General features: G+C 35.9%; 1 pseudogene; it reads left to right on the forward strand.

The window, feature by feature from the left end:
• The first annotated feature begins 5,812 nt into the window (after window positions 1-5,812).
• LOC114490218 lies at window positions 5,813-31,968 on the forward strand (annotated as a pseudogene).
• Window positions 31,969-72,089: the final 40,121 nt, after the last annotated feature.

Below are 72,089 nucleotides of genomic sequence, written 5' to 3' on the forward strand. Positions count from 1 at the left end.
TTAACAATCCAGAACAAAAGGAAGAAATAAACATCCAACTGGAACAGAATGAATAAACAAGAATTCAAAAAATGAGGAGAGGCTTAGGAACCTCTGGGACAACTTTCGACATTCCAATATCCAAATCACAGGGTGCCAGAAGGAAAGGAACAAGAGCAAGAAGTTGAAAATTTATTTGAACAAATAATGAAGAAAAAGTTATCCAATCTGGCAAAGGAAATATACTTTCAGGAAGTCCAGGAAGCTCAGAGATTCCCAAAGAAGCTGGACCCAAGGAAGCACACACCAAGGCACATCGTAATCACATTACCCAAGATTAAAGATAAGGAGAGAATCTTAAAAGCATGAAGAGAAAAGGAGACAGTTACCTACAAAGGAGTTCCCATAAGATTGTCACTTGATTTCTCAAAAGAGACCTTGTAGGCAAGAAGGGGCTGGAAACAAGTGTTCCAAGTCATGAAAGGTAAGGACCTACATCCAAGATTACTCTATCCAGCAAAGCTATCATTTAGAATGGAAGGCCAGATAAAGTGCTTCAAAGATAAAATAAAGTTAAAGGAGTTCATCATTATGAAGCACTTATTATACGAAATGTTAAAGAGACTTACCTAAGAAATAGAAGATAAAAACTATGAACAGTAAATTGATAACCTATCCACAACTATCAACAACTGAACCTAAAAAAATAAAAACAAAAACTAAGCAGAAAGCTAAAACAAGAACAGAATCAGAGAAATGGACATCACATGGAGGGTTTCAGTGGGGAGGGGGAGGGGAAGAATGGTGAGGGGAGGTACAGGGAATAAGAAGCATAATTGGTAGGTATAAAATAGATGGGTAGAGGTTAAGAATGGCATAGGAAACAGAGAAGTCAAAGAACTTACATGTACAACCCATGGACATGAACTAAGAGGGGCAAGGCTGGAGGGTTGGGGGTACAGGGTGGAGGGGGGATAAGGGGGGGAAATTGGGAAAACTGTAATAGCATAATCAATAAAATATACTTTAAAAATAAGTTCAGCAAGATAGAGTATTATCTATACTCTATCTGTACTGTATTGATATTAGAATAACACCATTTTGTATAGGCAACAGAAATGAAGTCTGTGGCACTAAACCACTTCCATACTATAAAGACATGCAGTTACAAGGTCAGGGAATGCAAGCATAGTGTAGACAGAGAATTAGGTAGCCCTTTGAGACTAAGAAGAATTGGTAGAGACAACAATGACAGAGAGAAAGACAGATACAGATACACAGAGACATGGTTGAAACCGCCTTGAGAGGTGGCACAGTTCTCCTTGGAAGAATTTCAAGAAGGAATTTTTAAATAGAGTAAAGAAAGAGTGCTTTTTAAGTTTTGTATTAATATGTAAATTTAAATATTCTTGTTTGAAAATTTCTGGAGTGCTATACATGACTTAATGAGTTTGTTCTCCTTGTTGGTTCTAGTTTGATCAGCACAGTTAAATGTTCGTTATGTTCTATGATCCTTTTGTTCCATTGGACAAGAATCATTTATTACAGCTTGGAGAAAACTCCAATTCCTCTCCAAATCTCCCCCGTTTGGGGAATCAGAGAATAAGGTGCTCTAGGCAGCCTACTCTGTTACTTATTTGCTGTCATCCAGGAAGCAATAGTAGGACTGGAAGGCAGAAAAACCTGTCCCAGTACATGCACTAATCCTAAGCATGTGTGAAGGAGGCTCGAGGCTATATCCGAGCAGAAGGCTTTCCAACTCCACATGGCCAGTCTGAGGGTGGGGCTGGGGGAGAGCTTAACTCACAAACAAGTTCCACACATAAGATCATCTCCTTATTGGGTTACTTTGTGAATGAGTTAGGTGATTGTCCTTCACATTTAGAAATTATTCCACTGAGAGTGAAAACTGGGCAAGTTGTTAACCTGAGGTTTTGTGGTTTCTGGCTTCAGCCTTCAATATTGTGTAATTTCACGTTTAGGGGCATTGTCATCACTGACCTCTGGACTTTTTCATTCAGATCAGGTGATTTTCAATTTAAAAAGAACACTTTAGCTAACCCTACCTTTTTCTGAGTAGATTTTTATTGTCGTTTTTACAATAGCAGTCTGTTTTCACTGGTCCATACCTTAAGTAATTATTTCCCTTATATTTTCTCTTTCAATTTTAAATAGTCACAGGTGTGGGGTTGATGCACTCGAAGGGAATTAGCCAACAGAATAGACTAATTGCAGACAAGTAGAACAGGTAATGTTTTTACAAGCCTTAATGGTGTTCCAAATAAAAGTCCTGTGCTTTCCTGGATCAATACATCCATCCTCCATCTAACAAACATTCCTTAAATGTTACCAATCCAGCGAATTCAGCAGCTGCTCAGACCAAACCCCTCCCACAAGACTGCTCTGTGATGGGTCTAAACGACATCACTAGAAGTTTTATTGGAACAATGCTGTTACAATGTTTTTAGAATTTGTGAAAGAATTGGGAGCTAAATTAACAAATGAGCTGTTGCTCCTTGTGATTAGAGATCATAAGACCTGCTTGTTAGAATGGAACAAACACAACTTCCTCAGTTTTGTGTGTGCCTGAGTTCCTAGAGAGCCTGCACCACTCCTACAGGTCTTCCAGTCAGACTGAATGTCTCCAGAACTCAAGCAGCTCACCTGAGATGGAAAGGGTTCTAGACCTTCATCAGGCTATTTGTCTTTCTGTGGCTACTTTAGAGTTTATGACCCTAGTAAATAAACAGTATTGCTCAGAATGAGCATCCTGCTTCACTTGCCTGTTATCCAGACTAGAAGCAACAAAATTAGTACTTCCTTTTATTTGCACTATTTTGACTTTGTCAGGCCCGCCCCCTTTATGCTTGGAATTGACTTAACTGCTTATTTTAACTTTTTTATCTTTGATAATTTCCCTTCAAAGTAATATTTGTCCTATCTAGCTTACTTATTTTTTCTTCTTCATTCTCAGCCATCATTCTGCTTTAAAATTCCATCATTTATTTTTTGTCATCTTCTGTTATTCTGCCATGAAATTAGTAATACTGCACACTAATGAACCCCACTGTCCAGCAATGTTTCTGGCATGGAACATATACCTAACAAATATTACTTGTGTGAATAAATAAGAAATATATAGCCCTGGCTGTTGTAGCTCAGTGGTTTGAAACCAAAGCGTCGCAGGTTAGATTCCCAGTCAGGGTACATGCCTGGGTTGCGGGCCATGGTCCCCAGCAATCGCACATTGATGTTTCTCTCTCTCTCTTTCTCCCTCCCTTCCCTCTCTAAAAATAAATAAATAAAGTCTTAAAAAATAAAAAATAAATATATAGATATTAGTAATTCTCAGATATTAGTCAATATGAGAATCATAAACTATTCCAATCAAATATTTCTAAGATTTATTGAAAAATTGATAATGCCCTGGAATCACACGTATAAACAGTGACTTATTCTCTCTGATTTTTCTCAGTATAACTTATGAAAGTGCATATTAAGACACTAAAATGTGTTATGCATGAGAATTGTCACTATTTCCTCATTCTTGTATCTGTGACTGATTTCTTAAAATAAGAAAATACTAACAAAGATTATCTTTGTATATATTTTTTATTTCCTCAGTTAAATATGTCTACTTATGTTCTCTTCATTAACTTTTATGGATATTATTTGTTTGTTTTATTGACTTCTGTACTAAAACAATATTTGAAGCTACCCATGATAGAATTTTGGGGTCTGGCCAATAGTTTAAAAGAGTTAGTAAAAAATTATAGGATCTGATAGTGTTGTGGTCACAAATCTGAGATGTTGTATGTGGCAGATACCGTCTAACTGTATCCATCTCGGCTGCAGATGCTCGTGGAAACATGAGAAAAAACATACACAGAGACAACTAGGTCCTGTGGGAAAATAGGAACAGAAGGGCCACTCTCTTTAGTGGGGAGCGCGCGGTATCCCTTCCCAAGCATATTTTTAGTGAGAGTACAGACTTAGTTTGTGGATTCACAGTCTGGCAGAAAAGATCAAAAGAAGTAGGTGACTTACAAAGGTGCAGACAGAACTCCTGCTGTGATTCTGGGCAGAGATTGGAGTTTTAACATATGAAAGGACTACAGGTTCCAAAGGTTTCCTGCCTGTGCCTATAAATTCCAAGTTAATAACATCCTCCAGCAAACAGATCTCATAGGATCTTGCATATTCTATGTCCCAGGACTGATTACCCTGGGGGTCCGCTGTTTCTGGTCTAGGCTGCACTGTTCCTGCTAGCCTGAGTTAACAGAGAAGACAAAGGCAGCCAGGAGACTTGAATTTCTCACAAGGACTCAGGCTTTGACAAAGCCGAGGGGGCAGGGGTTGATGTTGATCACCTCTTCATTTCCAGAGCCCTGTGAGTCTTTTGCCTTAGGACATTTCCACATGATTGTGTCTGTCTTAGATTCATTCTCTTTCTTAGAGAATTGTTACCCGCCATTGACTGCCGATCATGCCAGGGAAATAAGTTTTGTCTCCTTAGTGGCTTCTGGTCCGGAGGTCTTCCACTCAGCCTAAGTCACGGGGGGTTACAACTTCCTGAGACCAGGCAGGGCAGTCCCCAACAGTTGTACTTGAAATTCTCTTGCTAGATTAGGATTTTAAAGCAACACCTTCAAATTGCAATGCCTATGCTCTATTTTGAGACCTTGAGTCTCACTGTAACCATTTTAAGAACATGTTCTTAGATCATGTTCATCTCTCTCTCTTCCCTTTGCTCTTTGTTGACAACTGTGTAATATTTGTGCACATTCCTGCTTTTCCTTAAAAGTTTAGAAAACACATCTTCTCCCACCCAATAATGAGCATAGTGTTTTCTATTGAATAGATGTTGAATCAATTTGATTAAATACATCATAGACAATTAATTAATGAAATGAATAGAATTAACATTCTATTTCTATGAAAAGTTATAATGCTTCACTATGCTGCCAAATAGCCAAGTCTATTCTTCATTGATTTCTTGTCAATCATTAAATACATATTTTATTGTTCCATTTCACTTCATTGTTCAGAAATACCCATTTTAGCCAAAATTTATTACTTGTCCTATGCTATTTATGTCTGCTTGCTGGTTCTAAATGACCACAATATCATTTTACAGATATAATTTACACTAGATAGAAAGTTTAATACAGTTTCTCAACATTTGATCACTTCATAATGTCATGTTTTGGGATTAATGGAATACTGTATCCTAGTTCACTAAGTTAAAGTGGAGAGTCTAATAAAAATTATAATGTCTAGAAAGTATAATTTTAGTATTTAAAATAATTAAGAGAATATATATCTAGAAGTCACATTTTTGTCTTAATTGATCACTAGAAACAATCTGATAGAGCTGTTGTTGGATGCCACTCTCAAAGAGCACGATTTCAAATGATATCACATGACTTTAGGGGAGATATAAGTTGAAATGGCCTTTTCCAGAATCTTCTTGTCTTACGTACTTCCACTGCAAAGAGATGTATAAGAACCTAATTGTATTTTTCGACTTTACATAAACTTTATCTATTTGTGATCAGATCATTTGACAGAGACCACTGTCTTGAATTACATTTTTTTTTCTATTTTGGGTTGTTGAGATAAACTACTCCATGGTTTTGCTGCCTTGGCAACCATTGTGATTGGGTAAGCAGTCCGCAGGTCTCTTAACTGACACTAGGCCACTCAGGCATGTTCGTGTCCTAGATAACAGCCAATCGAGTCACAAACACATGTAAGTTCCTGATATAACTTTCCTGGTGGCCCTTGTGATCAATAGTACCCAACCTTCCAGGGCTTCCCCTTTTACTTAGATATGACCCCTGTGCAACTTGCCAAAGCACTGCTCTTTTGGTTGGAATCGACCACTCTGGCCTTAGCCAGGAGCCCCAAAGCACTCCAACCATGGATCCGGATAAAGGTGTGTGCCTCAGATCCTGTGGCTCTTTCCGTCAGCACTCTGCCTTGCCCTCCCTGTGTAGCCCATCAAGCACTCTGTGTATTTCCTTCAGGACCCATGAGTAATAAACTTCTCTATTTCAGATTCTCTTTTGGTCTCTTGTTGAACTGTAATTCACCATCTGACACTCTGTGTTCCACTTAACACATGTTAATTTAGCAAAGTCAGAACATGAGCAAATTCATTTGCTAAAATGCAATATAAATATTAAACTGAGCAAAATTTAGCCAGATCTTTTCTTCTTATGGAGAGAAGATCAATAGACATTAAACTCCTAGAAAGAACTATATAACTCTAGTTAGAAAAAATATATACTGGGTTAAATGATTATGACAATCAACATGAGAACACTTAAGCAAGTATAGAATGGTATGGAAAAAACTTAGCATGGATTAATAAAAAGAAGGATGAGTGTCGGGCTTAACAAACTAATTAACTTTCATCAGGCAAGGGAGTCAAGGAGTTCTTGACAGGGGTAAAGCAATAGACATAATTTGTTTACTGATTAAAAAGCCTCTTTGACATGCTACCACATCATAGACAAGAACATGAAATCAGCAAGTTATTTATGGAAAAATTATACATTGAATAAAAAAGTACACAATGGTGAAGAACATTGACAGGCATTCCAGATTACATATTAGAAAGAGGAAGTAAATGGAGGAGGGGCTGCAGCTGTGCCTGCTTGCCATCTCTGCTCACAGAGACATTTGCTAAAGGGACAGAATTGAAAGTGGGAAGGAAAGGAGCATTGCCAATCAACAATATGGTTTCAAACAAAATAGAATCAAACTGGGTCTGTTATTAGAAATTTATTTTCTTGATTTTCTACTTTGAATTTCTTAGAAAATTTGGAAGAGTTTTTCGCAATAGTAGCTATGCATTTCATGCCAGGCTGGATTCTGCACTCTAGTGGGTGAGTTAGGACTTGAACAATGGCAGGTCAGCTCCTTACTGCATCCCTTCAGTGACACACATGGATAAACTTTCTCCTTGTTCACTTTAGGTATTCACACACCTACAAGTCCAGGATAGCATATATCTTACAGATTCTATGTACTTCAGCGAAGTCACGTTTTTCACATTTTTACATTAGTACCGGGCCAGACTCCAATATTTTTGTACCTCAAATATTTTAATAATTTTTCCAAATTAATGCAAATTGGATTAATGAACTAATCCTCCTGAAGGTCAATTTTGACAAGTCATTTTTTATTCTCCTATCCAGGGGCTTTGCTAATCTGTCTATTACTTCCTTCCTTTTTCTCCATTATTCTCAAACTTATTTTATTCGAGATTCTACCACTTCCAACATATATTATTATAATCAGTACTAACAACTTCCAATAATATGTTTTTCCTTTAGAACATGCACTGTACTAATAGTTTTAAAACAGTTTTTATAATTTTTATAATGTTAATCAAGGAAAACATTACTGTGTCAATTGTAAATCTAGGATGTAAAATGTCCTAGAAAAGCTAGCAACCTTGCTGCAGGCCGCACAGTAGTATGAGAAGGATTCAGCATTCAAATGATACTCTAGTGCCACTTTTCTGTGATATTTCTTAAAATTGTTTCCTATGTGCCATCCGTGCTTTACTTAGATCATTCAAATTAATATCAAAAGTTTTAAAGACATTATTTGATTTTTAATTTAAGTCCTATCAGTGAAGTCCACTCCTCTCATCCATAGTGCCTCTGTGCTAAGTTTAAACTCCGTGGTATGTCATGTCAAGCTCTTCACGTTAGGTCTCACCCCTCATCCCCACCATAGTTCCAACTGCCGCACTAAACTAGCTTTCTTTATGGCAAGTTCTTCTCCTGATGTTCATGCTTTTATGGTTCTCTTAGAATCTTCTCCCTCATTCTCCTTCACTATCTAGTAGAGGATGTGTCACAATTTATTTTCTCTGTCATATTCCATTGCTTATAAACTTCTTTCAGGAAAGGCTATCATTTATTTGTTATCTCAATACTGAGTAGAAATGCTCAATAAGAGACTGCTAAATTACTGTGAGAATTATCCCAGGGATTTCTCTCTGTCTTCTATGTATGAATTTCAAATTTCATACACTCAGAATTAAGTGTTTTGATGATGTATGTTCATGTTTAATTTTTGTCCTTATGTGCACAAATTTTTTCAACTGATTTTTTCACTTAATCTCATTTATTTAAAAAAATATAGAGATATTATCATACATTTTTCAAATTTATGTTTGGGCAGATGGATAATGTTACCTCTATTTGATGTGCTTGACTATTTCTGTGTTGTTGAGCATTAAGGCAGTTACAGTTTTACCCATTTTGGATAAAATCACAATGAACACTAGGGTAGAATTATTATTATTTTTAATTATTCTTTTCAAAAAGATTGCTTATGTACACACCTAGCAGTAGGGTGAATGATCAAAGTATGAACTTTTATGTGGTTTTAGAGAAGTGCTCAATGAACTATAGCCCGTGGGCCATGTCTGGCCTCCAGCCTGTTTTTGAAAATAAAGTTCTACTGAAACACAGTTAGAGTCATTCATTTAGACATTGTCTACAGCTGCTTTCACAGTCCAAGGGCACAGCTGGGTGGTTCAGCCCATAAAGCTGAGATTTACTATCTGGTCCTTTACAGACCAATGGGCCAGCCTTTGCCTAGAGACAAGTTACTCAACTTCCTTCTGCAAGGCAGTTCTCATTCCCAACAAAGTAAAAGTTGACTGACTTTGCCACACCTTCCTCATCTGTGACAAGAATTATGATTATGGTAAACATTTATGAAGTGCCCTTTCTAGATGATAGTCTCACAGTTTGTACTGAGAGGGCAAATAAAAGATCTAGACTTTCTACCAAGGACCTGATATCTTAGAAAATTGCCCTGAAGCTCGGGTATATATGATTCCAAAAAAAGTCTACTACTTTCGGCACCACCATTAGCATGTCAGCGACAGCCAGGTGCTTCCTCCCTCGGGCTAATGAGTTCGATGGAGAGCAAACCCTCAGCTAGTTTGCAATGCCAACAAAATCCAAGAAAAATATAAGAGCTCTAACCTACCAGACTGTTGCCGATATTTTGTCTTCCAAGAGCACAGTTTAATATTCACAAATGTGCCTTAAAGTAAAAATTTCAGTTATCGCATAAAAGTCTGCTGACTTTCTTCGGCACGGCATTGTGCTGAGATTTCATGCCAGGTGCAAGTGAGCCATCATGTTTTATCATTTCTGTGTAGCCAAATCAGGTAACACGAGTACATTATAGTTCTGATTGCTGTCTTGTAATACAATGTGACCCAATTTGTAAACAAAAAAAAAAAGGAATGGAAACAGAAGCTTGTAGCAACACCTAAAATACCTTTTGAGCCATTATCTCTTTAATGAAAAGCAACACTGGACGATTTCAATGCAAATTGGGGTTTAGCATCTCATTAACTGAATAATAGCTTATACACACTGAGCATTTCTGAGCACCTGAAGTATTATAAAAATGTTACACCCAAAGAGGTCAAGTGTTCACTCTTCTATCTATCCTCAGATAACAATTGAGATCTTTCTCTCCTTCCTTGTTAAATAATAATAATTTGTTTCTTCTTTTATCTCTCTCAGTTATTAAGCAGACTTCCAGTTATTAAGTAAGATTTCCATGCAGCCTGTTTGCTATATTCTTAAGTATTTAAATGTTTTCCCCACTGTGGATTATGTGGAAATTTGATTTTGATTTGCCATTTGACTGGCATATTTCTTTTCTTCCAGACTAGACGAGGTGGGAGGGGGCATCTAACACTAAAAGAGAAGTTGGCTTTTTGTATACAAGCCCTTTACAGATTATAAATTACTGCTGGGCTTCTCAGAATCCTGCAACACTGTAACTGAAGCCTATTGAGACCAGTGTGTCTCTATTTTTTAGTTTATTTGAAACATCCCTTTCAGAAGTGATGTTTTCCCGTCAGGAATCAAGTCATTACTTGGCCGATTTCACTTCTTTTGCACAAACTTTGCCTTGTGTTCATCAGTTTGATTCTTTCACCCTGATAAGCTCTGGCTACTGGGGCTGGAATAGCTGTTCCATACCAGCCTCGAATATCTGCAGGCATTTTCCTCCTGTTTCACACTGAGTTAGCAATGAATCCCATCTGTTCTTTATCATCAGGAACTCACAGTGTGCTCAAAGCCATTCTTCAAATGAGGTTTTAAACTTTCATTGCAGCTTTCTGGATAAATGTAAACATGCACACACACACACACACACACACACACACATATACAGGGGTGGGCGAAAGTAGATTTACAGCTGTATGTGAAACACAGAGTTTATTCTTGTATTGTTATTTATTAATTATTGTAGTATTTTCCATATGGACAACTGTAAACCTAATTTGCCCACCCCTGTGTGTGTGTGTGTGTGTGTGTGTGTGTGTGTACACCCTATAATTCTCATATAGATTATGGACAATAAGAATATATAAGCATCTGTGGACAAACCTCGTTTGTATATGCTGACTGCTTTATCATTCTCCATGAAATAGTAATATCAGGTGACTAATCATTTGATGCATCATATATATGCTATTACTAAAAGGCACATTGTTTTCCAAAAGCATCAATGAATCTAGGCCACATAATCAATCAAGTGTTAACATTTCCTGATTTTTGCTTAAAACAACTCTTCCTTGACTCAGATGGTAAGTAGTCTTGCATTTGCTGTGTCGTCAAAGTCTCGGATATTCTTACTAAATCCTTCAGTCCATTTTGATAAGGTATCAATATTAAAATACAGCAGTGTATAAATTAGCTAGTGTGCCACATGTGTTTCAAATACATACAAAAATAAATTCCACAAAAAGCTCTGCAAAATACTGTCTTTCTGCTTTATCATGTATATGAAAATAAATAAACTCCACTTAAAATTTATTTTAAAACAGAGGAACAAAGTTAGGCTGTTATGAATCCTTATGTGTTGTGTGACAGCATTTTAATCCAAAACTTTGCTTCACACAATGAAAACTAATTCCACAGGCTAGTATAATTTTTAACGAAATACAATTATTTAATCTCTTCAATATATCTCAAAGAATAGCTAATATTTCATCACCTTAAATCCATCTCCAAAGTATCTAAACTAATTAAATCTTTCCACAAAAGATTTGATAATACTTTTGTGGACATATCATTGCTTATTTTATTTTTTCAGTATTTTATTAAAACTGTAAAATGTGATTGTACCCTTTACTAGAGCATAAGATGCCCAAAGGTTTAAAAAAAATAAATGCAAAGAGTAGCATAAATTCCTTGAAACCATGAACACGGGAGAATGGAAAAATACAAAAAGTATCTGTTTTATACAAATTACAGTTGACCCTTGAACCCTAGATTTGAATTGCATGAATCTACTATAAGATTTTTTTCATAAATACCATAACTTTATTGTCTTTTCTTTATGATTTTTAAAATAACATTATTTTCCTTACCTTATTTAATTGTAAGAATTCAGTATATAAGACAATAGTATACAAAATATGTATTAATTGACTTTATGTTATCACTAAAGATCTTGATCAACAATCGGCTATTAGTAGTTGAGTTCTGGTGCATTCAAAGTCATATGCAATTTTTGACTGCGAGGAGAGGGTCAGCACCCTTAGTCCCTCTGTTATTTAAGGGTCAGCTATGTTATTAAGATGCTCCTAAAATATGCCCCCACTTTAATCTATTAGGTATAAAATACATTTTTTTGCAAAATATAGGAAGTTATTAACCAAACTTTCTATAGTAACTGCTAATATATGACTCCCAAATATGTCTGAGTAAAAAAAGGACAAATTTAAAAGCTCTTGAAATGCAATCTATCATTTTTAGAAGTATTCCTTTTGCATAATATTACTAAAGCATAATAATTGAAAAATTTTAAAGCCAATTACCTAAATAAAAAATACATAAAAGCATGATCAGAGGTTAATTGTGAAATTTATAATGTATCCATTAGTGGTTAAGTTCTAAAGGGGCAAAATGAATTTGTGTATATTTTCTTTGATATATTATATCTCTGTCCATTATATAAATTTTGACATTTTATTTGTTTCTTTGATCTTTTAGATAACTTAAGCATTAAACCTGGGGAAAATGCAATTTGAAAGTACAATGCAATCTAGGACACAGATGTCTGTCAGGGACAGTTTGACACTTCACGTTTGTCCCAAAGTTCCATTAGGGAGATGGACTAGACCAAGGCAAAATTGAAGGGAGTAATAAAAGGAGCATTATAGGAGGCTCTAGGCTTTGTTTAGATACCTAAAGATACAAATTAACTCGACATTTTCCTGTTTTTCCCCAAGTTCTAAAAGAGAGGAAGTCAACATGTTGTAAACTATTTTTCTCCTAGTTTGTGACAGCTGTGTTTATTGAGAAATTCTTACCTCTTAGTTCTGATTCACGCCACTCATCCAGTCTCCAAATTGTGAATGACACGTGACTCATTCCAATCGTTTTTTAAGATCCAGTTAGTCATCAAATTATATAAATTTTATTTCAAGATACCTGTTATCTAAGTTCTTTTCACTTTGTGTTCATTGTTAACATCCTAAATGACAATTTCATCGCCTCACACAGATGAATAAAAGAGCTTTGTAGGTGTTCTAACTCAGTCTCCTCCATCTGTTCCATCCTACACACAACTGGCAGACGAACCCTTTAAATCCTGTTTTAAAAAACTATGTCTCTCTACTCACACTTCACAGTGAATTTCAATAGGACATCCTATGTTTCTCTCTACCCAAACAACCACATATCCTATAATTTCCCAAATACAATTTTAGCTTAAGTTACATTAGCCTCTACCAATTAGGTTTTACTATTTACTGGGACTTACTTGAATTTGGCCCTTGAATTGAGTTTTAAAGCCTGAAATATAATACCATCACTAAAAAATAATTTTTCTCATTGTTTTATGACTCTTTTTCAAGGTGATCTTTTCTTGATAGACACAGTGGCTGTACTGGCTATTCCTACAACTGGGACCTGGCTTTTGATTTAGAACTAGTAATTTATTGTTCACCGATTTCTCACTCAATGTTTTTCAAGATGTAAGTATATTTGAGTCTATCTTGAAAGATACCAAATTAGAGAAGCTTAAGTGATTATAAAAATCTAGGTAGAATGGGATCTTTGTTTCCCAATTATCTAAATGTTAAACATTTCTTTTTTATAGGTGATTTTGCATTAAAAGACGGGATAAAGTAACTATTCCTTAGGCACTGGAATAAGGGAAATCTGGATGTGTAGTTGAATTCAAGTTCATATTTTCCAGTAAAATCCTTAGAATATTCCTCTTTTGCAATTTTAGAAAATAAACTCAGTTAATGGGGTCAAAATATCACTTAATAATCAGCATTAATTTTTGTTGAAAATTAACCTAAGATTTAAATGTGTCCACCAAAAGGATATATTGAAGTCCTACCTTCTGGTATTTGTGAATGTGACCTCATTTGGAAATACTCATAGGTGCTTTGCAGATGTAATCAAGTTAAGATGTGATCATATTGGATTAAACTAGGCTCTAATCCAATGACTTGTTCCTTATAAGAAGAAGAGAATCTGGACACAGAGTAGACAGAAATACTGGGAAAAACTTCATGTGGCAATGTAGGCAGAGGCAAAGTGATATATTTAGAAGCCAGGAATGCAAAAGATTGACAGAAGCTACCAGAAGCTAGGAATGAGGCATGAAAGAAAATGTCCCTCAGAGCCCACCAGAAGGTACCAGCTTGGTTAACTCCTTTGTTTTGGACTTCTAGACTCCAGAACTGTGAGAGAGTAAATTTCTGCTCTTTTGAGCCATCCAGTTCATGGTGCTTTATTACAGTAGCCCTAGGAAATGAAAAAAGAAATACATAATTGTGCATCATTAACTACAAATACATCTTTCTATCTATGCATCAATCTATCCTCCTATAATCATCAGTTGATCTGTTGAGATTCCATCCACCCATCCATCCATCCACCCATCCCAATAAAGAGCACAAATATTCAAGTCAGTCAAAGATGAGTTATGAGATTCTCTGCAAGTTCTTAATTTTCCAAAGCCTCAATTTTATCATCTGAAACATGAATACGTTTCAGTATTAAATAAAATAAAATTTAGAACAGTCCCAGAAACATTAGTAAAAGGTCAATAATTATACATACACACTTGCATATACACACATAAATATGCATACACACATTTATACAGGCATATAGTACATACAGCTTCATAGTAGCAACTTTAAGTTGTCTGTTCTATGTTCCCCTTATTCCTTAGCAATATTTATATAGCTAACTATGTATATTTATATGTCCACATATATACAAATAAAAAGTAGTTTTGTAACAGAAACTGTGGGTTATCCCCCAGTATCCACACTCTCCTCCTTCCTGAAGAGCTTCACTAAAGTACATAAAAATTTGGAATAAAAACTATATTTTGTTTTTATTCCAAATTCACAAGTTATGACCACAGAACTATAGTTTGTCCACTAGGAATAAATGTGGAATTGCTGCACTAACTTTCAGTCAGAGTGTTTAGAAGGAGAATGTACCTTTCTTTTTCAGATCATGCTCTATTTTCTGACATTCTGTCAATATGATTAACAGGAGTTCAAGTAGGCAATTTGACTATTAGGTGGCAAATGCATGTTGAGAATAGTAGAGCAAGAGATAGATAGATGGAAGATAAGTTAATTATAGTTTCTGTGCTAGTTAACTAGTTCAACAGATGTCTGTGTACGAATAAACTCAGAATTTTAAATCTCGATATAAATTTTTTCATGTAGAAAATAAAACAGTTTGAATTCAGGAACATTATATAAGTACACTCATACTTAACTATAAAGTTCTTTAACACTTGTAATTAAGTTCCTGATGAATGTGGAACCTTCTAATCAGCTCCAAACTGCAGGCCCTCAGACATTTTGTAGGAGAGAGAAATATGTTTGTTTTTTTTAATTTAGGTCACAGTTGTGCCAATTTGTATAACCTCTAATGTAAATGTTCTCAAGTATTGCATATAAAAGTGAACAACATGCATAGTTACTTCAAGAATCTTCAATAAGTTGATCTGGTTAACCAGATAACAAACCTTCCTTGTAGAAACTAGTAGTACTGGCCCTTCAGTCGGCAGGTTAAGGCAAGCTCTCAGGGGCCCTGGAACTAGATGCATTTTTGCTTTGATTTGTCATGTGATTGTCCCTAAAAATATATATTTTAGACCCACTCTGCTTGTGAATCATTTGCATAAAGCTGAGCCTGTGACTTTCTCTGTTTGGTCTGATTTTTCTCTTAATGGAATTTGGGGTTGTTTATTACAAGTGAATAGAAGAGTTTTGGCCTTCTTCTGGTGGTGTTTTCCAACTTCTGTGTGGTTTTTCTTCTATTCTCTCTTCTCTCCTCCTATCTCTTACATCTCCCTTAACCCTCTCTTACTTGTTCATTTCCCTCCCCTTCTCTCTCTCTCTGCAGAAACTGAATTTTTCTCTAAGTCCTCTCATAAAGTTATAGTTTCTAACTAGGAGGCCTGATTGTTGACTTCAGAATTTCAATAAAAAAGAGACTAATAACCTGTGGAAAGAGGTTTTCTACAACTGCTCTACCTCAAAAACACTAGTAAAGTAAAATCAAATCCATTACCTGCCCTTCGGGCCAAGGCATGGCCAGACCTTTCATCCATGGGTTTGCTTATTCCCCGTTCTTTTCGTTTATGTGTGCTTATGTTTTGTCACATGCCAGGCTCTTTGTTAGGCAATGACATAACCAGTGTGCACTGATAAATGTAAATTCCTGCATTTCACATTTGAACATAACCACCAGAAACTATGGAGCCAAAAATTTACCCCTGTGGTTGAATAATTATAAACCCCCAAAATAAATTTGGCTTAAATAAAAAGAGAATGTATTAATTGATCATCAAATGCCTAATCAATAAACTGTGCCCATCAATTTTGACTTTCCTATGTACCCTTCAAATAATAAGGAATCTACACAACATTACTTGGAATTGCCTTGATTTTGAAAAACCACCACTGAATTGTGATGGCGTCGGAGTAGGAAGGAGCAGATTTGGCTTTCCTCTGCTCAGGGGAGAGAGTCCTGACCGATCTTTGGAGTGGAAAGGCAAGCAACCAACATATTTCAGCATTTTTGAGAACGGAGGACCAAGGATTGTGGCAGAACCGAAAGAACAAAGAATGGATCGCTGCATCAAGAAGAACCAGCCTCAACACAACCTGCCCTCACCAGCACAACAAAATATAGAAGGTGGTGGACAGAGTGACCCACATTTAACCAGCTGGCGGGAAGGAACCACCAAAGAAAGACTCAACAACAATCAGAACCCAAAGGCAAACACAAAGCCAACTTAAACAACAGCCCAAGACCAGCGAGCTTGGGGGGTCAAGGAAACAGTACCACTGAAACTCACTGCTACTCTACTAAAGAAGTTCACATCATAAACCGAGGGAGCCAGAACAGATCAATATAAGAAGCTGAGGTGAACAAGAAGAGTCTCACAAACAATGGGAAGACAAAGAAATACTCCCCAAATGAAAGGAAAGGAGGAAGCCTCAAAAAGAATGCTAAATGAAACAGAGGCAATTCAACTATCAGATATTGAATTCAAAGCAGTGATTGGCAGGAAGCTCAATGAGCTCACAATGAGCTACGAGAAACTACAGGGAAGCTACAATGAACTCAATGAAAACTACATCAGCATAAAAAAGGAAATAGAAACTCTCAACAAGGGCCAAGAGGAAATGAAGAATACAATCTCTGAAATGAAGAACACAGTAGAAGGAATGAAAAGCAGAATCGATGAAGCAGAAGAACGGATCAGCGAGCTAGAGGACAAAATAGAAGAAAACACCCAGAAAGAGCAAGAAAGGGAAAAGAGGCTCAGAAAGAATGAAGAGGGATTAAGAGAAATGCAAGACAATATGAAACGTAATAATATCCGTATAATAGGGATACCAGAAGGAGAAGAAGAAGAACAAGGCATAGAAAACCTAGTTGAACAAGTGATGATGGAAAACTTCCCTAATTTGATGAGACAAAAAGTCACACAAATACAGGAAACACAGAGAGTCCCAATCAAGAGGAACCCAAGGAGGCCCACCTCAAGACACATCATAATTAAAATGGCAAAATTTCAAGACAAAGAGAGAATCTTAAAGGCAGCAAGGGAGAAGAAGGAAGTAACATACAAGGGGGCCCCAATAAGGCTAACAGCTGACTTCTCAATGGAAACACTCCAAGCCAGAAGAGAATGGCAAGAAATAATCCAAGTAATGAGAACCAGAGGCCTGCAACCACGACTACTTTACCCAGCAAGGCTCTCAATTAAGATAGAAGGCCAAATAAGAAGCTTCTCAGACAAAAGAAGTCTAAAAGAATACACCTCCACTAAACCAGCTCTGCAAGAGATGCTGAAGGGACTCCTTTAAGGAAAGAAAGGAAAAGAGAGAGTGAGAGAGGATCACACGTACATAAAAGGCAATGAATAAGTACCTATCAATAATAACCTTAAACGTAAATGGACTAAACGCTCCAATCAAAAGACATAGAATAGCTGATTGGATAAGAAAACATGACCCACACATATGCTGTCTACAAGAGACCCACCTCAGGATAAAAGATCTGCACAGGTTGAAAGTGAAGGGCTGGAAACAAATTTTCCAAGCAAATGGACAGGAGAAAGAAGCCGGGGTAGCAATACTCATATCTGACAAAATAGACTTCCAAAGAAGATCCATAAAGAGAGACCCAGAAGGTCATTTCATAATACTCAAGGGAAGAATTCACCAAGAAGACATAAACATAGTAAATATATATGCACCCAAAATAGGAGCACCTAAATACATAAAGAAAATCTTAGAGGACTTCAAGAAAGATATGGACAGCAACACAATTATTGTGGGGGATTTTAACACCCCTCTATCAAAAATGGACAGATCTTCCAAACAAAACATCAACAAAGATATTGTGGCATTGAACAATACCCTAGACGAACTGGGCTTTACTGATATTTACAGAACCCTCCATCCCAAAGAAGCTAAATACACATTTTTTTCAAGTGTACATGGAACATTTTCAAAGATTGACCACATGATAGGACACAAAACAAGCCTCAACAATTTCAAAAAAATTGAAATCATACCAAGCAATTTCTCGGATCACAAGGGACTGAAACTAGAAACCAACCCCAAGGAAAAAAACCCAAAACACTCAAATTCATGGAGATTAAACAGCATGCTATTAAACAATGAATGGGTCAAGAATGATATTAGGGAAGAAATCAAACGGTTTTTGGAAACAAATGAAAACGAACTCACAACAACCCAAAACTTATGGGACACAGCCAAGGCAGTCCTGAGAGGGAAGATCATAGCGATACAGGCCCACCTAAAAAAGTTAGAAACATTTCAAACAAACAACCTAACCCTACGTCTACAAGAACTCGAGGAACAACAACAAAGACAGCCCAGAGCAAGCAGAAAGAAGGAAATAACTAAGATCAGAGCAGAATTAAATGACATAGAGACTAAAAGCACAATTCTAAAGATCAATGAATCCAAGAGTTGGTTCTTTGAAAAGATAAACAAAATCAACAAGCCTTTAAGCAGACTCATCAAGAAAAAAAGAGAGAAAACCCAAATAAACACAATCAGAAATGAAAGAGGAGAGATTACAACAGATACCACAGAAATACAAAGGATTGTAACAAATTACTACAAAGAGCTGTATGCCAAGAAATTTGAAAACCTAGACGAAATGGACAAATTTCTAGAAAAATATAACCTTCCAAAACTCAATAAAATGGAAGCAGAAAGCCTCAACAAACCAATAACAGCAAAAGAAATTGAAGCAGTAATCAAAAAACTCCCAACACACAAAAGCCCTGGACCAGATGGTTTCACAGGAGAATTCTACAAAGCATTTAAGGAAGAACTAACACCTATCCTTCACAGACTATTTCAAAAAATCCAGAAAGATGGAAGACTACCAAACTCTTTTTATGAGGCCAACATCATCTTAATTCCAAAACCAGATAAAGACACAACAAAGAAAGAAAACTACAGGCCAATATTGCTGATGAACATTGACGCTAAAATCCTCAACAAGATACTGGCAAACCGCATCCAACAGTACATTAAGAAGATCATACACCATGACCAAGTTGGATTCATTCCAGGTATGCAAGGATGGTACAATATTCGCAAATCAGTAAATGTAATACATCACATAAACAAAAGCAAAGACAAAAACCACATGATCATATCAATAGATGCAGAAAAAGCATTTGATAAGGTACAGCACCCATTTATGATAAAAACACTCAGTAAAGTGGGAATAGAGGGAGCATTCCTCAACATAATAAAGGCCATATATGAGAAACCTACAGCCAACATTATACTCAATGGGCAAAAATTAAAATCTTTTCCACTAAGAACAGGAACAAGACAAGGATGTCCACTTTCACCACTTCTATTCAATATAGTACTGGAGGTTCTAGCCACAGCAATCAGACAAGAAAAAGAAATAAAAGGAACCCAAATCGGAAAGGAGGAAACAAAACTGTCACTGTTTGCAGATGACATGATAGTGTACATAGAAAATCCTATAGACTCCACCAAAAAACTGCTTGACCTAATAAATGAATTTGGTAAAACAGCGGGATACAAAGTCAATATCCAGAAATCAAAGGCATTTCTGTACACCAACAATGAAACAGCAGAAGCAGAAATCAAGAAAAAAATCCCATTTGAAATAGCAAAAAGGAAAATAAAATACCTAGGAATAAACCTAACCAAAGAGGTAAAAGACCTGTATTCAGAAAACTACATAACACTGAGGAGAGAAATCAAGGAAGACACAAACAAATGGAAACATATACCGTGTTCATGGATTGGAAGAATTAATATCATTAAAATGTCCATACTACCAAAAGCAATCTACACATTCAATGCAATACCTATTAAAGTACCAATGGCATATTTCACAGACATAGAACAAACACTTCAACAATTTATATGGAACCATAAACGACCCCGAATAGCTGCTGCAATTTTGAGAAAGAAGAGTAAAGTAGGAGGAATCACAATACCTGACACTAAACTATACTACAAGGCCACTGTAATCAAAACAGCCTGGTACTGGCATAAAAACAGGCACATGGACCAATGGAACAGAACAGAGAGCCCAGAAATAAACCCAAGCCTCTACGGTCAATTAATATTTGACAAAGGAAGCAGCAACATAAAATGGAATAAAAATAGCCTCTTCAACAAATGGTGTTGGGAGAACTGGACAACTACGTGCAAAAAAATGAAACTCGAGCACCAACTTACACCTTATATAAAAATAGATTCAAGGTGGATAAAAGACTTAAATATAAAGCGTGACACCATTAAAGTCCTAGAAGAGAACGTAGGTAGGAAAATCTCAGATATTTCACGCAGAAACTTTTTTACTGACTTGTCTCCTAGAGCAAGGGACAGAAAGGAAAGAATAAACAAATGGGACCTCATCAAAATTAAAAGCTTTTGCACAGCTAAGGAAAACAGTATCAAAATAAAAAGAGAACCAACTGTATGGGAAAACATATTTGCTAATGATACCTCAGACAAGGGTTTAATCTCCAAAATATATAAAGAACTTACACGACTCCACTCTAAGAAGACAAGTAACCCAATTAAAAAATGGGCAAAGGACTTGAACAGACACTTCTCCAAGGAGGACATACAGAAAATCCAAAGACACATGAAGCGATGTTCAATATCGCTAGCCATCAGAGAGATGCAGATTAAAACCACAATGAGATACCACTTCACACCAGTCAGAATGGCCATCATAAACAAAGCAACAAACAACAAGTGTTCGAGAGGATGTGGAGAAACGGGGTCCCTAGTGCACTGTTGGTGGGGCTGCAGACTGGTACAACCATTATGGAAAGCAGTTTGGAACTTCCTCAGAAAACTAAAAATGGTTCTGCCTTTTGACCCAGCAATTCCATTGCTGGGACTCTATCCTAAGAACACTAAAACACCAATACAAAAGAACCTTTGCACCCCGATGTTCATAGCAGCACAATTTACAATAGCTAGGTGCTGGAAGCAACCTAGATGCCCATCAGTAAATGAATGGATCAAAAAACTATGGTACATTTACACAATGGAATTCTATGCAGCAGAAAGAAAGAAGGAGCTCATACCCTTTGCAACAGCATGGATGGAGCTGGAAAGCATTATGCTAAGTGAAACAAGCCAGGCAGTGAAAGACAAATACCACATGATATCACCTTTAACAGGAATCTAAACAACAAAACAAAACAAAACAAAAAACTAGCAAAATATAACCAAAGACACTGAAATAGGGGATAGTCTCACAGTAGCCAGAGGGGAGAGAAGAGGGAATTTCAGGGGGGAATGGGTAGGGATTACAGGAACAAATTTGGAGGACACATGGACAAAAACTAGGGGTGGGGGGTAATGGGGGGAAGGGGGGAGGGTTGGGTGGAGGGGCTGGAATGGGAGTAGGGGGGAGAAAACTGTACTTGAACAATGATTGAAATAAAAAAAATAAATTAAAGAAAAATAATAATAAAAAAAAATAAAAAAAAGAAAAAAAAGAAAAACCACCACCACCAAATAACAACAATTAAACCCTGTTTCTCTGAGATTATTTCCAATCACAATTTCTACATATTAAAATCAATCTAAATTTGATAATTTTTGTTTATTTTGAAGCCTTAAGAATATTAAGTACTTTTATAAAAACATTTAACTGGGTGTCATGTATGAGATCACTTTAAAATTGTGCAATGTGCAAACAAGACTTCACCACGAGGTTGTGGAGAAAGGGGAACCGTAGTGCCCTGCTGGTGGGAATGAAGATTGGTTTAGCTGCTGTGGAAAAGAGTATGGAGTTATCTCAAAAAAAATTAAAAATTGGAACTGCTTTACAACCCAGCAATTCCACTTCTGGCAATATATCTAAAGAAATACAAAACGCTATTTGAAAGAATACATGCACCTCTATGTTCATTGTAGTGTTACTTAACATTAGCCAAGACCTGAAAGCAGCCCAAATGTCCATTACTATATGAATGGACCAAAAAAGCTGTGGTGCATTTACATAGTGGAATACAACTTGGTCATAAAAAAGAAGGAAATCTTACCCTTTTTGACAACATGGATAGACCTGGAGAATATTATACTAAGTGAAATAAGCCAGCCATAGAAAGACAAGTACCATGTGACTTTACTCACATGGGGAATCTAGTGAACAAAATAAAATATCAAACAAAATAGGAACAGACTCATAGATAGAGAACACACTGAAAGCTGTCAGAGGGGAGTGGGGGTTGGGGCTGGGTGAAAAGGGTGAAGGTATTAAACAAACAAACAAACAAAAACATCCCTTATAGACACAGACAACAGCATGTGATTACCGGAGGGGAAGAAGGGTTATGCGGGAGGTAGAAGAGGTTATAGGGGGGATAAACAGTGATGGGAGGAGACTTGATTTGGAGTGGTGAACACACAATACAACATACAGATAATGTATTATACAATTGTATACCTGGAACATATGTAATTTTATTAACCAATGTTACCCCAATAAAACAAACAAATAAATAAATAAATAAATTGCCCTAACTGGTGTAGCTCAGTGGATTGAGCACGGGTCTGTGAAGCACAAAGGCTCATGGGTTCAATTCCCAGTCAGGGCAAATGCCTGGGTTGTGTGCCAGGTCCCAACCACACATTGATGTTTCTCTCCTCTCTTTCTCCTTCCCTTCATCTTTCTGTAAAAATAAATAAAATCTTTAAAATTTTTAAAATAAATAAATCAGTACACCTAGAAAAAGAAACCATCTAAAATGCAATAGGAGGGTATTTTAACTGCTCAAAACAGCACAGCATAATGGTTAAGAGAATACTCAAATTGTCAAACTTCCTGTAATAGAGTTCTATTTTTTCACTGTGTCATTTTGGGCAAATTACTTAACCTCTTGATCTTCAACTTCCTCATCTGTAAAGTTGTCTCAATAATAATTCTCTTATGATCTACATTAATTAATATACATAAAGCATTTAGAAAGTACCTGGCCTTGAGTGAGTGTTATGCAAGTGTCAGTTACTATTAGTAAGACTGCCTTTCCAGTTATTGCTGATTTTTATCTTAGGAACTCTTTTTTTGTGTAGGAGACATTTGCTATATATAACCGATATGTGAGATCTATGGTTTTGAGCACCAAGTATAACTGACTCAGTCAAGACATTCTCACACAAAGATGAAAAATGAATATACCAAATTATTCACTGAAGCAAAAATTAATATTAGTAAAATTTTAGATGAGTGAAAAAGATTAATAACAATTAAGATACATGTCATATGAGTTCTGTCTGGGAAAAGTCTAGCTATTGTTAACATAACTAGAACAATTTGTGCAGCATCAACATAACCTGGCAGCCAAGAGTGGACTGGAATGCACACACATGAACAATGAGGACTTCACTGTACTAGTCAGTGGGGGCAGTAGATGCTGTTCAGTGAGCATATGTACTGTGTGGCTGTCACATTCAGAATGATTGAGTAGGTAGAGCAATGAATCTGCATCAAGTTTCATGTTATGCTTGAACAGTCCTCTGTGGACACTATTGGGATGATTCAGAAGGCCACAGCTATGGACAGCTGGTGATGGCAGCTTCATCAGGATAACATGCCCATTTATGCATCACATCTTGTGCAGTTTATTGGCAAAACATCAAATGACTCAGTGTCCATACAACCCAGATTTGGCACCCCATGACTTCTGGCTTTTCCCAAAACTAAAATCATCTTTGAAGGAGAAGAGATTTCAGACTGTCAGTGAGATTCAGAAAAATATGACCAGGCAGCTGATGGCGATTGGGAGAACTGTGTGAGGTCCCAGGGTGCCTGCTTTGTAGCCTACTGAGGTATCATTGTCCTATTTACAGTAGTTCTAGTATCTTGTATCTTCTTCAATAATGTCTCTATTTTTCATACTACATGGCTGGAAACCTTCTGGACAGATCTCATACATTGCCTTGTTAGAATATTATACATGTATCAAAAGTAATAAACATGAAGAATTTATCACAACATCAAAAGCTTTATGTACTGATATACATATATATATATATATATATATATACACACTTTATGTACTGATTGATATATATATATATATATACCAAAATCTAATTTCTGAATTTAATAATGGTATTTACAAGGGCTAGAGAATAATGAAACATGCAATGAGTTGACTTTGTAGTTGCTGATAATTCTGATATAATGTTAATTGTATAACTAATTTTGTAAAAGTTTTCAAAGTAAACCTATTTAAATAAACAATCATGTGTTTTCAAATCTACTGTATTGAACATTTCAATATATATATATGTATGTAGTCAGTGATGCAATTAGCTTCATACTTAGAAAACACAGAAATAAGTATTTTCTGATAGTAAGAAAATGTCAAACATTAATAATGATGATGATAAAATGTATGTTATATTAAGAAAATTGACCATGCTCCTAAGGCCAATCTTTCATCAGTTCCTAAATTTTTATAACACTTGTCTTTGCAGGAACTGTATTCTAGCAATTATGTTTCCCTTTTTCTTATATCATCATGTTTTTTCTTTTTCTATTGATCGTTTTATGTTTGAAAATGCTTCATTAAGGCCAAACAAAAACATCCTTCCTTTACTGTAAAAATTCTTGGAAGTGATAGTCCCTGTATATATGTATTACCAATGTTACATAACCTGTTCTCTCTCTTGCTCACTGGTAACTGGCATTTCTCCCCCTGCTTCAGAGAAAAGACTCTTCTTATGAACACCAGTGACCTTCATTTTGCCAAATCATATATTCAGTACTTTGTTCTCTTTATTTGACTTGTGAGAAGCACTCTCAAAGTTGTCATCTTGCTTTATATACTCTCTTTCCTAGGCTTTCGTAACAGTCATGGTTCCTCCTGTCTCAATGCTGCCCAGTCTGTCTACTTGGCTTGTTTCTTTTTCTGTGAATGTCTTCTAAACTTTGGTGGGCCCAGGTTTTTCACCCTGGTTTTATTTCTTTTGTCTATACTCTGCACTCTTGATCTAAATCAGTGTCATGGATTCATGAGCACCTAATGGACTTCAGATTCTCTATTTTCCATTTCATTCCCAGTGCAACTCTCATTTTCCTGCTAACTAGGTATCTCCACTGTTATACTAATAAATTTGGCAAACAGCATGTCACAAAAAGAACATTTGATTCCTCCCTCTTCCACACCCCATTTCTGAACATTCCCTTTCTATGCAACTCAGTAATTGCTGTGGTCATCCTCCCTCTGACTTCCACAGCCTGGCCAGGCCCATATTCAAGAAGTCATTTTTATTCCCCTTGCCTTTCCCCTCATTTGCAATTTATCAGCAAGTCTTGTTGACTCGACTGGCAAATATGTTTTGAATTTATTTGTTTCCCATCATCTCCACTATTGCTACCTTAATCTAAGTTTTTATCATCTGTTTCCTAACCCATTGCTATTGCCCTTGTTTTCATTTCTGTACTCCATCATGGTCTATTATCTTCCTGGTAACTTGGGTTTTCTTTTTAAAGAATAAGTCAAATTATATACTTCTCCTGCTTAAGACTCTCCAGTAGTTTCCACTACATATACATTAAACTCATTAAAATGTATGATAAACTCCTTCTTGGTCTGATGTGATTTTATCCTTGAGTCATTTCACACAAGACTCTCCCTATGCCCTACATGTACTCACCTTAGATTTATTTCCACTTATCAACTCTTTAAAGCTCATGTCATGTTATTTTTATAAAGAGGACTCTCCCAAAATTATATCCTGCTCAAATACATACACCTAATCTCACTGCACCAGTAATCTCCATGTCAATACTATACTTTGTGTTTTGTATTCTGTCAACTTTCATACTGTATAAAATTATCTTGTGAATGTGTGTGTGTGTACATATACATGTGATATTCTTATTTTCTGTCATGGCTAAATAGAACATTAGCTTTATGAAAATAAAAGCTTATCTATTCCATTTACCTCAGTATCAAAGTTCCTGGATCAGTATCTGATACATAATAAATGCTCAATAAATATTTGATGAATGAATAAATGAATGAACTCAAAACTAAAACATACAAAAATACTTTAAAAGTTTACCCATGGTTGTACTGAAAAAAATTTCAGGGAAAGCATCCAAGTAGCTGCTATTAAGATAATTTGAAGACACTTCAATGGAAAAAAAATAATTTTTTATAGTCTTAAAATTGGGATATATATTTTTGGACATGAGAGAGAAAACCATTTGATAAATCAACTCTGGACAAATAAAATGAGTTATTTTGGTAGTTTTTTTTTTTTTTAAACCTGGATGACCACAGAGATAGTTGCTGTAGAGAGGACTTAGGCTTCTGATAAGTAATTTATCTTTTTTTGAGTAATTTATCTTTATTATATATAAAATACCCTCTGATTCACAGGAGCTCCTTCCTCTTTACTTACCATAACCCAATGTGGCATTAAGTTACATCAAAAGATGATTCAAGCAATCTAATTGAATAGATTTTATTTTTCACCAATGAGTTGCTCAGGGTAATGGAAATACCCTGTTTTAGACCTGTATCAACAGTATACTAAGTTTTATGTAAATTACAAAATATCTAATTCCTCAAAAAAATTATTTTACAACCGATTCCCACTTTTCTGACCCCTCTCAACCAATCACCATAAACACTGAATTCTGAGGAATGTGGAAGGAATGTTATTAGGAGAGGTAGTATAAATCGTCTCCACCCTGGAACTGTAACCCATTTCCCAGGAAGATCCTTTCCACCTTCTTGATAGGGATGCCTTATTATTTTGGCAAATGATCATACAAAGTAGGGAACAGAGGATCTACTGGACATGGTGGTCCTCTAGTCCTACTCATAATCAGTATCAGTTGTCCAGTAGTAAAATGGCACACACAGCATAGACTCTGTGTAACATGTGAACTGACAAAATGGGGAAAAGTACTGATGACAATGGATATGGAGATTGTTCCTAAATACCACAGTTTGAAAACAGAAGATGAGGATATTTGAATGGAAGTACTCTATCAGTGTTGTCTATAGAATTAAAAGGAACAGAAATGCTGATTACTCTCTCAATTACACTGAAACCATCTAAACTATCTAGAGGAGTATCTCAGAGCTCAGGACCCGAGATCAACCTAACAGGGTCTGAATCTGAACTAACTGCAAGGCTTTGGGCAAGTCATTTAACTTCTCTCCTTTATCTCACTGTGTAAAATGAGGGTGAGGACACCACACACCTTTGGGGGAGGAAGAAAAAAGTTAAGTCATGCAAAGCACTTACCAAGGTGCTTGATGCATCATAAATGAACCACAAATGTTAACATTCTTATAACAATTCTATACCATGTGCTTTATGAAGGATTTCGCTGAGTGGCTGTATTTTTTTTTTTTGTCAGTCAGGGACAGGATGAAATGATAGAACTTAATGTCAAAAAATTAGGATAGATGAAGGGTAAAGAAGGAGAGTATAGCCCTGGCTGGTGTGGCTCAGTGGATTGAATGTCAGCCTGAGAATCAAAGAAGGAGAAAATAGAGGTTCAGGACTAAGGAAGCATGTTTTGTGACTGTAAAGTAATGAGGTTGACAATTTTCTTCCACAGTAAATCTGAAGTCAAATTCTTAAAAGAAGTTTTACTCTAAAAATGCTCTAAGCAAAGACAGTGAATTTGAATAAATTTTCCCCCAAGGAACTCTTTGAAGTAGCACTCATTTTAGTACCCTGTAAGTTTAGTAAAAAGGGAACAATTTATCCTATAAAATTTTTAAAAAACCTACTTGTTATAATCAGGTTAGTAAAGAAGACTTGAGGTTTCTTTCAGAAAGTGTAGTGAGCTATGCCTTGAAGAATGGAAAAAAAAACAACTCTGGCAGTTGGAAAAAGTGAGGGAACAGCCTCTGAAGTAGAAGAGTTAAAAAAGAGTTTTCCATTGTAGCTTTTGTCACTTGGCAATCATAACTCTTTATCTCTAATGTCTTTGGGAATTAATCCCAGTTTCTTGTCTAACTGACACCACCATTCCTAAAAAGAATTGCTAGTGATTAGTAATTTTTTTTCCACAAATGGTTGAATTGAGCAATGAATAGGTGATCAGAAGCCATTTTGAGAGGCAGACTTCCTGTTCCAAAGAAACTCTAAACCTGATATGAACAGAAATATGTATAAAAGATACTGGAAATAGCTCCTTTCAGTATGTCACCTTGGAGCCTGATGCTGCGTCACCAATGACTACTCAGTGAAACGTAGTAGCGTAGGGTTGAAACCAAGTGTAATTAATTGCCAAGCAATTCCCTGATACTCAGCCAGTGCAGTCCTCATTTTAGAGCTAGCTCTTCTTGATGCATATACTATTTCTGCTATGCTGTGATTCATTTTAATTAAAAGTAATAAATATACTGTTATAAATGGCAGATAATGTAATTTATTTTTTTGCTTTAGATAAACCACATAGAGGAAAACTCTCCTGGACTGGGACCATAGACATGGAGTGTAGAGGCGATTAGACTACTTCTTACCTTTAGGAATGACTAGAGAAGACATGAAAGACCAACCAAAAGTTTGGTAAAAAAGGAACAATTTATCATTTGGATGAACCTAATGAGAAAAGTAGTGCAGTAGATGATGTGGCACTATTAAGTGATAAAATAGTGAATGATTATGAAGTGAAAATTCAGGGGAAACAATAGCATAAAAGAAAATTTGACACTCTTCTAAGAAAGTAAGCAAGTCTTCTCTCTGCCATAGCTGAACAATTTAACATAAGGAGCTATTCTATTTTCAAAAACCTCTTTGTGAAGTTAAATTTTTATTTATGTAATAATTAAGAATTACAAATACATTTCTCTGCTGACTAGTGATGCTGGCCATCATAAACAAATCAGCAAACGAGTGTCAGAGATGTTATGGAGAAAAGGGAACCCTAGTGCACTGCTGGTGTGAATGCAGACTGGTGCAGTCACTGTGGAAAACAGTATGGAATTTCCTCAGAAAATTAAAAATGGATCTACCTTTTGACCCAGCAATTCCACTGCTGGGATTATACCCTAAGAATCCCAAAACACCAATCCAAAAGAATCTATGCACCCCATTGTTCATAGCAGCATAATTTACAATAGCCAAGTGCTGGAAGCAACCTAGGTGTCCTTGAGTAAATGAATGGATCAAAAAACTGTGAAACATTTATACAATGGAATTCTATGCAGCAGAAAGAAAGGAGCTCCTACCCTTTGCGAAAGCTTGGGATGGAACTGGAAAGCATTGTGCCAAGTGAAAAAAACCAGGTGGTGAAAGACAAATACCACATGATCTCACCTGTAAGAGGAACCTAATCAACAAAACAAACAAGCAAACTAAACAGAACCAGAGACATTGAAGTAAAGAACAGTCTAACAATAGCCAGAGGGGAGGAGAAGGGTATATGGGGGAAAATAGAGGAAGGGTCATCAATGAACATGTATAAGGGACACATGGACAAAGCCAAATGGGGTAGGTTCGAGTTAGGGTAGGAGGCAGGGATGGGTGGGGCTGGGAAGTGTGGTGGGGTAAAAATGGAGACAACTGTACTTGAACAATAATAAAAAATATATAAAAAATTACAAATACAATGTAATTAAAGGATTTAGACTTTTAATATTCTAAACTTTTTAAAAATTGTGCTACATTTATTCAGAGTGAATTAAAAGAAGAAGAAAAGCTGATAAGCATATTGATAAGTATAAATCTTATAAAATATACAGAATGCCAAGTTAAATATTTTTAACATTGAACATAGTTATGACATTTTAGAATATTTGTTTTACAGAATTGTTGTCTGACCTTTAATTCAGAGCATTTTAACCTTCTTTTCTTTTATGTCTTTTAAATAGAAAATTGTGTATAGTGCTTTTTATTGATATAGATCATAACAATGGAGTATCATGTAAAGAATGCTGGCCTTAAGATTTCTGATCATGAGTTCAAATACTAAGCACTATTATTTTCTAACTGTGTAGCCTTAGAAAAGTTTCTTAAGTTTTCTGAGCTTCCTGAGACTAAATTTCCTTACATTCAAACTTGACCTAACACACACTCCATCTGCCACTGCTGCTGTGAAGAATGAGTGAAATGTCTGGGGCAAAAACAAACAAGAAGATAAAGAATAGCACCTGCTTCAGAACAAACATTCACAATATTAATTTCCTACAATCATACCATAACGTAGTCTCAACAAAAAGTGAAAAATCTGACCTCATTCAAGATCCAATTAATAAGAATGAAATTTAAAAATGAAAAAAAATTATAAAGTAAAAAAGAGCCCTGGCTGCTGTGGCTCAGTGGATTGAGTGCCAGCCTGAGAACCAAAGGGTTGCTGTTTTGCTTTCCAGTTACAGCACATGACTGGGTTGCATTCCAGGGGTCAAGAGTAGATGGTGCTTAAGAGGCAAACACACATTGATGTGTCTCTCCTTCTCTTTCTGCCTCTCTTCCCTTCTCTCTATACATCAATAAATTAATAAATCAGTAAAATATTGAGAGAAGTCAGAGAAATTTATTTCTTATGGTCTCAAGTACAAAGTTAATTGCATACTCCTGGGATTGACAAGATGAAGACCAGATATGAATGAAATTTGCCTAGCACCAGTAAGGTAATATTCTTTTCAGTGGTTGGTAAGCACTGTAGCAACTGTGACAGTCACAACCAAGGTCCCGGAGATCCATGATGTGACAAAGATCAAGCTTATTGGTGCTCACTCCCACATCTGGGGACTGGGGCTGGGCAATGCCTTGGGGCCTAGGCAGGCTTCCCAGGGCATGGTCAGTCAGCTGGTGGCCCAGCAGGCAGCTAGTGTGGTGCTGGAGATGATCCTGGAAGTGAAGATCGCTGGGTGGCCCGTGCTCATCACCACCGGACCAGCTAGGTACCAGGAAGACAACCATCACCATGGGCATGGTGCAGGCCCTGGGCCCCAACACCCTCTTCACAGCTATCACTGACAGCAAGATCTCCCTGGAGAGGTGCAAGATGGAGGCACTGACGCAGGCCTTCCAGAGGTCTATTGGTTTTCACATCAAGGAGGAGACAGATCACTGAAGGGGAAGTAGTGGAGTTCCAGATCGATTGGTCAGCCACAGGGATGGGCTCCAAGGTTGGCAAGCTGACCCTCAAGACCACAGAGATCGAGACCATGTACAACTTAGGCACCAAAATGATTGAGTCCCTGACCAAGGACAAAGTCCAGGCCAGGGATGTGATCACCATCGACAAGGCCACAGGCAAGATCTCCAAGATGGGCCTCTCCTTCACACGTGTCCATGACTGTGATACCATGATTTCCCAGGCCAACTATGTGCGATGCCCAGATAGGGAGCTCTAGAAATGCAAGGAGGTGGTACACACCACATCCCTTCATGAGATAGACGTCATCAACTACTGGACCCAGGGCTTCCTGCCCTTCTCAGGAAACACAGGGGAGATCACATGCCAGACATCAAGGGCTTCTCCTTCCTCAACCCGGCCCTGGAGAGTGATATGGCACCTGTCCTCATCATGGCCACCAACTGCTGCATCACTTGGATTGGGGGTATCAGCTACCAGAGTCCCTATTGCATTCCCATTGCCCCACTGGACAGATTGCTCATTGTCTCCACCTCTCCCTACAGTGAGAAGGACACGAAGCAGATCCTCAGTATTTGATGCGAGGAGGAAAATGTGGAGATGAGTGAGGACACCTACACAGTGCTGACCCGCATCCAGTTGGGGACCTCCCTGTGCCAAGCCACTCAAGTCATCATGGCCACCAGCCTGGTGTGCCAGAAACTCAAGGGCACAAGGTGCAGATAGGGGACATCAAGCAAGTCTAGTCACTCTCTGGATGAGTCATGCTCCACACAGTGCATGAAGGAGTACCAGAATGCCTTCCTCTTTAAGAAGCTCCAAGGTGAGACCATGGACACCTCCTTAGTTGAGGTTCCCCCTCCTGCCTCACCCCTCCTCCCCGTTTTCTACCAGAGTTCTGATACTGTGACTTTGTATAAAATGGTTCTGAAACTGTAAAAAAAGGGGACAATATTCTTTTCCTTGAGGATGTTAACATTTGGTAAATGTTAATGATAAAGCAAGTGTTAACATGCTTAGTCATGTGCTACAAATGCCAAACCTGGAGTAATCTTGAAATAGTGAAGAGTTTAAATAGCAAATTCTAGAAAAATAAAAGTTATTGTAACACATAAATATGTGTTTTGAGTTAAGGCCTAAAATTAACTATAAGTAGCCTCAACATTTTAAAAATAACAAAAATAACAAAGTTAGGAATGAAAAATCGAATGAGTGAGGGTTGTGGGTGAGACTCAGTAAACAGAAAGGCTTCCAGGTTGGATTAGATTGAATGATCTGGAGCCTTGGTCTCATGTGTGACTCCTGACCTAATTATTTTCGATATAATTGTTACCAGTAGACAGTCTGAAGTGCTGGGGAAGTCTCCCTGCCACCAGCCCAAAGGACAGTTGGGAGAAGTTTTTACAATGAGTGGACAAAAGGCTAGCAAGATAATTGGATAGAGGAAAAAGCCTCCATCCCCACTTGCAATACAAGATTAGGGGTGGGACCAAGGGAAGGCAGGCACATGTACCATGGAGATAAAAACTGTGCAGTGGGAGATGCTGGAACAAAGAGGTCTGTCAGTCTAGCCTGGATGCCTGGTCTGTTCCACACTCAAACTAACATAATTCTGGGGGCACAAAGAAATGTTCTCATTATCTGGCTTGCTCTTGCTCATGACATGTATTTGCACAGTGTATTTGCCTGTCCTCTCCATGGGCTATATGGCTTTTGCAGCCACATGGTCTATGGCCTCCAAGATGGAGTCAATCTCTCTCTCTCTCTCACTGACCTGGTGATATGCTCACTGGTGTGTTCACATTTTTTCTCCAAGGAGCACACAATATTGAGGCCCTAGTAGCCACATGGCTTCTGACTGCGCAGGCTCCACTCGCAGGCTCCAGGAGGCAGCCTAAGTGAATGGCAGCTGGGAACAAGCTACACTACCTGGGTGGGGACTTAGACCATTTCAAAACTGCCTGAGGGCTCAGAATGAGTGTACTTTAAATTGGGGGAGGAACTCTGGACACTGGCATTTGTCTTGGTCTTGCTGAGGAGAAGAGCTTTGAGACAGGAGTCCACTGTTCTCCCAGACTGTGCAGCGCCTGAATAAAACTTATTTCCTTTTATATAAGCATCTGCCTCATGAGTTTGTTATTTGTGGTGACAAGGAGCCAAACCTCCATTGTTGTTGTTGTTGTTGTTGCTTTGTTTTGCATTGTTTTGTTTTGTTCAGTAACACAAAATTTCTTTTCTAGGCAGATAAAGTTTGCATGTATGTGTGTATGTGTGTCCTTTCGATAGCAAAATCTTTCTGACTTCCATTACACACTCTTTTGGATAAATTATTATCAGTATTAGTTACTCCTCTGGGTTGTAATAGAGTGAGGCATTTAAAATGTGTTAGAAAATTTCTTTTATACAAATGGTTCCAGACTATTATTTTGTTCTCGTTTAATTTTGCAGTGTGATTTCAGAGTTTAATCAGTTTTTCGTTCTCTTTTGATATCAGCCTTTCAGGAGTCATGCTGTGATCAGTACACTTGCTGCGGTAGTCACTCCTCCACTTGCAGGGAACAGAGAGTGATAATGCTTTGTGAAAACAGAATGAGCCTTCAAGGCAGACAGACCTGTACCTTAGCCTGGATTTCTCACAGGGAACAGATTAGTCAGACTAAATGTGACTCATTATCCTCCTGTAAAATGAAGATAATAGGACCCACCCGTTGTTTGAACTAAATGAACAGTATCTGTGAAATATATATAGCAGGATACCTGCTACATATGAAGGACTCAATAGGTTCTTTCTCTCTTCCACATTATCCCTCGATGTTGGTATGCCTTTTGTTGTTTTTGGAAAGCACTAATCTAGCTGAATAAAATGTTGCCTTAAATAATTTTAAGTTGTTTCTGATTGAATGCCTGGGATGCTCTCTTACGGGTTTACATTGGTCTGCTTTGGCTGCCTACTTGTAGGATTTTGGCTGTATTCCAAACAACTGAGTGGTTTTTGTTTTTTTTTTTTTGAATAAGTGAACTGTCAGCACAATAGTGCAAAATCTAACATGCAATGTTCTTTATGTCCCTGAGTCAAGACAGCCCATATGCTAAATTGAGAACCTGAGTTTTCCTACTCATATATTACATAAGGAAATCAATGGAGATGTGAAATATATCAGTTATTCATCATGTAGACTATAACATTTCCCAGATTGGTTATTGTACTGAATATTTTACTTAAACACATTTTAATTCAGCCAAACTGAATTTCATGTATGTTTTATTACATATGCTTCAGATGGTACCAGTTTAACATTTCTAATGTATTCTTATAAAATATGAAAATGAGTTCCTAAGCTATACAATTATTGCTGAGCTCTGCTTTTAATAAATTTAAGAAATTCTCAAAAATAGAATCCCCACAGAAATTATTTCTAACTTTGTTTTGCTGAATCAGAGTTCATTTGAGGGGCTTGATTATAATCTGGCAATTTCAATAGTAACCTGTCACTTTATAGGTATAATTAGATACCTGATTATAGGGATATATAGACAACAAAAATAAAAAAAGCATCAATTCTTTCTTTTAAGATGTAGATATCTTTTCACACTCCCTTTGGTTTGTTTTAGGGGAATACGCTTAGAATTCTCCTCCTGACAATGAAAAAAACTATCTTCTTTTAATATATATTTTATTTACTTTATTTCTCCATTACGATTTTGGTTATTCTGTTCAATAACAGAAAGAAATTCTATGCATGCTTAATCAATATTAAACTCTTTCAAATATTGTAAGAAGAAAGCACACAGAAACGAGTAGAGAGATACAACATGTATAAAATAAAAGAAGATTTTAAGAAAGCAAAAAATGTGTTACTTGATTTTTTGTGTACCTAGATTTTGTTTTCTCATAATGATCTACCCAAGTGAGTGATTCTAAGGAAGTTTGATTGACTAATTCTTTTACATATACAGTGTTTATTGAAATTTCATAAAGATTATTTTATTCAAGTAATTTATCATTTAATGGCAATAAATGACAAGAGAGAGAACAGGAGAAATAAATATCAATTGATGCATTTTTTCAAATACAGATTTCTGATGAGTATTATAGATCTGAGACCATGAGATTATTTTAATAATATGGATGATGTTATTTTCCAAAAATAGCCACAATAATAATTGCCATTGTGTATTCTCTTCTTACAATGTGACTTTAACATTCCTTCCTCTCCTCCAGTCTGGATGTGATTGTGTCTCAAAGTGAGTCTATATGACTTCTGAGTGAGTCTGTCATAAACACTTATTCACCTTTTGATTGATTCTCTTGATTATGTGCTCTTGGAACCCAGTCTCTATGCTCTGAGGAAGCACAAACGACTAATGCCGAGGTCTACAGAGAGAAGAGCCAAGACCTCCTGGACCACAACCCTGGCAGATCCCAGATCGCAGCCAACACTAACTTGCTAGCTTGCTAGCCATATACATGAACCATCTTGAGGGTTGATTTTCTAGTTTCTAGTTAAGCCACCCTTTTGATTTTTCAGAGAGCAATGATGAACCATGACTCTGAAACCTGCTGTAATTGTAGATTCATGAGCAAATGAAATAATTGCTGTTATTTTAAGCTACTAAGTTTTGTGTGGTTTGTTACCTAGAAATAGATAACTGATGCAAATAATTTCCTAAAGTGATTACACTTAATTATTCTATTAACTTCATATTAATTAAAAGTGATCATTGTCCATTTGCATAGCTATGATCCTATCAGTGGCAGACAGGGAGTGCTGGGGCGTCTCCCCGGTTGGCTAAGATAGCACAGGGAAAGTTCTTACACCAAGCAAGCCAAAAGCCAGAAAGGTGGGCCAAAAGCTACAAAGGTGAATGGACAAGATTCCAGCTGCTAAAAGCTAGCAAGATAATTGGATAGAATAAAAACCCTCCCCTCCTTATCCCTATAAGAACTGTAGGCTTGAGCAAGGAGGGACTTTGTGATGGGAGTCCACATCTCCCAGGTTGCAGGTGCCTTAAAAAGTCCTTTCCCCTTGCAACAGCACTTTTCTCACAAGTCTGGCTTTCACTGAGGCAGGAAAGCCAAGCCTACATTTCAGTTACAATGAGTCAAATAATTTGGTATGGAAGTGAACTGGCAGAATTAAAAAAAAACTAATTTAGAGTAGATACAATGACACTTTAAAGTAATACTAAAAGTAGTAGGGAGCTAAGCTCATATGTAGAAAAAGATTTCATAGAAATGGTGGACATACTTATGAAAAAACCTTCACCCTGGGCGCAGAAAAAAAATTTGGAGATTCTCTTCACTCGGGAGACTGTTGCATGACCAACAAAACTTTTCATGTTGATAAGCCACTGAATGAATATCGGGATTGTGTTATACCAGCCAGTACATTCTGACTAATGCACTGAGTCAATAATTCTGTTTCATTGACTTTTTCCCCTAAGGTGGTAGTCAGGTAAGCATATGGACCTATAAACACATACAAACAAATAAAAACATATGTATATATGCACCTATTTATTTATATATGCAAAATATATTATATACATGAGATATTAATTAAAGCTATGCATATGATAATAATACTTAGAAAAATAACATACAATTAAATCAATTATAATTCTTTGTATAATTTAGTATTTTGTATCAATTAAAATGATATATGTATTAACACATAAACAGGTTTAAGCCAAATTGTTCATGGGGAAATGTTATAGTAAAGATATATTTACTTAAAGTTGAAACAAATCTGTGATAGTTCTTTGGCACTAGGTACATTAAATTGGCAATAACATGTTGATGCTAGTTGTCTCTGGGCAGTGGCCACAGTGGTATGTGATGAAAATCAGAGTTGACAGGGACCATGTAAAACAGAAATGAGATACAAAAATGCTAAGAATGCCCAGTAGTTCTCTTAGAATATTGTAGACTAAGTTAATTAATGGAATTGCACTTCTTAATTTAATTAATGAAGTTTGTACTCATAAAATACTTCTCTCTTTTTTATTACTCTGACATTCACTTGACCTCTGTAGGTCAAAGAATATTTCAATTTACCTTATGATCAGGGTTATCCCCTTATTAATTCTTTCCTTCTTGTTCCTCCTCACTCTTAACTCATTTTGAAAAATTTGAGTGGGCTACGGTAAACAAAAAGAACAGAAAGTAACAGAACTGTGAATTGCTTTCCTTCCCTTGGCAATGACAAACTGGTGACCTTTTAAGAATCGTGGCTATGTGAACCACCAGAGGTCTGGGTTTCTGAAATCAGTTCCCTGCCCCTCTGTTCTCCAGTCACCTTCCCTAACCCCTAACAGATTTAGGGGTTATAATTTAGAGAGCAATGCTTTGACTCTTACAGAAGAAGTTCACAGTGACAAAATGCCATATGAATTCTGATGTTCTTTCATTTGAGCTTTGGCCGAACGATGACTTCAGTTTAATTCACTAAGAATGTTAGGGCCATTTGGCTGAACTATTAACAATAAAACAAATGTTTACTGAATGCTTGTGTTAGGAATACAGCAATGAATATAACGTATTTATAAGCTATGACTATCCTTTTAAAGGACTATAAAACCAGTAGAAGTCATGGGTATATTAATAATTAGGGAAATAATAAAATTTATAAACATTAATGTTATTAATATAAATATAGTGTTATGGAAGTCCAGAGAAAGAAGAGCTCATATATATCATCAGGAATCCAGAAATATCTCATTTAGTAGGTGGCATTTGAGACAACCTATGAGTGACAGATAGGATTTTTGAGAAGTAGAAATAGAACAGAAGAAATAGGAGAAAACAGAACTTAGGGATGTGGCACTGTTTCACAAAGTTTTTTCCAAGGAAAATGCAAGATGAGATTGGAAAGATGGGGTTGCAGTAAAATTAATTTATCTTGATTGTCTTGTCACTAAAAGTGAAACAATATTTATTGATCTTTGTGGCAGAAGCTGGCTGGCTGTTTACCAAATATTTCCTCTTCCTCCCTTGCATGGAGCTAACCTGTATTTACTAACAAGCATCTCTTGAAATGAGGTGTAACCATGTGATTAAATTGTGACAATACCATAATATAAGGTGTGTTACCTCCAGAGGTGGCTCATAAAACACTGAATGCAATCTCCATGTTCTTTTCCCTTCAGAATAAATTTTGAGTACTCACTATTACCTGTTTTTAAGACATAGAACAAAGGCAATCAAGTAATCAAATCAATATTGTTATTGGTTAAATAAAATATAGAATCATAAATCAATGGAATAGAACAAATAGTCCAGAAATAGATTCCAAAATTGACTTATTTATGACAAAGATGCAAAGGCATTTCAATAGAAAGGGGATAATCTTTTCAATAAACAGTACTAGAACAATTGGACATTCATATTAAAAAAAGGGACCTCAACACATACCTCATATCTTTTACAAAAGTTAAGTCCAAATGGACATTAAAACTAAGTGTAAAACTATAAAATTTCTAGAAGAAACCATAGGTGAAAATTATGATCTTGGGTTAATCAGAGTTCTTACATAAGACACCAAGAGCATGTTACATAAAAGAAAAATTGATAAGTTAGAGTTTATCAATTTTAAGAGTTTTGTACTGTAAAAGAATTGTTGAAGAAATCAACCATAGTGCTAAATAAAATATTTGGAAATCATATTTCTGACAAAGGACTTATATCTATAACACATAAAAATTTCTAAAAATCAAATAATAATAATAAAAAATCCCTAGGGAATAGCCTTCGACATGCTAGATGGTATGCTGCCTGAGTCATGAAATTTGTGAATTACTTCATAAAGCCAATTCAGTCTTCAAGTTAAAAAAAATCTAAAACTGAGCAAAAGATCTCGATAGACATTGTAACATGAAAGATAATTTAATGACACATAAACATAGGAAAAGATATACAACACATTTGGTAATCAGGGCAAAGCAACTTAGCAACTTAAAAACACATGAGATACAGGTATACATTAGTGATATGGCTTTAAAAACTTACAATAGCAAGAGCAATTAAAGAAATTAAATATTGATCCATTTATTAATTTGAGCATATGTCAAATACATTTTGCTAAGTGAAAACAGTTAGACATGCAACAGTTACATGTTTCCATTTGTATGAAATTCTAGAAAATGCAAAACTATCAATATAAGAACCTGTCAGTGTCGTGTAGGGATTTGGGGTGGGGCAGAGGTTGGCAGATGGGCCACACACGAGAACCTGGAGAGAAATGGTAGTGACATATGCTGTGAGTGTGGTGGCAGATGCATGACTCCGCATTTATTGCAACCTATGGAACTTTATACCATAGACAATGAGTTTTACTGTATGTAAATTGAAAATTGAAATATAATAATTTAAAAAATTAAAAACATTAGGATATAAAATCCTGTAGTGTCAACTTTACTGGTACAAAAACCAAATACAGTTTTATAATACACATTCATAAATACTGTTAATTCATTCCAACCAATAAAAGATTCAACAACAGCATGGATTCTTGGGACCATGTACTCTTGTTTCCAAGCTAGATTGAAAATGTCATTAGACTAGAGGATTTAGGAAACAGGTACACCTAGGCATATCATCTTCAATTACAGAAAATGAAAGATAAGAAAAACTCATAAAAGAAGACAGAAAACAATTACCTTCCCTATATAGAAATAAAGAAAAGAATTATGTCTGACTCCTCAAAAAATATGCAAGTAAGAAGAAAATGGACTGAAATATTTAAAGTATTATAAGTAAAAAGCCCATCAATCTAGAATTCTGTATTTATGAAATTATCCTTAAAAATTGAAGGAGAAATAAAGACTTTCTCAGACAAACAAAGATAAAGAATTTGTTGCCAGTAGAACAGCCTTACAAGAAATGTTAAAAGAAGTTTCTTATAGGGAAGGAAAATAATATTAGTTAGATTCTTATATCTACATAAAGAAAGAACATCGAAGAAGCAATATATGAAGGTAAAATAAAAACTTTTATTTTTCTTATTCTTAATTGATCTGACAGATAAGAGTTTGTTCAAAATAATCATAGGAACAATATATTTATGTGTGCTTTGTATATGTCTAATATGTGTATATATATATTTATGTATGCTTATATATGTAAAATAAATAAAAACAATATTAAAGTGATGAGAGGATGAAATTAGTATCATTTTGTTATTATAATGTGCTCACAATACCAATGAAGTGGTATAGTGTTATTTGAAAGTAGACTTTGATTAGATGGAAATGTATATTGCAAGCTCTAAGGAAATCACTAAAAAATGTTTAAATATAACTAATATGCTAAAAAAGAGAAACTATAGAATCATATAAAAGTCTCAGTTAAAACCACAAAAGGCAGAAAAAGAGTGGAAGACAAAACAGGTACAAAGAACAAGGGCAACAAATAGAAAACAGTAATGAATATGGCAGATATTAATCCAACTGTAGTAAGATTACCTTGAATGTCAATGATCTGAATGCCTCGGTTAAAAAACAGAGATTGGCTCTGCCAGGTGGCGCAGGTGTTTGGAGTATCATTCCATGCACCAGAATATTGTGGGTTCCCTGCCAGGTTAGGCCACATACCTAGGTTGTGGGTTTAATACCCAGTCTAGGCATATACAGGGGGTGTGGCTAATAGATGTTTCTTTCTCACTCAATGTTTCTCTTTCTCTTTCTCTTTCACTCTTTCTCTTTCTCTCTCTTTTGCTCTTTCTCTCCAGCTCTCTCAAAACAATAAACATATCCTCAGATGAGGATAAAAAAAACAACAGATTGAAATTTTCTGAGTGGATCAACATAAGACTCAACTACATGTTGTCCACAAGAAACACTCTTTATGAAAACACATATAAATTACAAGTAAATAAAAGGAGAAAATATATTGTGCTAACACTAATCAAAAGAAAGCAGAGAAAGCTATGTTAAGTTCAGACAGATCAGACTTCAAAGTAAGGAAAGTTATCGAGAATAAGGAAAAGCCTTATATAATGATAAAGGGGTCAATTTTCCAAGAACACGTAACAATTCTTACAGCAAAGCATCAAACTACATAAAGCAGACACTGATAGAACTGCAAGAAGAAATAGATGAATCTACCGTTATAGTTGGAGACTTCAATACCCTTCTCTCGGAAATGGGCAGATCCAGAAGGCAGAAAATCAGTACAAACATAATCAAACTCAAATACACCATCAATCAACTGGATATAATTAATATCTATAGGCTAATTTATTCAACAACAACAAAGTATATGTATGTTTACCAAGCTCACAAGCAATATTCATCAAGATTCCACATTCTGGGCTATAAAATACACCTTCACAAATTTAAAAGGATAAAAATCATGCTGCATCTGCTCTCAGACCATAATGGGATGAAACAAAAAAATCAATAACAGAAAAGTGACTAGAAAACCACCAAATACGTGAAGATTAAATAACACACTTTAAATAACACTTCAGTAAAGGAAGAAATCTGATGAGAAATAGAAAAATATTTTGAACTAAATGAAAATATAAACAAAAGTTATCAAAATTTGTGGGATGTTGTGAAACCAGTGCTCGCAGGGGAATTTACAGCATTGAATACAGATATTTAAAAAAATAATTAAAATCAGTAATCTAAATTTTCACCTTAAAACACTAGCAAATAAAAAAGCAAATTAAATCTAAATTAAGCAGGATAAAAGATATAAGAATTAGAGCAGAATCAATGAAAATGAAAATAGAAAATCAATACAGAAAATCAATGAAACCAAAAGCGGGCTCTTTCAAAAGATTAATGAAATCAGTAAGCCTCAAGCCAGGCTAGAGAGAGAGAGAGAGAGAGAGAGAAAGAAGATCCAAATTACCAGAAATGAAAGAGGGGATATTATTACAGATCTCATAGAAATTAAAAAGACAATAGAGGAAAAATATGATCATCTCTATGCCCACAAATTTGAAAACCAGATAAAATGAATCAACTCCTTGATAGGTACAACCTGCCAAAACTCCCACTAAAAGAAATAGATGATATGAACAGGCTTATATCTACTAAAGAAATTAAATATATCTATTAAGTCCATCATAAATAACCTTCCAAAATGAAAAGCACCAGAGCTAGGAGGGTTCACTGATGGATTCTACGAATTTTAAGGGAGAATTATGCCAATTCTCTGCCGTGTCTCACAGAGGACAGAGGCAGAGGGAACAGTTCCTTACTCATTATTTGAGGCCAGCATTACCCCAATACCAAAAGCAGACAAAATATAACAAGAAAGAAAAACTACAGACCAAAAACTCTCATGAACATAGATGTAATCCTCAACAAAATACTAAAGAATCAAGCTAAAAAAAGTAGAAAATGAATTATACACCATGACTAAGTGGGTGTTATCCAAGATGTGCAAGAGTGGTTCAGCCTTTGAAAATTAAGTAGGGATCTATCATGTCAATAGTCAAAAAGACAAAATTTACATGATTATATCAGTAGATGCAGAAAAAGCATTTTACAAAATCCGAAATTGATTAATGATTAAAACTTAGTAAAGTAGAGATATTGGGGGAATATCTCAACTTGATAAAAACAGTAAGTGCTAAAATAAGTTTCCAGGAAATAATATTACCTGATTTAAGAAAAACAGTCCTCACTATTAAAATTCTGCATGTTCCACATTTTACCTGAGCACAAGATAGATAAAAATGAACAGACAATTATGTATTTTGCAATTTCTAGATTGACTATTTTATACGTAGACTAATGCTTATAAGATATTTTTCAACTCTAGAAATACTAAAGTAATGAATATGAAAAAAAATCATCTTTTAAAACTTAAAGTCCTGTACTACTCATCTGATTTAACAAAAAGAACCAAAGAAAGAGAGAGTAAGTAAGGCAAAGAAGAAAAGTTCAGAGGAGTTGTGTGGGAGGATGAAAAAAGAAAGAAACCTAAACTAAAACTTTAATATTCAACTCTAACTTCAGTTTTGATTTAACATAGTAATGTCTGGATTGAAACTAAAATGCCCATCACAAATATGAACGTCTTTTGTTCCCAACAATTTACAGCATTTTATGGCCTCATAAATGTCATAATGGCCAAATGTTCCATGAAATGTCATAAAATGACATGAATTACAGCTATCATTTAGATCTATGTCTGGAAAACCGAATTTCTGGCTCGTGCTCAGGTGACAGTGTGCTTTTTGAGTTTGAAATTTCTGTGTACTGTTACACTGAATTAATTAATTTTACTTTATCATCCAAATGTACTATGGTTCTTTCTAATTCATTAGTGTGGAGACTGCATGCATACGTAACTGAATTAAGTAGCTCCCAATTATAATGTTGTTATTTCTTCAATGTAAACATTCTTAAAATCTCATCTTAACAAAGCTCAGCATGACAATGCTTTACACCTGTTTCTTTCAATACTAGGACTCATGCTGCTCTGGGACTTACTAAGGTGTTTCAGATGTCATCATACCATTCAAATTCAGTAATGACTGTTACCTTCCTTGGCTGCCTCATTTTCCCATTATTTGGTGCCCCCCAAAATGTAATTTGATTGTTTACAAAGTGTGAGTAAAGAAAAAGGGAAAAGATCATAGTGATGCTATTCACACAATCATGGTGCCTATACTTGAATTACTAAACCTATTTGTACAAGTTAGTTTCACTACTTAGCTAGGGAAATTTAGCTGATCCTGATGGAAAGTTAGTTTGCTAGCTAAAAAGCAGTTTTTCGAAATGTCTGTTTTCAGTTTATATCAACATTTTTAGTATTTGCTTCTCTTTTTTCTTAATCTAAACAAAGAAATTATGCAATTCATAGACGGCTTTTTAATGCACCTATTCATTTACTTAACAAGTATTTATTGAGACCCCTTTCGATTTGGACACTGTGGCTTAAGGAAGAAATACAAATAGCAACTGTTGTTTTCTGCCTTTATGACACTTACCCAGCAGCTCAGAAACTAACACGTAATCCTAAATCCATATCTAAGCATCTGGTTCTGGGAAGTTAGGATATTTTCCACAGAACACTATCACTCCAGATTCATAGAGGAATATAAATGGAAACACTCGAAACCAGCATTTTCAAATATGTAAGCTATTCCTGTTCCATTTTAGTTCTTAGTAAATTTTCTTTGCACTTTACCATTGAATAAATTAGAGGCAAAATAATTAAATCTGTCCTGCTCTGTAGGAATGCATCTTTGTGGGCAACCAATGTAATGGCACAATGAACACTCTGTTACTCTTGGTTTTCCAGTCTTACTCAATACATTCCTGTTGGGAGGGGAGAGTTATGAGTCACCGAATGTCCTGAGTAATGTATCCTGGGCCTCTACACCTGATTCTCTCTCCTACTTCTACCTTCCTCAAGAAAGCATTCATCTCTTGTTTCTTTCAACACCCAGTTAATTATTCATCACTTGGTTTATCACCAATGTCCAGGTTGACATTCAATAAATTAAGTGACAAATGCCTCCAAATAAGCAACATAGTTAAAAAATATGTATGGAAATGTGGTGTTTGGCATGATACTTTTGCCTATAAGAACTGTGTTTTCCTGAAATAATTATTTATTTCTGTGTAAAAAGAAACCAATATAATTTTTAAATGTTTTCATTAAGGTTCATTGAAAGAGCCATAAAATAATGAGGTTTGTCATATTGGAGGCTTATGTGTTTGGACAATGAATTTGAAGACAAATATAGGTGCTCAGCTTATTATAATGCCCCAAGAGAAAATCCTAAAGCCCAACTCAGCAACAATAGTCAGAGTTTATATAAGGCAATTTATATATTCCAAGGGGAGAAATTACCACAATGCTTGGGGCACTTTATAATGTGAAAAAAATGCAGTGAGAAAGCTTGTCAGCCTAATGTTTAAATAGCACTAAGTGTATATGTGAAGAAATCTCTTGACTTCAATCTTTATGAAGTGGATCTTAATCACCTCCCCCCACCCCAAAAGAAGAATTGGGGAAAATGTCTATGTAAGGGTTTTGTAAAGTTCTGAAACTTCCCAACTGTGTTCATTTGCCTAAAATCTGCTTGTTATATCAAAGTATAGAATTTTTGTTTCAGGATTATTCTAAGTTTGGCATATCATGAAAAATTCTTCTATTTGAGAAAACTATGTAAACCTGTACTGTGAACTCTCTGTGGTTTCTAATTAGTAATTCCAATTGCAAAAACTTCACATCCAGGAAAAAAAAGTCTGTGGAAACATTTAAGTGCTTGGAGGAAAGGGGTTGGACAATGACAAATGAGATGACCAAGCCGATGAGGGACATTTACATTACAGGGAGAGTAATAGATTACTTAAAGTGTGCACAGTCAATCATGTTCCCCATGTGGTCTGTCAGGTACTAGTATAACTTTTAAACTTTCCATTTAATTTGGTCTCTTAATGTCATGTTTTACACTGGTATGTTCCTAATAGTTTTTTTAATTGCAAATATATTTATATATTGTATTTCTTTGTGAATGACATTATGCTAGGTAAATGAAAGGGCATGAGATAAAGAAGACATGGTCTGTTCATTTACAGACCTTAAGCAGTTTGTAAGGAGAAAGAGCTCAGTGCATCTAAAAGACAAATGTGTAATAGAATATGTTAGGAAAATATTTTGAATATCAAGTACTTTTCTCATGTTTTTATTTTTAAGAGCATGATGAAAATGTCAATTGTTAGTAATAGAAGAACAAATATTAAGGGTTCATTTCCAAACATGAGTGACAAATATTTGTGCATTCATTATAGTCCCAATAGATAGATAGATAGATCCTTTGTTTGTGAAAGAAGAGAGCACAAAGATTTTCAGACCTATGAAAAAATTTTACATCTTTTTGTATATGAAAAATTTGATTGCCTTCTCTATCTTCATGTTTCCTCTTGAAGTCCATCCTTTCTTAAAAGACCAAATTAACATTTTCATGTTTACTGTGTGGCTATACCCAATGTTTACCGTGTGATATTCAAGACTTGTGAAAACTAAATGAAAGTCAAATCGCAGACATGTTTAGGAAGCCACAGAATTTTAACTTTGAACAAAACATTGTTACTTAAATTGCACATTATAACCTTCTCTTATTAAATCTTTTTCATGAAATAATATGTCCCACTAGTCCTCATTTGCAGCAGGTTATCAATTTTGTTGCCCTGCTGTGATGACTGAACTTGAGCGGACACTGGTTGACTGCCTACCTGGTGCAGTGGCCTGGCTTGCTGTTTGAACAGACTAGGCTGCTCTACTCTCTGAACTAAATGACACAATTATTGTACAGAATCGGATAAACAAACATGACAAGCTGGCTGAAACTGAAAACAAAAAATTCCGCAGGAGTTGGAGGATCGTGTCTAGCTAACAGTATTGTTATAAGAAAAATCATTCCATATGTTGGTTTTATCCTAAAGCAGGAGGATAATTTATTGTTCCAGAGAAAACTTACAGAATTTAAAGAAAGTTTTTTCTTTCATAATGGGAGCTTGGGCAGATCCACAGAGTTTACCAACGGCATCACTTTGTTTCCTCACCGAACACAGGTTCACAGAGAGTCTGCTGTGTGGTGTAGTGTGCAGAGCATTAGACCACAGAGGCGCAGGCCCCGCTCTCTCAGCTGAAGGAACTTACAGATGAGGCAGAGTGAAACTCAAGTAAAAAACAGTGAAATGAAACATGGAAATGGTAAATTCTACCTACCCTTCAAGGAAGTTATGTCTTTATTTTATTTTAAAATTTTCAGATCTTCCATCTAATTCTATGAGTTGAGCTAAAAACCCTGATGCCAAAACAACAAAAATAATGCAAAAAAGTAGAACATTTTCACTACAATTCTATATGTGAGATTCAAAATAAAGTATTAGCAAGTGCAACCTAATCCTGTCTTAAAGGAAAAATACCTCATGTGGTCTTAAGATTAGTTGATGTCAGTAAATCTATTAATTTAGTGCATAAACAATTTAAGGAACAGATAAAACATTATCATTATATTAATAGATACTTAAAGTCATGTTATGAATTTTAGTACTCACTACTGAAAAAAAAAACCCTTTTGTAAATGAAGAATGAGATAATGGGCACCTCTCAGGAAACTACTACCAAATCATATCCTCTGGTGGTATGTTAAGAGCTTTCCTACTGCAGTCAGGAACAATACATGTATGTTTATTCCTGCCTCTCCTCTTCAACGTTGTACTACATATTTGCTTAAACTTAAACATGGGTGAAAAATTAAAACCCCAAAGTTATTGTTATTTAAATCTCTTTCCTTAGCATTTATTATATGTCCTTAATCCTTAGATCTTTGAATTTGTCTTGAGCTCCTTTATGGTTATCTATGATTAGATTGAAAGTTTTACCACCACAGCACTGCCCCAATCTGCAAATATAGGAGTTTGCAATCCCAAAGTCTTAGTAAATTAATTGTTTGATATTTGGAATGCAATTTCCTATTAAAAATTATGTTTCTAGACTAGCATACAAAATCTATTAATGCTGAAGAATGAGGGGAAGGGAAGAAGGGAGAGAAGAGGTACAGGGAATAAGAAGCATAAATGGTAGGTACAAAATACACAGGGGGAGGTTAAGAATCGTATAGGAAATGGAGAAGCCAAATAATTTATACGTGCGACCCATGGACATGCACTTAAGGGGGCGGGGAATGCTTGAGGGAGGTGGGGTGCACAGTGGAGGGGGATAAAGAGGAGAAAAAGAGACAACTGTAGTAGCATAATCAATAAAATATACTTAGAAAAACTAACCTACATTCTATGTAAGTGAAATACAGAAATAATAGTGAAATAATGAAATAAAATACTGTTGTGATATAAATAATAAGTGTAAGTATATAAATAAAACAGGTAATAGAAAAATTTCAATTTTCCTTTGATTTTTTATTAAAGCAAGTAAGTTTCTAGGCCCTCACATGAACATGAAAAATTCAGCAGTTCTTTTTTGTTTGTTTTGTTTATTTTCTGTTTTTTAAATGTATCATTTCACTTCAAAGGTGGTTTTAAAGTGGTTATTGAAAATTATTTTAGTCATTTTTATAGAGATTCATATTTATTCATTGTAATTCACTTGTATTGATTTTCAACAGATTTTCTAAAATTAAGCAAATGACTGAATTTATGTAATTGAACAAAAGTTGGAGGGCAAGTAAACAAAGAAAATATACCTGAATCAGATCATTTTATACAATACTGAAGTAAGGCTGATGTTGATAGGAAGTATTTGTCCCATCTCTTTGAGGGAGAGGAGGGAACAACGAGTTAGTTGGCTCTCCAGCCTTCAGGCTGTTTCAGTGTACTAGTCCCCCGTATCCATAGAGGATACAGTCTAAAACCCCATGGATGCCTGAACTTGTGGATAATACTGAACCCTATATATACTATATTTTTTCTACATGCATATCTATGATAAAGTTTAAAGTATAAATTAGGCCCAGCAACAAAGCGACACCAATAACAAACAGTAAAATAGAGCAGCAGTTTGAGGTGCAACAGCAAAACTAACACAAATTGTTTTCCTTCTTCAAATTTCACAAATAGAAGATTCATTCTTAGTATAGAACTTTGCAACCTCAGCATTCGATTTTTTTCTTTCCTAATGAAGTTGAGAACTTTTACCTTATTATTTAACAGAAGCACTTCACAAACTCTCTTCAGCATACTTGAAATCTCCAGCATCACTACTCTTGCTTTTTCAGGCCATTGTTAAGTAAAATAAGGGTGATTTGAACTGTGATATTGAGAGAGTTGATTTGCTACCAAGAAAGCTACTAAGCGACTAATGGGAGGAAGCATCTGCGGACCTGATACACTAGACAAAGGGATGACTCCTGTCTTGGGTAGGATGGAGTGGGGTGTTGCGATATTTCATCACACTACTCAAAAGAGTGTGAAATTTAAAACTTATGAATTATTTATTTCTGAAATTTACTATCTATTACTTTCAGGCCACAGATTTTGGGTAACTGAAATTATGGAAAGTGAGATCATGGATGAGGGGAAACTCCTGTATAGATTGTGTTGGTGTTATCCAAAGCAGGTGTGAATAATCTTGAGGTGAATATGGAGATATAAAAATAGTCACTGAAAACCAGAGAGCAGTAACTATATGGATACTTGTAGCAAAGGTTTTAGCTTCACATAATTGAATGGACTAATACCATCCCTAACAACTTTGCTAGAGTTAAAATGCATGGAATAGTATGCTGCTGCTAAATTTCAGTGGTATATTAACCAGCTTTAGGTTCACTCGCCACAAAAGAGTAATACTCAACATTTGTTATTTTGGTGTAAAATCTAATCAAAGTCTGTCTAGAGTGTATCCAGCCATGTAATATGAAAAACAGAGACATTTAATGAAGAAGATACAAGATACAAGAGACCTTGTACACAGGACAGTGATGCCTCAGTCCTCTTCACAGTAGGCACCTTGGAACCTCACACAGTTCTCCCACTTGGCATCAGCTCTCTTGTCACATTTTCCTGAATCTCATTGATGGTCTGAAATTCTTCCCTTTCACAGGTGATTTTACTTTTGGAAAAAACTAGAAGTTGCAGGGTGCTAAATCTGGGCTGTAAGGATGCTGAGTCACCTGGGTGATTAGATGCTGTGCCAAAAAACTCTGCATAAGATGTGATGCATAAGCAGGCACATTATCCTGATGAAGTTGTCAATCACCAGTTGCCCATAGTTGTGTCCTTCTGAGCCATCTGAATAGTTTTTGCAGAGGAATGTTCACACTTAACACAAAACTTGATGCAGATTCAATGCTCCTCTGGCTTAGTCATTTTGAATGTCATGTCTACACAGTTCTCATGCTCTCTCAATGGTGTCTACTGCCCTCACTGACTAGTACAGGGAAGCTGTCATTGTTCATATATGTGCATTCCAGTCCACTTTCTTCTGCTGCCAGGTTACACTAATGTCAGGCAAACTGTTCTCATTATATTAACAATGGCTGGAATTTTTCCAAACACATCTTTGCATATGATGCATTTTATCTTTCCTATTAATTGAATTGTACTATCCTTATCAAAAAAAGAAACCCCCAAATACTCAAAATCAAATTTCAATGATATAATCTATTCTATATACCATATTTGAATACCTGCTATTGATATTGAACAAAACACACATAGTTTTAGTTATCTTGGAATGACATTAAATGAGCAAACAAGGATAAACCCACAGTTGAGACATGAAAAAATGCAACAAAGGGAAAGAATAGGATTCAATGACAAAGAATAATAGGGAGAACCAATTTTGGGGGAGGTGTTACTCCAAATGGCATTTCAGCTGCAGTCTGAAAGGTGACTAAGAGCGACACATTTGGAGAAAGAGAGTGCATTTTAGGCAGAAGAAATAGTTCATTAAAATCATCATCATCTTCATGATTATATCATGAGGAAAGAGCTAGTGAAACAATTCTAGGTTGGCTGGTAAGTTCTTTTTTCTTTTTTAAGATTTTATTAATTTATTTTAGCCAGAGAGGAAGGGAGGGAGAAAGAGGGAAACATCAGTTTGCAGTTGCCTCTCACGCTCCCCTTACTGGGGACCTGGCCCACAACCCAGGCATGTGCCCTGACCTGGAATCAAACCAAGGACCCTTTGGTTCTCAGGCCAGTACTCAATCCACTGAGCCACACTACCCAGGGCTGGCTGGTGAGTTCTTAATTGAGCAATGGAGGCAGTAATATGACTTGTGATTGGAACCAAATCATTAAGTGTTTACATTATTCTAAATATAATGAAGGCATTAAGGCTATGATGACATTATAGCCATATAGACATTATTTTTTTCTTCTGGAGTATCACAAATTGAGTATGTGATTGTCAAATTTACTTCTGGCTGATAAATCTAAGAAATTGGAGAGGAAAAGTACAGGAGCTTGAAGGTATGTTAGCTCATATACCAGAAAACTGAAACTACAAAATATGTTATTATTAATACCAAAAACACAACAAAGGGGGTTTATGGCTATATGTATTAGAAGAAGGTAATTGAAGGTACTTGAGCATCTGGAGCTAGGTGCCCAAACAATGACTGTAGAAAGCTATGTTTTACCATCTTTTAGTTCTGTTCTTAGGTGTGGGATTGTATTTTCCATACAGAGTGACAAAGGTGGCTAACAGCATCCCCCAAGGTATATTCTACCAGTTAAGTGACCTCAATGAGATAGTGTCTCTCAACAATTTCCATAATAAAAGGCTTCTTTAAGCACAGGTCACCTGTGTACCCTTGAATCAATCACTGTGGTGTGGAAAATGGAATGCCCTTCTTATCCAGAGCTGGCTCACATGCCTAGCCCTCCTAAGCACTGGTTCAGGCTTCTGAATCACTTCAGCATGACGGAGGGTGGAGAAGTTGTTCAGTAGGGAAAATCAGGATGATGTTATGGGAAGAATTGTTTGCTAGGTGGGAGATTCATGAGGAAGTGGGAAATTAGAGAGGCAATCAGGGTACCGAGAATCATTGAAGGACCAGGAGAAATTGTAGGATGAATTTCAGTGAGGTTTCTAAAAATGAGCCCGAGGATAAAAGTATATATATCTGCTCTCCACCCAAGATCTACTGAGTCTGAACCAGATGCTCTAAGAGTGTCTTGTTAATTCGCATTGTAAAATGAAAATACTGTGATTCTTCAGTACTCTAAAGATTTGAGAATCACTGGATTAAAATTATATCCATGGGAAGGCCTAAGTTTTTCAATGATTCAAAATGATTCAATGTACAGACTTCCTCTGAGCTGTGAATTTATATGATTTTTATGATGCATGCTATGTATAGAAAAAAACATAACCTGAATCAGGAAACAGACAGCTACCACATAATACTGATTTAAAAAAAATGTTGGTACATCTATTAATACAGTTGTATGTAGAGAAATACTAGACAAAATCTACTTAAGATCAGTTGCATATCTTGGTGATTTGCTTAAACCTCCAAACTCTCAGATTTTCTCTCATAGTGACTTACAGTAGAGTGAGTTCTTGAAAACAGGTGTGAAAACTTGAAAGTAAATACCCAAGATTGTCTTTGAACAAGAATAAATTACAAAAGGTTTTGTTTTGACTCTAAATTTCTTACTCTGCTTAGACTGGATTTAAGTATTTAGCCCTCTCGGTGTCAACTGTGTTGCAAATCCTAGATATTTTATACAAAAACGGCTCGCCTTTTGTTTGGTTATTATGAGGTCTGCTGAGATTTAGCCACCAGGTGTCAGTAAGACTTGCAAAGCAATAGGGTTTTGCAGAGTTCAGTGATTTTGTTTTTTCAGTATCTAAGAGCAGATTAATACAATTTTTGGTTATATCTTTTTTTTTGTTCCAGGGAAACAGATGCATTTCATTGACAGACTCATTGAACACAGACAGAATTTATTTTTTTTTCCTTTTCCACAACAAGGCTTTGTTTCACCACACTTTCAGAATATAGGCTTGTTTTCATTTCTAAGAATTGATACCTCAAGATTCATAGTAAATGAGGTAGGTTAGCCCACCCAGAAGAAAATGGATACATCTGAGGCTGAAGATAAGGAGGTAGGATATCTTGACAATTACATGTAAACTACCATGAAATGTCAATTAACAAGGAGAAAATGTGAGCACTCTTAGACTACTTATTATATTACAGAAAGCAATATGATGGATCAGTTTTGAAATTTAAATAAAATGTGATCTTTTGAAAACTAATCATACTTTTGTATTAGCATTCTCGCTGATTGTTTTAATTGTTATTATTTGTGTTTTTATCATTATCTGCTTTTTTCCTCCCCTCTTATTTCTTATACAAATTAAACATAAATCTATTTGATGCTGTATCAAGCCACCTGCATACTCTAGTGCATTTTTTCTATTTCATATAAACTATGAATTAAAACTTGAAATTGAAAACTTCATGGTATATCAATGAATTATTAAGAATTATGATATAATTATCAAGAATTATTCTATAACTTATTCTCTTTTTCGAGGGCTACTCTAATAGTCACTGTGTTCTGGTGAATTGGTTTCATTCCTATTTCACTCTTAGTTGCCTCCTACACAGACATTTAAGGCACTTGGTGTGGCCAGCCTGCCTAGTCAAAGTCTCAGCAAGGTCACAAAGTCTGTTGACTCATATGGCAATTCCTGTGTAGAAAACAAAATTCTACATCATCTTTGAATCAAAGCCAATAAAACAAGATCCCAGCTGTCCTAGTCTCTGTTGAAAAAATAAAACTGACCTAGTTTAAATTGGTTCTCAGCATTATTTGGAGTAGCATTTAGTTTTCTAAGACTGCAGGAATGATAGTATTTTTAGAAAACTTGAAAAATAAAGCAAACACTGAAGTGAAAAAGAGACATCAGATATTAACATTCTTACCTACAGCAATCAAGATTTTATTTTGTGATATTACTGGTTTTTACAATATTTAGAAAAAAACCCAGTAGTACAGACTTTCTGTTCTCAGGATTACAAATGGTAAACGGCAATGGCCAGATTGTGTTTTCCCTGTGCCTCAGCAAGGAGAAGTCTCTGACAGTTGTTCACAGGTATATAGCACCAATATACAAGCACATCTTATTTCCTCCTTCAAATACAGCACATCTCTAGAAAATGAAGTAGGAAAGAATGATTGTAAAAGGAGAGATGTGTGTTAGGTAAAAAGGTTAACACAGTTTTGAATGCTCTATAAACTAGGCCTAATATTAAAAGAGAGTTACTTATTTCCCTCTGGCCACAAAAATTCTGGGTCTGCAGAGGGTGAGTGACTGGAGAAATGGTAAGTGAACAGAAATGCATCATACATTTTGTCTGTGTGCACCTGCTATTTTGCCTCAAGGCTTCACTAGAACTTAGGCGGTGAGTGGACATTCTATTGGCATTTGCCAGATTAAATACAATAGATCTCATGCTGTGAAATCATTCCATATCACATTTTATTTTCTTTTGTGCTCCAGTGGGAATGTGAGGAGGAGTCAATCGGCATTAGTAATGTTCTGTCACTTAACTCAGAGGGCCCTCCTCACCGTCACTATGGATGTCCTCATTCTGAGTCATTAATGGGCATTTTTCCATTTAGGGCTTTTAGTGGAAGTCAGTCACATGCATTTCTAGTGCCCAGGAGAAAGGAGATACTGAAAAAATATGAAAAGAGGCAATAAATTAATTTTTAGGAAATAGCAATCTGTTGCCAAGTATTAATGACACACAATGACTCATATTTTTCATTTGTCATGTTTCATCAATTTAGTTGGGGCACATGGTAGAAATAATCTGAGGCAGATACTGTTAATATAGAGGTGGCAGGGGGCATGCACAGACACAGATCTGGATAATAAATACTGGACAGACTTGGAACAAAGCAATAGTGAACATTTAGATTTTGTACAACATAAATACAGGTTTATTTTGAGTGCTAAATAGTAACAGAACTAATAGAGTTTAATGCTTGGTCTGAATGGGTAAGTGGAATACCATTTAACAAAGAATGCTGTTGTCAAGGAGGAAACCATATTTTGATAGTGTGTAGGAGAGAAATTGAATCACAAATTGAACTTTGGTTATACTCAAACTGTGAAGTTGGAACATGACCTGGGGATATCACAAGATTTATCACTTTTGATGGTTTTCAGATTGCTTAGGTGGCCAGGATGCCCTTTTCCACCCTCCATCTGACTGACTGTCTGCATCTTCCCCTACAGAGCACAGGACTCTGCTGTAGTGATCCCTGCATTTATCATGTTCCACTGTGTCTATTTCAATGTGTTTTTCTTAAACTAGAACAGAAAACCATGTGGAGATTGCAGCTGGTACCAAATGTAGTGCCTCACCTCATGGTATAAAGTCAGTTTTCAAGAGAATATTACTCAGACTCCCATGTATACAAAGAGAAATAGAATATCTAGTTGAAGATTTTTCCAAAGTGATGTGTAACTTCTAAAGAGCCCACAATATCTTAAAATTTTACACATAGCATACAGGTCACTTTGAAGAGAACTTGTAACTTATTAGGACATTAAAATATTTAGATATAAATATTATTTTAAAAATAGTTTCTATATTAACATCTTCCTTCACTGTAGGCACGAGTCCCTCCTATTCCTATGTGTTTTGGTTCTAATACACATCTGTGACTTCGGCTTCATAGAATATAATTGTGACTTATTCTTTGTAATTCACTCAGTAAATATTTATTAAGCACCTCCACTTTTAAACACCTTTACTATACTCCCTGGGAGATACCAAAATGTTTGACACAAAAATAAATAGACCCTCCAGAGGTTTACAGACTAGGACAGAAAATAAGAATGTCACACAGATATTTATAAGATATAAAGCACTAAGTTCCCAGAGTAAGGTGTAAATTAGTGATTTTCAGTTGGGTCAGAGAAGGAAGTGAATCTTTCTAAAGACATTTTTTTGTAAAATCACATACTGAATTCCTTAAAATATGATGAATTTGAAATCGATTCAAGGACTAATTGAAGTTGAGTACCAGTAAATATAATAGTCCTGGGTAGTGAGGCATATGAATTTACATTTAATTGGCAAGAGTTACCTGATTGAAAATCTGTCAAATATGATATGAATGGCCAACTCAGTCACCTTAGTGACTGATGTACCTTTCAATGATGAGTATTATTATTTAAATAACTGTAAGAAGAATCAACTACAAATAAATAAATAAGTAAATAAACAAATAAATAAGTAGCCTGGAAATAGACTACCTCAAATTTTATATAGCAGGTGGGAATCTCTGTTTTATAAATGTATTTCCTATAACTCAATTAGATTTCTTCCCATGTGACAGAAACACAATTTTATTTAACATAAAACAAATCCCTTCCCTTTATTTAAGATTATGCTAAGTTTTTGGAAATCTTACATAAGAGAGTATCCAAGAGAAAAGCTCAAAGTGGATAATATTTCAGATATGTTCATTTCTACATTTATATACATTATGATTACCTCATGTTTTTAATCAAATAAAAATCAAATAAATAATAAAACTATGTAACATATATGTATGTTATACAGGGTCTGGCAGAAGTAACGCATGTTTGAATGTGGTTGCTTGGGTAATAATATAGGTGTAATAATTCACTTGAGTGTAATATTTTTATGTTGCAGAGTCACATGCTTATGATTTTGTAATGAAAAGTGCTGTTATTTGTGCCAGACCCTGTATATATCAAGACATGTACTCATTATTTTGACATCAATTCTGAAGTGGACAGTTAAGACACTGTTTCTAGTAGTTCAGGTTGTAAAAACTAATACATTTTTCTTTGTGTTTAGGTTCTTATGACCTACTTGAGGAAGACAACACATAAAATAGTGGACAAAGCATTACAGATTATAAAAATATGTATAAAATAGACTGTGAGTAAAGGTCTAGAAGTGGTCAATTTTTGGGGGTGAAGAAGGATTGGCCAAGCCTTTATAGAAGTGACAAACCTTAAATTATGTGTTTAAAGATGGCCAGATGTTCTCTAGCTGGTCAGAGCAGCAAAGGTTTTCCAGAAAGAGCAAGCAAATAAAAAAGGCAAAGAAGCAAGGCCTAACCAAGGAGGATGCACACTGGAATGAGCCAGTCTGATATAAAAAGGAAATATAAGCAGTTTGATAAAGCAATGGCACAAGGTGAGCTGTGTTGGGTGAGCTGTGTTGGGAGAAAAAATGGCTGAAGATGTAGAATTTTGAAAAATTCTGTGTATCATTTTGAAAGACTAGGACTTCAATAGAAAGGTGTTGAGGAATATTGCATGGTTTTAGAGGAGGGGTTAGTAAAAGGAGGGAGTTAATAAGATTAACTTGATTGTAGGAATACCATGTTGATTTCAATTGTGGAGGACAGATAGATATGCAGGAGCATAGACAGAAGCAGGGAGACAATTTTGGAGGATACTTCAGAAGTGGAGGCAAGCCACATTCAGGAACAATATGCATTCAGTTTGTTATAAACAGCAACATATTATTCTTCTTTGTGGTTGAATAATATTCTAATATATATTTTATATATACATATATATATATACACCAAATTTTCCTTATTAACTCATTTATTAATGGACACTTAGGTTGGTTTCATACATACATTAGCTACTCTAAATAATCTTCATTGAGCACAGGAATGCATATATCTTTTTCAGTTAATGTTTTCATTTACTTCAGATAAATACCCAGAAGTGGAATTGCTGGAACATATGGTAATTCTATTTTTAGTATTTCAAGGGACCTCCATACTTATATTTTGAATCTGAAAACAAACAAAAGAATAAACAAAAAAACCTACCAAACAAACAAATAAAACCAATCAGCTTGTAGATAAAGAGAACAGTTTGGTAGTTGTCAGAGGTGAGGACTGAGGGTAGGCAAAATTAATGAAGTGTGCCAAAAGATACAGTTATAAAATAAGTAAGTCCTGGAGGTGCAATACACAGAATGGCAACTACAGTGAATAACACCATACTGCATATTTAAAAGTTACTAATAGAGTAAATCTTAAAAGTGTTCAGCAGAAGAAAAACAATTCTGTAAATATCAATGGTGACAGGTGTTAATTAGATGTATCATGGTGAGCAATTCACAACATATATAAATACCAAAGCATGTTGTTTTATACCTGAAACAAATATGTTGTATGTCAATTATACCTCAATTTTTAAAAAAGCGATCTGCAGAAATGATGGGGAAGCAATGGCTACTGAGCATTGTGAAGAGTCTGAATCAACAAGACTGAGTGCATACAGTGGTGAAATGTGAAGTCAAGCCCTACAGACACTAGACTTTTGGCATGCATCTCTGATGTATGGCAATGTATTTCACAAATGATTTAAAAAAAATTAAATAGAAGAAACAGGTCTATTTGGGGAAAAAGTTAATCAAGTATATAAAAGAGACCTAGATTAATATAGTGAATTTGATATTTTAATGTTGAGAATCTTGATTTTTTTCATATCCTTATGTAAATGAAGGTTTTGAAATGCTAAATTTAGTGCACACACGACCGACTGAGCATATCTACTTTTCTCAGTGATCCATTGTGGACAATTTCAGTATTTTATGTTAAAATTCTAGCTGCTGCCTGAAGGTTATATATGTAATCAGATATCAACATCTCAAAGCATCATTCTCCACTTAAACTGTAGCACACTACACTAATGAATATTTTGTATCAGTTGGAGGACAAGATTTTGAATTTAACACATTTCTTTTACATATGTATTAGCTATATAAAAGGCTTTATTTCAGCTAGGGAATTGGCCTGTGTTATGTTTTGAACTGTGTTTTTCATCTAATCTCCCATTAATATTAAACCAAAGCCAACAACAACAATAATGAAACCTTACAAGAGAAGGCAGTAAACCTTCGAGGGATGCAATTATGTTTATGAATATAATAGTAGGCTGCTCTTTATATCTTTAAATTAACAGAATTTTATCTTAACTCACCAACTAAATAAATGGTATTGACCAATGGGAATTGAGTAAATGGAATAAATTTAAAATCATGCATATGCAAGGTTGGCTATGGCATTTATAAAAGATATTTTGACTCTAGACCTGTTAAAAGATGGCGTAAGGGGTAGCAAAATGTGGAGTTAGCATCAGTTTTCTTTTGCTGTCACTTTAATATTACAGAAAGTTTTATTTTCAGGGAAAAAACAAGTACTGTCTTTTGGCCTCCTTCTTTCTTTAATCTTACCATTTTCTCCTGTGTTCTTCTTTTCTCATGATGCTTGCCCCTTTCCAGACATCCCTACTATAAATAAAATCAATCAACCCTTTCAATCATTTTGCTCATTCAACAAGCACTGACTGAGCCAGTGAGTAAAAGTGGAGAAACAAACATAAGTTATACAAACTTCATACTGGCCATTGCTACTTGCTACTATATTACTTTATTTTCTTATGCCATATTTTTTCTCCTTAGGCAGAAAAATGTAATTGGAGCAATAGTATCTCTACTTTTCATGAGTGTGTATTTCCCTATCTATAAAATAAGGAAAATAATCATGCCCATCTCTTAGGATTGTTGAGAGGATTAAATGAGCTCAGATGTTTAAGCAGTAGGACAGTACATTAAATGTTGGTTAGTGTATTTTGTGAATAATATGGCAAGAAAACATGCATTCATCACTCAGCTAGACCTTGGGTCATCCTCCCAGGCTATGTCTGAGTTTGCAGAGACATAAATATCCAGAATCACTGCATCAAACAGAGAAGCAGATGCACAGATCTGACTCTAGAAAGCAGCCTGGGCCCTAGCTTTTTATATAGAGTTGAGGATATGTAGAGAATTACACTCACTCTGAGAACTCTGAAGCCAAAATGAGGATGCCAAAAGGGCAGAGTCACACATCCTCTGTTTCTTCTCTCAGGCAGAGATAAGAGTCCTTGTACTTTGTTTCACTGCTGAGAAAGAGAAATTCCCACCTTTTTTTTTGTAACCCAAAAGAATAAGAATCATGTGGTGCCCTCCACCCCTACCTCAGTGGTTACCATGATCTGTCAGGCACTGCATTAATGCAGTCCTATCCACTCTTTGTCATCTTGTCAATACCCCCTTCCCTCACTCACTGTCCCAGCAATTGAGCTCCTTTCTGTGCCCTGAGGAAACCAAGGGTTTCTTGCCTCATAAGCCTTGTGTCTGCTCTTTCTTCTGACTGAATACTTTCCTCACATCTCCTTTACACTGTCATTGGACTCAACGTCCCATGATCCTTCTCAGGGAGAACTCTTCAGAAAGAAGTCTCAATCCGCACACAGAGTCATTCAGAACATAACTCTCTCTTCCCTATTTTTTTATTTTACTTCTTCCTCATAGTAAAATGTAAGCTCTGTAATTGTCCAACTCTTTTCTATCTAGTTTTCTGTAGTACCGGTGTCACAGAACCCTGCCCATACTGTTCTAGAACAGCTGTGGAGTTCAATTTCCTGCCACCAAGAAGCATGCAAGAGTTTGATGAGTGTGAAAGGGGTTGTTTTATTCTATTTTGTTTCAGTATATGAGCTCCAGAAGTGAACACAGGAAAGGGGCTGTTCATTTAAAGTTTACACAGATTTTGATTAAAGGGCAGATTTCTGCTGTTAAGTCCCAGCCCACTTTAAAACTACTCCAAAACACACAGTCCTGCCTCCCTTTGACAAACCAGGCTGGTTTCACAATACACCACCCAGAGGTACTATCCTTAAGAAAAGCAGAAGTCTGAACCTCAGCATTCCCCGTCACTGTTCAGCTCCAAGCATCTCTCCCGAATGTGGGTGGCTAGGCAGGTCCCCAGCACCTGTGTCCCCATCTTCTCTGGCTCTGGCCCCATCTTCTCCAAGCAAACAAGAATCTGGGTGGCTGGACAGGTGCCTGCCATACTGCTAGCTCTAACAGCTCACTGAACTTCTAACTTTCAGACCCCCCTCTCACTCCTGACTTGTGACTCCCTCTGACTTTTAGCCTGCTCTAATTTAAATGTTTGGCTCAGAACTTCCCTCATGACCTCATATCCAGCCCTCCCTAAGGTGTGTTACTTTCTGCCATTTTTGCCAGTTCCCCAGTTTCTTTTAACTTATTTTTGCTGCCACCTTTAGTTAGGGCAAGAATTCCCAGCCATACTTGGTGGGTGTCCAGAGTGGGCATCTGCCCGCTGCCTCTCGCACAGGCACAGTATGAGTTCTCCACCTCCAGCTGTGTCATGAATCCCTGAAGTTCTTAGTGAAGCACACAATTTGTCCTGGGCAGCAGTCTTCTTCCCATCAGGAAGGTATAGCTTGCCATTGTTATGCAGTGTATCTTAAATGTTGTACCATTCACTCTTCCCTTCGCCCAATCAAGTATTGTGGGGGTAACACTCTGTACCCTATTACACTGGCAACACCTAAATAGTCTCTGGTAATAAATATCTCTTGTATGAATGAATGAGACAGATGCAAAGTTATAATTGGTAAACTCAACTACATCTTTACAAAGAAGTAGAAAACCGATTTTAGCCATTTTGAACTCTAAAGATATTCAAACATAATACACTAGAGAAAAGGTCACATATAGAGTTAATTATTTGTCCTAACAGTGATCTAGTGCTCTCTTATTCTTCATATGTAGAACATTTTAATAAGTGATAAGTTAATTAAATTAATAATTTTATTCAGGAGCTTAGAAATAATGATTTATCAATTAATTAAACTAGTTCATATATTAACCAGGAGGCAGAATGTAACAATTAGCTATTAATCATGTGCTGATTGATTTTGAAGTAACTAGATTTAATTATTTTAATCTGGAATATCTGCTGAAGCACTCTACTCTGCATGTCCATCATTGGACTGCCACTAAAAACCACATCTCCAGTATCATGGAGCATTCTCACAATGTGCCATTGCATACAAAGAGTAGTATATGCATGGTACATACTCTGTGAGCTCAATCTTTTTGGAAGTAAAGAGTCTTTAGAAATATAAGCAATTATTAAAAATGTTTATTTCCAGGAGTGTTTGGATTGTGGGTGATTTTAGTTTTATTTAATTGATGTCTATGCTTTTTTCATAATCTTTTGACTTAAAATCACTTTTAATATGGGAATTTTGTAATGCCACTACAAAATGTTTCTCTGTGTTGTGGACATCTTAATAGTTAAAATTCACTGAAGAGTTGATTCTAGTGTGGGTTTAAATATTATAGTCTTTTTAAAAAGAAAAAGGTATGTGAAGCAGCTGCATTCATTCAACCTGCAAGATTAGGACAAAAGGACTAACAATGGACAACAGTCTCAAGGATGCATTACAAGCAGTTGTGGTGCGTGTGTCAAAAACACTCTGCCTGCAGGAGCAGGAGAGCCATCCCCTGATGCTGCTTCAGGAGAACAGAAAGAGCATTTAACGGGAGAGACCCTGAGGACTATTATTACACTTGTGGCTAAGCTCACCGCTAAAGTCAGAGAGAAGTTAGCCAGGATTCAGCGATGTGTTACTGTGCTACAGCTTGCAATAGCTGCCTTTAGGCAATGACACATTTTCTGGAGCACATGCAGGCTAAGCTCACTGAATTGTTGGATAATTTTTTTATTTTTGTAACATTTGTCCTTTCCAGAGACAGTCCCACACAGTAATTCAAAATTACTTTGAGTCTTCATATTTATTTGCTAATTAATTTTGTAACATGTAGCAAAAGAAGGAAAAAACTCTTCCTTTTTATAGCTCATTCATTGTTACATTTCTTTCTCTGCCCTGCTTCTTCTCTATTAACACAAAGACTCCTATTTTATGTAGCAGTAAAAACCAGCAGGCTTCTCTCTTAATCAGTGTTGTCTAGGTTCATTGCCTGGGGCCCTAGGTCATTAGTAATAAAGGTCTGTAGTTGATGTTTTTAACATACAGGGACTGTCAAATGATCCTCTCATTTCATCTCCCTGTGATTAGAAACAGGCCCAAGCTTGTAGTATTTAGTAATACTATTTTTCTTGTTGAAGGAGAGGTAAAAGACTACCTGTCTTGGAAACAAAAGCCTTTTAAACTAATGATTGCTTCACAGTATACTTAAAGGAATAACAGACTGTACAAAGGCAGTAAAAGCCAAAACAAGAGAGAAAATGTAAGGAATTGGTATCTATGAACTCCAGGTTTCTTCAAGGAGTAGAATTAAATGTGAAAGGAATGACCCTATGGTGCTGCCAGCAGCCCTAACTTACCTGTCCTTGTTACCTTACATGGTCTGATTTGCAGCCTCCTAATGGAAAAGACACTTTGTAGTAAAAAGTTCTGTTTGAGTCACTTTGAAATCATGATCCTCAGGTTTTCTTTCCGTAAATGTCTCTTAGAGCTTATTAAACAGTCCTGCATTCTGAGGCTTCTAATGTTAGAGCAGGCATAATCCAGACACCTCGATGTAGGAAAATGGCAGTCTATTTCCCACACACTCTCTGGACAGGCCTTTGTGCTGGCCTTCCTCCCTCGCCCTGATCTTTGGGCCTTCACTGCTGTGTATACAGAAAGCCCCGGTGAACATCTATGGTGACAGATCACAGCTACATAACTATCTCGCGTCACAGAACGGACTAATTTCTGTTCTTCAGTGTTCTTCACATTATTTCCTCCATGAACTCATAGGACAAATGGAAACTGACAAAGTATTAGAAATCTTGGAAAGGCAAAAAAACAATTCTATTGGAGTGGAATTTAAGGAATCTTTAGGGAGATGAAGCATTTATGGATACCTAACAAAACTCCACAGTTAATTTTCAAATGTTGAAAATCAGATTAATGAATGCCATTATAAATTTGTTTCTCTATTCTTCTAATATTTTCCTCAACATTATGTTATGTTATGCAACATAATTGTTCTAAGAATATTATTTTTAATGCAAAGTCTTTGTTTTCACAGTCATTTTTCAGGATAGAAAAATTGCCTGTTTTAGTTTTTGAAGTTCCTTGAGATAGGCGAACATGAGCCAGTTAAAATGGCAAACTTAGTGGATTTAGAGATCAACACAGTAAAAAGTACAATCAGTTTCATCATAGGTGGCCACCTTTGATCAACCACTGATGATTTATCTCAACAGAATTAGTGGCTACAGGAACTCTGCCTCTACCCTGTGTAATCAGCTTATCTTCGAGCAGCCAAGTCCTCACTAACCCAAAATGCAGGCAGAGAGTTCCAAAGTCACCTGCTTATGGATACACACCATTTTTAAACAAAGAGGATCTGTGGAAAAGAAAAAGACCATGTTGAGTGCCTGTGTGCCAGGCACTTTTCAAGCTTATTTCTTTTAATCCTAAAAAGAATTTTACCCTGCAGGGTACCTATCGTTATTTCCATTTTACAAACAAAAACAGTGAGACTAGGGAAGCTGAGACTCCTCTGCGTCATGAATCTGACTAGGAGGGGAGACAGATTTCAAACCCACATCTGACGGACTCTAAAGCTCACGCTCTTCCTTCTGTTTCCTATCGGTACAAGTGTTACAGAAAGGAACTGTGGGGAGCCCAGATACTGTTACCGAAACAAGGCCTCTCACTTGGGGTCTTTCTGTATTGTGGTTGATCTTGCCCCACTGCCAGGTGGGAATTGTAGCTCTCAATGCTAGAGTTTGGTGAGAAGGAAAGGAACTATTTAGTTAAAAGTTATACAGGTTTAGAATAATGGTGGAATGTTGCTGTTAAAATCCCAAAGTCCCTTTAAAACACCCACAAACATACACACATACAGTCCTGCCTCCCCTTTCAAAACCAGGCCAATCAGGGGTACCGTATCTCAGGAAAAGAAAATAGAAGTCCGTAGCTTGGCTACACTCCTGGTTCTTCCCAGTGTGCTTGTCTGGCTGGACAGGTCTCCTGTGGTCCCCAGCACCATCAGCTGTGTCAATCGCGATCTCCAATTCTTAGTGAAAAACCATGTGGCACCTCCTCATGGCCCTCCAGCAAGAGTCCTTTCACCTCTTTCCTTCCCACATGGCCTCACATGATCCCCCATTGTTGTCTCCTGTATTGTTTCTCCTCCCTAGTGGTGGCTCACCTTTAGTTTAAACCTTAGCCTGAAACCTCTTCCATAACCCCATTTACGACTCCTCCTACAGTCAGCTACACCTGCCAGCACTCCTGTATTTTCAGGCCTTCCCAACTGCTCAATAAGCTTGGGCAGGCATGGCCCCACAGTGCAGAGCGAACCACCTCCAAGCTCATACACATGCATGGCTAGGGGAGCTGCCCCCAGCCACATCATGGGTCAAAGTTATGCACACCTTTCTGGTTCCACTCAGGCTGGAAGCTAGCTTGCTGTTACTGATATGTAAAATAACCACTTTCGCATATCAAGTATGGAGCTGGCCTGCAGTTACTGATATGCAAAATAATTCTCAGTGGTCCTGCTCTATGGCTTCCTTCCCCCAGCCAAGTCTGTGTGGGATATCCTATATTCCCGGACACACCAAGTTCTGAACCCCATTACAAATCCCCTCTTTGCGAAGCCCTGAAGCCTCCCAGCCTACACCCTATTACAAAAGTAATTTTGAAAAGATAATGTCTATTGCATTAATAGGAGACATTGCATGTCTCCTCTGCCCCATTCAGAAATTTACATTGTCCATTTACTTTTCCAACTATTCATATACTATGCTCTTAGTTCCAGTAATTAAGTATGTATTAGTAAAGTAAGTAAACAGTTTTACCTTTGTCCTATTTTAGTTTTTCCATTTATTTCCTTTCTTTTTTTTCTTCTACCTTTGTACCAATTTTTCCTTTCCTCTTTTCATTCTTTTCCTTTACAATAGCAGATGACAGGAAGGAGGAAAACAAGCCAAAAAAAGTCATAGTGGCCCAAGTGAAGAAGGTACTATATGGGGCACAGGAAGTAATTCTGGGTGATTAACCAACAGGACGATGTGTGTGTCCAAGCTGATGATCATTCATAGATGTGATCATTGAACTTGTTTGACTCCAGTATGCCTTCCATGGTGCTGATCACAAGCTTTCACATCTAGAAATATGAAGTTCAACGTGTCAAGATTTAAATATGAACAAGAAAATGATAAAGAGGGTGATATTGCCAAGGTGCTGAGGAGAGACATTGTTGGAACTCCTAACATTTGTTGCCAAAGGTGTTGGTAAAATACCATATCCATACAAAGCTGAAGCTTTAAATAAGTCTCAGAGGCTTGAAAGAAACATTTGAGTACAGGATCCACTATGTAAGAGGAAGATTTATTTGTGGTTCTACCATAAAAAAAATTGGCAGCAGCTAAAGATTATGATTTGTGAAAATAAGTGTCTAGAGAGGAAAATATGCTTTAAGTGTAATGCCTTTGGGTTTTGCATTCTTCACCAGAAGAGCAGGCTTGGAGTAACAAGGTTGAAACCCATTATCATTCTGCTAACCACCCCTAATTAGCATCAGACCACACACCTAAGTTATGGATTATTCTTTACATTCATAGAACAAAACAGCTCTATTCTTCTGCATTTACCTAGCTCTATATATTGACTTCACTTTTGTGGATATCATGCTAAATAAATGAACAATTTAAAGATTAATGATGGAGCAGTCAAATATGACGTTTTTGTTGGACTGAAGGCAAAAAAAAATCCCCTGTGAAATATATAGGTGGCTTTATTTAAAAAAAAAATAGTAAGCAAATTACCTGATACAAATTTAAAATCAGAAATTTTCACTAAGTAAAATTTATTACTGTAGAGTACCATTATTTATGACATCATGTTTAAAATTTTATGAATAACAATAACATTTTAAGAAGAAAGTAAATCAAATTTATTTTCATCATATGTCTGAGAACAACTGAAGTTAGGAAAGCATTCAGTAGTTTAAAAAACACATCATGCTACTGTCACTCTTCTGAAGTTGCGTTGCATGGGTCTACTGAAAAAACTGAAGACAGAACTGACCTTGGTGTACGTTTTTTTCTTGAAGGTGATTTGGGGAATAAAGCATTAAGAGATGACCTAACTTAAGACCTAGAATCAATAAAAAGTGGCTACTGTTTTTATAAGAAAATGTTTTCAGTGTTAATACCACTTTTCCTCTCCAGTGTAATGGGTACTGAAAATGTACATTTTACAAGCAGAGCAGATGCGGTTTCCAGCATTCTGTACCATTTTTCTTCCCTTTTCTTCTCCTTCCCTTCCCTTTGTTGTTGTCTCTTTCCCCCTTCCTCCTCCTCCTCTTTCTTCTTCACTTTCAAATGAGAATCTGTCTGCTAGATACATGTTGATAGGGCTTTAAGAAAATTTTAGGTTAATCTATTTAGCCTCTCATTCTTCCACTCTAAAATTTTTAATAACCCATAAATTCTGCATGCAAAATTTCTTACTCATAATAAATTTACAATGGAAAAGTTGGTGTTTTCACTTTATATCAGAGAAAGGTCAAACTCTCCGTGAAATAACCTTGTATAAATGAGATATTTTGAGCAAACTAACCAATGACTGTTGATTCTGGTTCAGTTCTATCTTAAGTCCACAGATGTCATATCCTAACGTGCTGTTTGGCTGAAGGCAAGAAAAATATGAAATATATAGATTACTTTAACAAAAAAAAATACCAATAAGCAACAAGATCTTGTCTGAGGGATGAAGTCCTCAGCAGGAGGATTCTAATAATGGAAGAAGTCCTTAACAGTGTTTGAAGTAGCAGTAGCAAGCAGGAGTACCAGGGCAAGAAAGAATGAAGAAATGAAGCAACTGATCTGAAAATGTTTACTTTGTATGAGGTTCTAATTGGTACAAACATTGGGCAATGAAATTGACCCAAGAAATGCTATCATAAAATGCTATAAAGGATGTTCTACTTGGAATCTTATGCCCAATAATCAAAAGAGAGTTTGGGTGGGCACTCACTGACCTAAAGTTTACTTTTTAATTATAAAGTCATTGTTTATCAGTATTTGCACTTGATCTGCTTTTGAACTCTCATGAATATATATAGGAAACTGACAAATAAAATCAGGACCTCCAAGTTACACGCCAGGAAGCACCATTTTAAGATAATAGAATGGGAATGATGCTACCAGAATTGTACAACATGTTAGCCTTCTCGAACATTTACAAATTCACAAATTTTCTTGAATGTTTATAGTAGGTTTTTGCGATATACATATCAGTCTTCAGTATGAAATTTCTAGAGAACAGTTAACTTAAAAAATCTTTTTAAATTACTAGATAATCAAGATGCTGCCTACATGGACCCAATAATCAGATTTCTGGTTATGTGGAACTGTTTAAAATGACCGATAATTCATATGTACCTTTCCATAGACTGCGAACCACTGTTTGCTATAACTTAACCTCCATTGTGAATGAAAACTCTTAATAAAGTAATAGATGTACAGTTCCTTAAATATATAAGTGTATATATTCATGAGGTCTAACATGTTGAATCTCTAACAAAGGTAACATGTTAAACCTAAGCTCCTGATTATCTTCCCCAAATCTTTGTCTATTTAATAAAATATTCCCCATATATGTTAAAGCTACTCCATCCTTTTCATTTCTGCAGACCAAAAAACATGGAGTCATCCTTGATATTCAGAAAATCCTGTTAATTCTTTTTTCAAATTAATTCATACTCTGATCACCTCTTGCCAGGTCTATTGCTACCAGTTTGGTACCAATCATCAAAATGAAAAAGGCAGTTCTATTGGTAATGTCATAGAAAGATCAATATGATATATTAAGTGGAAAAATCAAGTTGTAAATTATTTTTTATTTTCTGCTACCATTTGTGTTTCATAATTCCTCAATATACACATTAATTTATTATATTTATATATGCATAGTTCTGTATATAATAGCTAAGAAAGAATACTTTGGAATGCTGATGGGAAAACTGGCTGGGGTAAAGAATTTCTTGGGGAAAAAATGGGAGAGAGATTTTTTTCTTTTGATTGCATAATTTCTGGTACCTTCTAAATTTTATATGAAGTGAAAGTATCACCAGTTTTTAAAAATGAAATTTTAGAATACTATGTTATCCCAGAACACATTTCATTTTTTCCTTAAGATTACTTAAACAGTGTATACAGAACTTTAGGAAGAAAAAAATCTGAAATGATAGTTTCATTTTTCACAGTAAAGTAGATAAAATCAACTCAATGTTATGTGGTATGGATAAAATCATACTATGATCATTTCATACCACTACCTGTGTAGAGAATGTAGTTAGAACCTGGAAAGAAATTAAGCCACTATGAGGCTTCTTGTCTACTAAAACATATAAAATTAAGCAAATAAACTATATGTTCTGTGTATTTAAAAAATCATAAAATCCATTAAATTAATAGAGGGTCAAATGATCTTTCAGAGAAAATGACAGAAATCATGTCTCTGGAGACAAATGTAACAAAGATGGACAATTACTGGAATATGCTTCAGGGAATAATCAGTCATCAGCAGGTAAAATACATGATTTTAGAGAATGGTTTCTTCTTCCTCAAGGATACAATACTATGATTAGGAATAGTCATTAATTCTAAAACAACAGAGATGTTGGATGGAAAGACTCATGCCTAAAATGTTGCGTAATTAAACTGAATGAAACTGGGGGCATAAAATGGGCTACTCTAGCAGAGCTATTAATTATTGCATTAGAGCTCCTAAATCATAGTTACTTATTACCTTTGCTGACTTAGGTCAAACTGGATCTTTCCACTAAAGTAGCCAAATGATCTAAATGTCTCAGCTGGTTGATGCCAAAGGCAAGGAGATTGTGAGATGCACTTCAAGGAAGATGTATGATCAAGAAGGCATGCTTTTCTCCATTAGTGTAACAAGTCAAAATATCATTTACTTTATTTCTGAAAGTGTTTTTTTATGTAACTGATGTAGCTCATCATTTATCTCAGTTCACAAAACATCATACACTAGCATTTTATCATAGTTTTAGGAAGAGAAAGGGGAGGCCTTGCAGGGGTGATTTATTGACACTTCTCAAAGTAAAATCTTTGTTTCAGAATTGTTAAAATGATGAGTAATGGTATGTAGATTATGTGGACTGAAGTTAAGGTTTTCCCTTGTTTTAACTGCACAGAATACAATAAATGTTTACTCTTGTATTTTGAAATTTCAAAAGAGATAGGAAGTATAATTGATTCTACCATTAATCACCAAAGGTAGGCAATGAAAATGGAGTAAAATACCAATAAATACTAATACTACTAAGTACTCTATGACTATCCCAGTTGTAAATAAATTAGGACCATTTTATCATGCCATAGATTATCTGCAAGAGAAAAATCAAGTGTCTAGATATTATAACATCTAATCTCTGGGTTTTTGGTTTTATAGAGAAGAAATAAGTTATTGTAAGTATAATTTGATAGATATCTTTTTTATATTTTAATGACATGTAGATAATATAGATACTATGGTATCTTTTTGGTCAGAGAAAAAGAAATTTTGGGATAGGAATAATTTAAAGTGAAAAAGGCATGATTGAGTAGTTATATTGTGAATTTAGAAGATAAAAACATTAATATACACTCTTATAGTAATGCATAAACATAGCAATTATCAGATAACAATGAAACACTTGTGGGCTGTAGTTTACTACACAAATAGAGCATCTGGAATTAGATTTGGAAAATAATACTCATGATTTTTTTGCTTTGGAAACTAAGCAAATCACTGAACACCTCTGAACCTCCATTTACTTTTAGAAAATTAGGAAGAATATTAGGAATAATAATTCCTAAATCATAGGAATATCATGGATATTCACTTCAGTAATGCGTAGCACTTGGCATACAATAAATGCTCGATAAATTATAGCCATTATTTTGTGCAAATTTTGCTATGCTAAGCATTTATTGTAAATGTAACTGTTAGTGCATTTTGTTTCTTTTGACAGTTAGTGCCCTAACTATAACTATTAATCAGGTGTTATCCCGGTAATGTATAAGTATGGATTAGGCTTGCCTTCAAGAGTGTGAATGGTCATTAAAGTGTATAAAAAGCAAAGCTGGCCCTGGCTTGACAGTGAGATTGGTCTGTTTTTTCTTCCTATGACTTTTGCAGGATTTTGCAGTTCCACCTTGTAGATGTAACCCACCAGCCACCTGAAATCTGTTAAGTGTTCCTTTGGGGCAGTGCCATGTATGATCAGAGAAGAATCTCTGGTCAGCATTCTGGCTGTGAATCCCGTGCCTGCCACTTTCCGTCTTTGGGCAAATGACTTTACTGTAGCTTAGTTTCATTATTCTAAAATGGGGATAACGATGGCACCAAACTAAAAGTTTTATCTGAGGATTAAATGAATTAATATATGGGAAAATAACTCAGGGAGTATCACATAAAAAAGCTGTTTGTTAATGTTAGCTATCTATCATTCTTAGAGAATACTAGGCATCTAATTGTCCTCAATTATTTAAAAGAGCGAATCTGAAAGAATCATCTGGTTTCCTGAAACCTGTGTTCAGGTTCTTAGGAAGTGATATTTGTATGATTCAAGAATGAATGTGATTCTTATTAATAAAATTAAGCATTATCTCATTTTAAAATTGAACAGTGTTACCTAAACTTGACTATAGCTAAACATACTATTTGGCTTAGAGTTTTACAAACTTGTTTTCCACCAATTTATTGACCTCAATTGCCCTCACTATTCTCCTTTTGCAAAAAAGACAGTGTACTAAATTCCAATTTCTTTTAATAAGCTGAATATATAGACACATGTTTGCGTGCTTTATGTACAGCAAAAATTAACCATTAGGATATAACAATCAAGATATAATACTTAAGATGTTACTGTCCCAAAGTCTGTGTGCCCAATGCTTTGAAAGGCCCAAACAAAACATCAGAGTTTTTAGTAAGGAAAGGTTTACTGATCAAGAAAGCACCAACCAAAAATATGGGAGCCCTAATGGCCCCTCAAATTAATCTTAAGAAAGAACTAATTACCTCCCCTGGTTCCCTGTCTCTGGATGTGAACATTTCAGGTACCAGATTTAAATCCCGGTTCACAGTACAGCTGTAGTTACAACTGGGTAATAAAAGCAGGTATTTTCATAGATAGTACGGAAAAAGGGGCCACATACAAAACCTAAGGAGCTCAGGGGAGGCCTTTATGGTGGCCTTACAAACTCAGAAACCTAAAGTAACTGTATAGGATGGGGTGAAATTAAAATTTCCTAACTAAAAGCAGGTCATGGCAGATAGTCCTGTGTAGGCCAGTATCTTCCTTGAGAAAGGTCAACCTCTACCCCTTTACCTTAACTGAACCTATTGTCATTTGCATCTAAGAGAACACACCTTTGGAAGGTAAGAATAATCCCTTCCCACTCACCCTCCAGACACCTCAGGGCACAATCTTAAAGCACAAGACCACAAACCCCTCATTGTTATCATTTCCCAAATACCCTCTCTCTGTGTTGTAAACGTTTATTGTTAACTGTCCAGGACCCACCAAAAGA

This window comes from Phyllostomus discolor, chromosome 1, assembly GCF_004126475.2.
Source record: "Phyllostomus discolor isolate MPI-MPIP mPhyDis1 chromosome 1, mPhyDis1.pri.v3, whole genome shotgun sequence".
Classification (NCBI taxonomy): Eukaryota; Metazoa; Chordata; class Mammalia; order Chiroptera; family Phyllostomidae; genus Phyllostomus; species Phyllostomus discolor.